The sequence below is a fragment of the Ziziphus jujuba genome, chromosome 10 (genome assembly GCF_031755915.1).
Source record: "Ziziphus jujuba cultivar Dongzao chromosome 10, ASM3175591v1".
Lineage (NCBI taxonomy): Eukaryota > Viridiplantae > Streptophyta > Magnoliopsida > Rosales > Rhamnaceae > Ziziphus > Ziziphus jujuba.
The window spans coordinates 24,529,709-24,587,675 of record NC_083388.1 but is presented as its reverse complement, the minus strand read 5'-3'; the positions used below and the strand labels follow the sequence as shown (position 1 = coordinate 24,587,675).

Here is a 57,967-nt window from a genome sequence, read left to right as displayed (position 1 = left end):
AGGATTTTGATAAGGCTATGCAGCTTTTAGAAGGGGTTAGTATTGAAGTTGTACAATATCTCAAGGATGCAAATCCTATAAAATGGGCTAGATCACATTTTCCGGGCAATAGATACAACATAATGACAACTAATATCGCAGAGAGCATGAACTCTGTGCTTCTTGTTGCTAGGGATAAACCTGTTTTGCCATTACTAGATCACATTCGTGATGTCTTGCAAAAGTGGTGGTATGAACGTCAAACTAATGTAGCTGCAATGCAAACTCCTGTTACTAATTGGTTGGAAAATATCATGCAAAAGCGCTCAAATAATGGCAGAGGCTTACGTGTTATTCCATTGAACTTATATGAGTTTCAAATTATTGGCCCTGGCGTGTTCGTTGGAGTTGTTAACTTAGAAAATAAGACGTGCTCATGCAAGGAATTTGACATTGATGGATTTCCTTGTGTCCATGCAATTGCAGCATGTAAACATCGACATATTTCTCCATATATCGATTGCTCGATGCATTACTCAGTTGACTCACACCGTGATGCATATTCGAAAACCATATATCCACTTGGAGATATATGTCAATGGTATGCTCCAGATGATGTCATAAACCAGGTTGTACTTCCACCTCAAATTGGCAAACAGTCAGGAAGACCAAGAAAGAAGAGTATTCAATCTCAAGGAGAGGAGCATCATCAATATAGATGCGGGAGGTGCAAACAAATTGGTCACAGCAGCCGATCATGCTCGGCCACCGTACCTCTTGATAGCACTACCAACCAACAGCACCACTGAACCGAAGGACCATAAATCGCTCGACGCTATATTAAGACAATGGGGGCATGTTATGCGTTATGCATGTGTTATGCAATGTAGTTAGGAATGCAATTAGTTGCTCAACCGCGTAACATGTGTTTTGGCATAATAGACATTGGTTTTATGTGTTCTTTTGTTGTCAAATTCATCTGTCGTATTGTGTTGATAACATATCATTCTCTATTCAGTTTTTGGTTCAGTTGTTTGTAGGTTTCTTACTGTTGCACGGATGATATTACTGCCCAATGGTAATGACCGATGCATCGTCGGTAATTGACATTTGTACACCGTCGTAAAAGAATCACCACAATACCATCCAACAACTTCAATCATGTGTGTTCCAACCAATAACATGCTAAATGTAGCATTATTAATGATAACTTCTGACAACGTAAGAGAAAAAATGACATTAATAAGTGAAAACGTTCAATTTGTTTTTGCTTCAAATATTTCCGTAGGTTTCATCTGTAATTACCGAAACCCCTATGGTAATCACATTTTACCAATATTTTGGCCCCCCCAAGTCTCCTAATGTGTGTTAAATGAAAAAACATGCAAAATATAGATTCTTAAATGATCCTAAGGAGAAAAAACCCCAAAATTTCTGAAAGCGTTCTCAAATTGGCAAAAAAATATGAGTACGATAGGCCTTCGGTAATTATCGATGAAAGCTACGGTAATCAACTTATACTTTCTGGAAATATTACCGCAGGTTTCATCGGTAATTACTGAAACCCCTGTGGTAATCACATTTTACCAATGTTGTGGGCCCCACAAGTCCCCTAATGTGTGCTAAATGAAAGAACATGCAAAATATATATTCTTAAATGATCCTAAGTAGACAAAACCCCAAAATTTCTGAAAAAGTTCTCAAATTTGCAAAAAAAAATTTATTATTGTAGGCCTTCAGTAATTACCGATGAAATCTACGGTAATAAAATTATACTTTCTGGAAAAATTACAGTAAGTTTCATCGGTAATTACCGAAACACCTATGGTAATCACATTTTACCAATCTTTTGGCCGCCACAAGTCTCCTAATGTGTGTTAAATGATAAAACATGGAAAATATATATTCTTAAATGATTCTAAGGAGAGAAAACCCCAAAATCTCTGAAAAAGTTCTCAAATAGGCAAAAAGTTACGATTACTCTAGGCCTTTGGTAATTACCGATGCAACCTATGGTACTCAACTTATACTTTCTGGAACAATTACCATAGGTTTAATCGGTAATTACTGAAACCCCTATGGTAATCACATTTTACCAATTTTTTGGCCTCCACAAGTCCCCTAATGTGTGTTAAATGCAAACAAATGCAAAATATAGATTCTTAAATGATCCTAAGGAGAAAAAAATCCCAAAATGTCTGAAAAAGTTCTCAAATTGGCAAAAAATTACTATTACTGTAGGCCTTCGGTAATTACTAATGAAACCTACGGTAATCACTTTATATTTTTGGGAAAAATTACCGTAGATTTAATCGGTAATTATCGAAACCCCTATGGTAATCACATTTTACCAATATTTTGGCCCCCACAAATCCCCTAATGTGTGTTAAATGCAAAAACATGCAAAATATATATTCTTAAATGATCCTAAAGAGAGAAAACCCCAAAATTTCTGAAAAAGTTCTCAAATTGGAAAAAAAAAATATGAATACTGTAGACCTTCGATAATTACCGATGAAATCTACGGTAATCAATTTATACTTTCTGAAAAAATTACCGTAGGTTTCATCGATAATTACCGAAACCCCTATGGTAATGTGGTTTTATTAATTTTTTGGCCCCCAAAAATCCCCTAATGTGTGTTAAATGCAACAACATGCAAAATATGGATTCTTCAATGATCCTAAGGAGAAAAAACCCCAAAAGTTCGGAAAAAGTTATCAAAGTGTCAAAATTTTCTAAACTGTTGGGATTTTTTCTCCTTAGGATCATTGAAGAATCTATATTTTGGATGTTTTTGCATTCAACACACATTAGGGGACATGTGGAGGCCAAAAAATTGGTAAAATGTGATTACTATAAGGGTTACGGTAATTACCGATTAAATCTACGGTAATTTTTCTAGAAAGTATAAATTGATTACCGTAGGTTTCATCGGTAATTACCAACGGCCTACAGTAATCGTATTTTTTTTGCCAATTTGAGAACTTTTTCCGAACTTTTGGGGTTTTCTCTCCTTAGAATCATTGAAGAATCCATATTTTTCATTTTTTTGCATTTAAAACACATTAGGGGACTTGTAGGGCCCAAAAAATTGGTAAAATAAGATTACTATAGGGGTTTCGGTAATTACCGATGAAAATTACGGTAATTTTTCCAAAAAGTATAAATTGATTACCGTAGGTGTCATCGATAATTACCGATGGTATACAGTAATAATATTTTTTTTTGCCAATTTGAGAACGTTTTCCAAAATTTTTGGGTTTTCTCTCCTTAGGATCATTGAATAATCCATATTTTGCATGTTTTCGTATTTAACACACATTAGGGGACTTGTGGGGCCCAAAAAATTGGTAAAATGTGATTACCAAAGCGGTTTCGGTAATTACCGATTAAACCTACGGTAATTGTTCTAGAAAGTATAAGTTGATTACCATAGGTTGCATCGGTAATTAACGAAGGCCTACAGTAATCGTATTTTTTTTCCAATTTGAGAACTTTTTCAGAGATTTTGGGGTTTTCTCTCCTTAGGATCATTTAAAAATATATATTTTGCATGTTTTATCATTTAACACACATTAGGAGACTTGTGGGGGCCAAAATATTGGTAAAATGTTATTACCATAGATGTTTCAGTAATTACCAATGAAACCTACGGTAATTTTTCCAGAAAGTATAAATTGATTACCGTAGGTTTCATCGGTAATTATTGATGGTCTACAGTAATCATAATTTTTTTGTCAATTTGAGAACTTTTTTCGAACTTTTGGGGTTTTCTCTCCTTAGGATCATTGAAGAATCTATATTTTGCATGTTTTTGCATTTAACACACATTAGGGGACTTGTGGGGTCCAAAAACTTGGTAAAATGTGATTACCAAAGGGGTTTCGGTAATTACCGATTAAACCTACGGTAATTGTTTCCGAAAGTATAAGTTAACTACCATAGGTTTCATCGGTAATTACCGATGGTCTATAGTAATCATATTTTTTTTGCCAATTTGAGAACTTTTTCCGAACTTTTGGGGATTTCTCTCCTTAGGATCATTTAAAAATATATATTTTGCATGTTTTCGGTAATTATCGATTAAATCTACGGTAAGTTTTCCAGAAAGTATAAATTTATTACCGTAGATTTCATCGGTAATTACCGAAGGTCCACAGTAATCATTTTTTTTTTTGCCAATTTGAGAACTTTTTCTGAAAGTTTGGGGTTTTCTCTCCTTAGGATCATTTAAGAATCCATATATTGCATATTCTTTCATTTAACACACATTAGGGGACTTGTGGGGGCCAAAAAATTGGTAAAATGTGATTACCACGGGGGTTTCGGTAATTACCGATGAAACCTACGGTAATGTTTCCAGCAAGTATAAATTGATTACCGTAGTTTTCATCAGTAATTACCGAAGCCTACAATAATCAAATTTTTTTGCCAATTTGAGAACTTTTTCAGAACTTTTTGGATTTTGTCTCCTTTGGATCATTTAAGAATCCATATTTTGCATGTTCTTGCATTTAACACACATTAGGAGACTTGTAGGGGCCATAACATTGGTAAAATGTGATTACCATTGGGGTTTTGGTAATTACCGATGAAACCTACAGAAATCAATTTTTTTTTGCCAATTGGAGAATGTTTTCTGAACATTTGGGGTTTTTCTGTTTGGGGGCATTAATGAATGTATATTTTGCATGTTGTTGCCGAAAACACCCATTAGCTGAGTCTTTGGAGTAAAAAAATATGTGAATTGATATTACCGAAAGCGTATCGGTAATTACCGATGTTGCATGGGAATTATTGATGCACCATCGGCAATCATCTTTGCTTTAATTTTTATCACAACCGAGGGTCTTCTTTTCTCTTTTTTTTTTTTTTTTTGTCAACGGTTATCATTACTAAAGCTAGGTTCAGCATATTAAGATAACATTAGTATAGGGTGTCATAACATTAAACATATGATCTACATTGAAAGTTTATTGAAGTACAAATCAAGAGCATATTTTTTTCTAAAAAACCTAATGTCTTCCGGGCCAAATGAAATATTCTCCTCACTGCTTTTGTATTCAATAAATTTCAAAGCGTAGACACCACAATCACCCCTGCAGAATAGCATTAATGATTAGCATTAATGAAAACCAACAACGTGTATTTCCACACGTAAGCACAATAAAACAGCACCAATAGAAGTGGTTTGAAATGACAACACATTCATACCCATTATCTTGGCGGGGTGCATCTTTGATCATGGTCATCGTGAATGGCTCTAAAGTAAGAGGCACGTCCGGATTCTTCTCGTAATATCCCCATCCCTCAATAGGTAAGGCAACATATACATAAGGCATTCCGCATTGTTCAACTCTTTATTCTGGACATATTTATTTCCTATATTTGGATCGTATAAAACAATATGTCGCACCTTCAAGTCCACACATGTTGCCAACCAATGGGCGCCTCCATTGTTGACAGGAATGTACACCTGCAAATTAGAACATAACCTCATTATCCATAAATTGGGAAACTTAGTGAGAATTTTTTTAAATATATGTAGGGACTTACATAATCACATCTCCGCCACGGCATGCTAGGTTTGGGTGACTTCCCACACACATAGCTACGAAGTGTCAAATCACATAAATATGTGCTTCGAGATGCCCCCCATATGGGATAACGCCATTTGATGGATGACTGCTAAATAATGAAATAGATACAATATAAAATGTCATCAATATAACATTAAGCAATGCAGTAACATCCCATCATCTTACCCAAAATAACACGTCTAATATGGCACAGGTGTGGGTGAACATCTTCTCATTCTCAAACCGCCTTTTTCGTATGAAATACAAAATAGTGTCAATATGCTGCAAAACCACATTAAAGGAAATAAATAACAAGTGCGAGGTGATAAATAAAACATCATTCCAAATGTAGGAACACAATGAATTTACATGAAAATAAAGTATATAACTTACATCGAAAGTCAACCATCCTTCAGAGATAAGTAGCTCAGCAAAAAATTTCTTCCCCACCGTCATATAAGATGTACACACGGTTGCTTCGTTCGGTGCCACCCTATACCACTCACCGAACGCCCTCTCCTTCGATGCATCAATATGTAGATTAAGATTAAATTTGATCTTCTTCTTACATGGGTCGGTGTAAGGAGAGATGACGTGATGTGACTGGTGGTAAACTCTACCGAATCGACTTGTATCACCAACATTATGTGTCCAATCCTCCACCTCAACTCAGCTCATTGGTCATGATGTGGACTGTCAGCTGAAACACTGATATCCCACCCCAAATGCAAAGGCTGATATGGCACCAAAGCCCGGGAATCCTCCACATAGGATCCTTCAGGTACGATAGGCTCAAACGGTGTAGTACAATCATCATCCTCCTTCCTACCATTGGAACTGTCTATAGGTGCATCAAATTCTTCGGCTTGCTTTCCAAATGACGATGCCACAAGGGATGATGGTCGTACCGAAGATGACAGTGAATGGCTGTGCATATGATGTTCGGCTTGCAAAACACAATGGTTATTTTGCAGTTCCCAAACCCTAACAACAAATAATTGCTGAATTACAATATATAATTTAATAATGCTAAAACCCTAAAGTATACTAAGTTGTCTAAATGATACCTGATGCTTTTGTTGGTCAATAACAGAACTAAGCATCTTCCCTAACGATGCCATCTCTTTCTTTAATTCATCAAATTTTGCCTCCAAGCAAGCAAGCTAATCAATATCAATATCCAAAACATAAGTCAATATATATTAGTACAACATATGAAATACAAATTTGCGTGCAAGTAACAATTGCATACCCTGAAATTAGCATTTGGAGGGCCACTAGAATGCTCCTCAGCTTTGGACGCATCTTTAGCGCCAACAGTGGCTATCGATGCTACAATTGGTGGTGCCGTATAGCAAACTTCATGTATGTTCAATGCTATTGTTTGCCAGTAATCCATAGTCTTCTCCTCATTGGTAGCATCTAACTTCCAGTGCACAACATACTACATGAAATGAAGAAAGGAAAAAAAAGTAAATTTGGAAACTGACTTTGGTAATGTAACTTGAATGTAGTCGTACCATGTAGTCTAAAAAAATTTGCCTTACATTGCTATTTGAGGTGAACTAATTATGGACAGCAAAATGGTTCGGTTGACTTGTAGCATGCCATCCACGGATCCTCGGACAACGGGTTTCCCGCCGCTCGCCAAAATGGTTACCAAAATCAGGGATTGCTTCAAACCCCCACAACTACAAAATATAAATTATAGGTTATTAAATATAATTTTTAAGTAAACGCTACATGTATTAAATATATTACCGTACCTGAAACGCCAATGGAAAACCTTTTAGGTCATACGACTATGATTTATTCTTTACTGCAAGTCCTCTATGCTGGAATGCATTGTGGAATGAGTTGATCGTCTCCTTGTAGCTCAAAATGCCCCAAGGGTAGGAATTAAATACCCCGATATCAGCAACCAAATCAATGAATTTTCTATTTATTTGAACCCTCGAATCCATTCCGAGTACACCATGAACTAAGAAATATAGTAACGCAATTCTTACAGCATCCTAATCATCCACAAAATGTGTACCCTTGAATATTCGTTCCAGTTCGGGCGGTTTCAAGTCAGTCCTGTCATCTAGCAACCTCGTGAGCAGCTCCTTTGCTTTGGAAATTTGCATATCATACATGGAAGGGTACCTACAAAACTTTAAGCCACTAATGAGTGCGAATTCCCACTTCGCAAACCGCACTCCAGATCCACCGAAGTTAAACTCCAGTACTTCTGGATTGTTGGACACAACTCGTCTACAAAGCAGGTGATGCACTAGCTTACCAGAGAACTTGAGGTTCTTCATGTCAAGTAAGTGTCCAAAACATGTTTGTCTATACTTTTCCAGCTGCTCACTTATGAGGACACTTGTAATTACTTTGTTCGCTTCTATTGGATTCCCGAATGAATGTGCCCTAACTTTAAACATATCGGCATCCCGAAAGATCCGTTCCTTTGGAGCGTCGATGGGCTGCAAAATGAATTACATAAATGGAACTGACGTCAATGATTTAATCATAGCCTATTTTTCCACCCTAACTTGATAATAATAATTTCCAACTAAATCTTAAGACATATGGGTTCACATTTTTGCACTAGTGGTAATTACCGATGAAACCATCGGTAATCAACCTACAATGAACTAAAAAAAAATTTCGATGGCCTATCGGCAATTACCGATGGCCATCGGGTGAAGTTTTTCTCAAGCTTTCACATTCATGAATAAATACTGACAGATGTCTTATCATTTACCGCACAAAACAACATAAATGAATATAAAACTTACCATCTCAGATGGGGGGAGAGGAAAGTGGAACGTACCCTGGAAGTTTGGTGCTTTCTGTCTCAGCTTTGGATTTCTGCCTAGTAGTTCGTCGACACTTAGAGTCGGGTGCTGATGTGCTACCACCGCATCTCTTACTTTCCACCTTCTTACCTCCCTTCTTCGGTTGAGCTCGCAAGTTCCTCTTTGATGCCATTATAAAGTACAACCTACAAATGTACATTGACAACATTAATAAATTTTTATCTACCTTTAACCACATTGTCAACTATGTATACATATATAAATATCCGCAATCCTCAATTTCATACGCTCTCTTCCTAAGGATATTGTGTATGCCATCTACAAAACATTTACTGAACATTTACTGTATAGCAGTGTGTTTACTTCTAAATCTTTCTATCTTCTTCTTCTTCTTTAATTTTTTTTTTCTTTTTTGGGGATAAAGTGTTTGCGTGTTTGCTTCTAGCTAACCATGAATCTAAAATTTTATGCCCCGATCTTCTCTCTCTCTATATATATATATATATATATATATCTATACCTTTAGAAAGTACTAACAATTAACAAGTACTAACTCTGGAATTCTTAACTTCAATTCTAATTAATCATAAAGTATTTTTCTCTTATCTCCAAGTACTGATTTTTAGTAATAAATTACCCTAGCAAAGAGGAAGAAGAAAAAACTTAAAAGAAAAAGAAGGTCTGAAAAGCAACTAAGATTTCTAATGCAGCTATAGTCTAAAGCGGGGTTTTAATAGAGCAACCCACAATTGTGGCCAATTATGATGCTACAAGCAGAAGCAGATAAAGTGAAATATTGAAGTGACTGGAGAGGAAGTAGACAATTCACCCAAAATAGAAAAACAAGAAAGTGAAGTATAGAGGTGGAAGACTACATAGAAGCTACGCAACAGACAAATTGTTATAAGCCAATCAAAAGCAACCCTTAGACTGTATATATACATATCACAATCATGTTATATTTAATTATTTCTTAACATACAATATATGTCTAAAAAATGTGCACAGAAAGTTGCAGACTATAATCTGAACATATAGGTTAAGCTGGACTGCAACATGTCCACCACTTCTATATGAGTATGTCAACTAATGTAGCTACATCTCTTCCCCATACTGCTTTTGTTTAATCTGATTTGGTTATAAAAGCTCAGACCTACCGACACCTATATATGCTATACAAATCATTCACTTTATATGTATTTTATTTGTATAATTAGTTTAGGGTCAATGATTTATCTGTATACAAATCAAAAAAGAAAAATAATTAGTTTCTTAAGGGTCCAGTACATTTTTATAAAAATTCTTCTTTTCAACCCATAAAAGCAGTTTTCTAGACAGAGTTTGAGTATCATGCACTAGTGAGATAACACATTTAGCTTTAGGATTTAAACTTCGATCAGGGAAAAAATCCTTATATCCCTAAGTTGTAAAATATATATATATATATACATATATTATGTTTATTTATTACAAACTAACATTATTCTTCATCAAATTCATTGATTTCTCTGCCTTCATCCTTTATTTATTTTCCATGCTCAGGGATAAAAAAAAAAATTTTAAAAAATTAAAAACGACGTGTCATCTGGGTGTCGTTCATCCCAGACGACATGTCGTTCGCTCCATCTTCAACCTTTAGCCGGGTTGACCCGAACCCGCTTGAATCAGTCCCGATCTGATTTTTGAGCCGGTTATTTCGCCCACCTCCGGCCACCGTTTAAGGCCAAGCCGGTCCCATTTTTTTCCTCTCTTCATTTCCTACTGATACCCAATATCAATCTATCCTAAAACCTAGGTTATAATCACTTTCATACAAAAACCTAAATTTCAAACAAACTTCAAAAATTCCACATTTTTAATCGGTTCTAAACACAAATCAAAAGTTTCAATGTATCACATTGTACTAAATTTGTAAGTATTTAACGGTAAGGCAACAAATAAACACAAAAAAAAAAACCCCCACATGGGTCCACGGTAAGGCAATAGATAAACACAAAAACAAATCCACACCGATCACGGCAAGGCAAAAAATTAACACAAAAACAAACTCACACCGGTCCACGGCAACGAATAAACAAAAATATTAAAACAATTATCTCAGAGATAGCCGTTCAAGAGTGCTGAGATGAGATGAAGTTTTGTTTTTTTGTTTTTTCTTTGTATTTTTTAAGGGTGCTGAGATGAAGCTTCCTTTGTTTTTTCCACAGCAAGTTTTGTTTTTTTGTATTTTTGTGTATTCTTGTAAAAACAATTACTTGATGTATTTTGTTTTCTTTTTCTAAAAAGTAGATTTTGTTTTGAACAATAATAGCAAATAAAGGGGCAAATATCATTAATCTCATCCCGAAAGGAATATTGGACCAAATTCCCCCACTTTGTATTAAAAGAACCCAAAAGTTAAGAAGATGATGGAAAGATACCCATTTTTTTTTCTCAAATTTATTTGTCTATCATTGGTGATACAGTAAATTTTAATTGAAATGTTTAATTTTATTTTTTATATTAAAATTTTAAAAGTGAATTGTTTAATTATAACAGTTTAAATTTTTATTTTAATATGTAAATTTTATTAATGATCATCTATCAATAATAATAAAAATAGTATTTTTTTAATCTTTTGTATATCTAATACACTATGTCCAATTGCAGTAGTAGACTCATTTGCAAATTATACATTTGTTGACCATATATAAACATGGAATCGTGTATGGATTATTTAGTTCATATCATTTTAATTAAGAACAAAAGCAAATTAATAAGGAATTTCAAATTCAATTGTAAAGCAAAACTTGCACCAGATAATATTAAATTTTATTATTATTAATATTGCAGAAAAACATAGAAATTGGAAAGCATTTTTTTTGGGTAATGAAAATAGGAAAACATTTGGTTAATATATAACCGATAACATATATATATATATATATATATATATTAACTTGTAGCTAGTTTTCCATCTTCGGTTTCTTCTTTGGGTTTGTCTTCTTTCCCACCTGCTGATCATCAACCATGCCTCCATTATTATTCAACTCTTCATCATCATCATCATCATCATCATCATCACCATGAAAAACCCTATGCTGATAACCATTCCAGTTGACACCACCAGCTTGAGGAGGTTGAGGCTGCACTAAATTATACTGGAAGGGTCCCAATCCCATCAGCAGGAGACACATGGACGAAGAGGGTGCAGCAGTATGACTTTCCTCACCATTACTACCGAGGGGTACACCGTTCTGGATCATCTCCTTCCGGTGGAAATTTCGGTGGCAACCGCAGGCATCACAGTAGTGGAAATAATCATCTGCCTTCTTCGTCTTCTTCTTTGTACCGCCTCCGGTGCGTGAAATGAATTCTCGGCAACCATCCAGTGCGTAGCCTCCCATGGAAACTGCATGGTTCCGTCTGCATTCTTTGTATTTGATTGTTGTCATTTTCGATATTCTTGATTTCGATTTCTCTGATGGTGGTGATGATGATGATGATGGAACCATTGTTTTTTTAGATGTTTTGGATGATGAATCGCTAGGCATATGTGTATATGTATATATATATATATATAATCGATTTAGAGAATAAGGACAGATAAACAAAGGAAAAAAAAAAAAAATGAAACGTGAAAAGAGTTGTTGAGAGTGTGATTTCTTATGGTAGATAGCGCGAGAGTCTCTACTGGCTTTGTTGTTTGTATATGCATGGCTGACACATTGGACAAGTGTTTGAATAAAGCTGGAACTACTTATACTTTGAATTGCCATTTAATTAATTTGTTAATTGTCTAATTCTGGAAAAGATCAGTACTAGTAAGATGGATATAACTTTAATTATTCCCAATTTTGATTATATTAAGCTGGGAATATCAAAGGATTAGATGATTGAATAGGATAAGATTCAAAATATATTTCAGAGTAATTAATTAATTAGTATACATAACAAGTACTTAAAAGAAAACAAGAAATTCAAATTCATTAAAAAAAAATGATATTTTACATAATTTTTTATATATGGAGGTGAACTTTTTATTCACCTTCATTTTAAAAAATTCAAATATTAAAAAAAAAAAAAAAGAAAAGAAAAGAAAATTATGAGACAAGAGGCTTAACTCCCATTTACATCATATCCTATTATCATCCACACGCAGGCCACATCCTGGTTTCTCATCACCTTCTCGGACCTCTGTACACAATCCTTACCAATCCATTTTCCAAAAATTTTCCAATTATGATCAAAACCTAAATATCTGCAGCCATGGCAAATTCACTTCATGAGGTGCTTAATATATATATATATATACAGTAGAATATATGTATATATATATATATATATATGTACACCTTAGCAGCCAGGTCGTCCTCGTCGTCATCGTCATCATCATCTTGCTGAGAAGCTCCATTTTCATCCAAATTTGCCCTTCTTTTCATAGTGTGTATATATATATATATATATATCTAATCATCAACAAATCATACATAAATATCATCGTCCCATGTAAGTTCAGAAGAGCTCCCATTAAACCTCTTCTTCCTGGGGTTACTTCCGCCGCAAGCAAGTGAGAACTCGCACCCAAAAATGAAGCACGAAAACAAAGCTCCACCGGTTTTCTTCTTCCTTAATTCCGTTCTGATCGGAGGACGAAGATGACGATGTAACTGATGGTTTTCCGGTCTGTAATTCCTGTTTTGGTAATGATCATAAATAGGTGGAAGCTCCGTTCTCCACCTCTCAATCTTAGTCTTTAGCCCTTCCACACTATCATCTTGCTCCGTCCAATCATCCAATATGGAACTCCCGGTTTCATCTTTATTATAGATATTGTTATTATGGTGCGGTATCGGATACAAACCTTTAGCTATGGCGGCTGCCACCACCGACGGCGACGGTCCGACGTCGGAGCAAATCGAACCCATTCCTCCTCCCCCTCCTTTATTATTATTCTTATTATTATTATTCCCAACTCCAATCTCCGAACCATTCACCATTGAAGACGACCCGTTTATCATCGACCCGTTTAGCATAGACCCGTTGCAAACGGATCGAGCTGGTTTTGAATTGTGATATGCATCGTCGGTTCGTTCGCTTTTAGAACGTTGAAGTAACATCTTTTTATTAGAACCTGAATTTTTTTCTTTCACATCCATTGAATCCCAAAACTCGACCGCCGAGGCGCTTACATCGCTGTAGAGAGGCATGCTTCGCATCGTGCCGTCGAGAAGAGTAACTCCGACGTTTAGAATCCCCTTCGGACGGCCAGATGGTCGCCGGATTTGAAGTGCCACGTACCGCATTTTGGAGTTCCTTTGGGATCTGATGGCAGCGGGAACAAGATCAGAGATCATAACTGTTACGCTGCCGATCATGATGTCGCGGAGCCAGGCGGACTCGTAGATCTCGATGGTGAGGGTGGAGTTTTCGTCGTCGAGGAATTGGGTGTCGACGCGGAAGACGAACTTCTCGTTCCACGTGGGGCTTTTGTGGCCGTTCTGATCGACTCGGGTGGTGAGTTTGCGGTTCGGATTGAGCCACGCGACGGCGAAAGTCCTCATGGATTTGGATACGGCGGAAAGGTCCTGCGCGGAGATCATGTTGATCTCCAGGAGCTGGATGGAAGTAGAGGAGGAGGAAATTGGCGCCATTTTTAAACAAGAAATGCTAATGGCGGCAACGACGATGGAGAAGAACCACTCGCCGGCGGTCCAGCGTGCGGTGGCGGCGGTGGTGGAGACGCCAGGAAAAAGACCAGGAAAGTGTTTGATTTTTTTTTTTTTTTTTTTTGTTTTTTTGTTTAAATTTTGTAGTGGGAAACTGCCTCTGATTGGATGAGAGGGAAGAGAGGGTTTTTAATCAAAGCTGTGGTGATCAAAGTGTCTGTTAAATAGAAAAAAAGTTTAATTTTAGAAACTCTTTTTTTTTTTTTTCTTTTTTGTTGATTTAACAATATTATTACATAAAACGAAAACAAATAAAAAAAAAACCAATTTAATTGATTAATTAACCTGAAAAAAAGGAATAAAGTTATTTCTTGAAATGTATTAGAAACTAATTGGTGTTTTCAAAACCTATAAAATCTCCACTTGTTTCTTCTTCATGGTTTTTTTTGTTTGAAACTAATATTTTATTTAGATGGAACTTTGTTGGAAAATTATTCTTCATTAATTTATTTATTTTTTTTAGTTGATTTTATTTAACTGTGTGATTAATTATTTTTTTCTGTCTGATTAAGTCTCTACTTAAACCGATTGGTTACTATAACATCTGTCTTTCCGTGTGCTTCAAACTGAACCGGAACCATATACTTACTTTTAGGAATATAATTAGAATAATACTGTCTCTGATGCTCTTTGATTTTCCAATTTTAATTACCACTTCTGAATGAAAAGGATTAAAATAGTATTATAGTAACCAATCGATTTAAGTAGATAGAATTGTAGCTCTAGATGCTTTAGTTGGCAAATTTATTTCTTACATAGGGTATTTAATTAGTATTCTTAACTTTCAAAAAAAAAAGTAGGTACACATTAATAAAAAATCTTTTTTTGATCCTCCAAGATCATCACTTTTTAAAGACAAACTAATAGAACTTTTTTTTTTCTGTTTTCGAAATTTAATATGTCTATGTATGTAAGTTGTGTATATATATATATATATATATATCTATATCCATAGTTAATTAACAGAAGAGCTTGAAGGCTAATACTATTGGTATTAGCTATAGGCTTTGACTTGTGTTAAAGCTATAGGCTTTCCTTTGCTTTCTCAGAGAAACAATTTATTTCATAATTTACAAATAAAGTTAGATGGAGGTAGGCTTGAATTAGAAGGACTACAAATCTCAAATTTCCTAGCAAATTGCAACCATTTATGTGAAAATTTTCAACGCGTGTATTATATATATATATATATATACGCACACAAAAGCAATACATTATCTCTGCAATCTGCTATGTTCCATGTCTCAAAATCAACCAAAAGACTGCTTAATTATATATATTGAAGAGTAACCAAACCCACCCAACAAATGGATTCCACCTCCAAACGCGCATTATCTCTTCTATCCCATGCACTTGTTCTCTTTATCTGTTTTTCATCATTTCTGCAACTTGCAAGACCCATTTCTGATCACACCAACTTATTATACAAAAACTGTGCAAATCAAACATTTTCTAGCCCAAATAAATCCCACTTACAAACACTTTCAATCCTTTTCCATGAACTAGTTTCACACTCTCTCCACTCCAAGTTCTTCAAAACCATCGAAGGAGACGATGATATGTCCATCTTTGGTCTCTTCCAATGTAGAGGGGATATCAGCAATGAAGACTGTGGAAACTGTGTTAACACACTGCCCGATGTGTCAAGCAGCTTATGTAAAGAATCAATGGCGGCTCGTGTTCAGCTTTATGGATGCTATATGAGGTATGAACCTGAAGGGGTTTCGAATATGCTGCTTAAGCATGAGTTGGTGCACAAAATTTGTGGAGAGTCAAAGCAGGTGATTCCAGGTTTTGAGGAGATGAGAAATGGAGCTTTCGCTGCTTTAGAAAATGCCATTGAAACTAGCGGTGAACAAGGTTTTTACAAAACGAAGTTCAAATCAATGGAAGTGGCAGCACAGTGTGAAGCAGATTTGGAAGTTTGTGCATGTGGGGAATGTGTGAGCAGCGCAGTACAGATTGCGGATGTAGAATGTGGTGGTGCTGCTTCAGGACAAATTTACTTGAACCAGTGCTTTATAACCTATTCTTATAATTTCCTTCCAAATGGTATTCCTGGCCATACCCAGTTAAATTCTGTTTTCCCATTTACTTGTTGATTTATATATATATATACATACATGACATGAAAAAGCTATATTTTTATGTAACAGGGCAAGCGACATCAGGGAACAGCAAAAGTAACAATGGCAATCTGAAAAAAGTAGCAATTGTTCTTGGAGGTTTAGCAGCTCTGGGCTTTGGGCTTATAATTTTGTTGTTCATCAAGGCCAGGATGAAGAAAGAAGAAGACTATTAAATTAATAGCAGAGTAGAAACCTTTTTTTTAATTTTTATGCTGCTCTTTTTTTGACATTCTTGTTTGCTGAGATATTATTTTGTTCCTTCAAAGGGGATACACAATATGACTTAATTTACAGGCACTCCGTACTATTTGGTGGGAAATTGTTGCCAGGGTGGTAGACTTATGTTGAAGAGAACAGAGACATTTAGAGTGTGTGGTTGGGCATCTACTGGATGGAGTCCTTTAAGTAAACTTTATTATATCTCTTTGTTGCCAATTCAAACCAAAAGTTACGTTATTTTCTTCATTTATTTTTTTCTTTTCAAACTCACATTGTAAATATTTTCTCACAATGTTACGATTCACCGTTTGTTTGCTTTCCTATACATGGAACTCTTTCTTTTCTTTCCTTAATATATAGGAGAAGATAACAAAATTAGGAATGCCGTGAGTGGAAAGTTAGCCACTTTCTGATGCCGTGAGTGAAAAGTTAGCCACTTTTCTCTTTGGCCAAAATTAGGTGGTGGACCAAAGGAACCGTGGGATAGAGGGTGATATCTTATATCTATATATCTGATTGCCATAAATTTGTTGAAAGGCTATGAATAATAACGTTGGTCAACTTCTGATTACCTAGCTAGATAATGGGAAAACTTCAATTTAAATCTACAAAATATAGTATAGTAGGTACTTTATATATACATACATACATATATATATATATATATACTTGGTCCCCTAACTAAGAGTTCCAAAACTACTTTTTATTTCTTCATTTGGTATTTTTATTCCATACCAGTTTTGGACACGTCTATAATCTTACTCATGATATAGGGTGGGGAAGAAAAAAACACGTGAAAAAGAATTTGGCTAGGAAAAGCACTAGGGAATAAAATGAGTTCTAGATGATGGTGATCTGCACAAAAACATCAATTCAGGACCTCTTTTAATAATTAATCTTTACCAGCTCCATTTTGGAACAAATTAGGTAAATTCAAAAGTCAAACACTATCTTTCACTATTGCTATGTAACTTTCTTAGCAACCAAATGGATGGTGAGATCAAAACTAGATCGAGTGCATCAATAAAACTGCAGCAAAACCTTTTATGGAGTCAAGTCAGCTACGATTCTGGTCCATAAGTTACTAATGAGACACCATTTGTTTTTTTCTTTATATCCAAATCTGGTAGTTGCCACCAAAAGTGATCAATAACATCATTAAAAATACAAGGCAAAGTGCACATGACAGACTCAAAGGAAGTGACTAAATACCCTTTGGGCTTCATTTGAGATTACAAAATACAAGTTGACATTTTTCTACTGTCATTTTCACGATTTATATCCTAGAATCTAATATTCTTCATTTAACATTTGGTATCTGAAAGTCTAAATCTATTTTAGTTGATAATATATGATCCAAATTGATTAACAAAGAACCTCACTCTGCCGCATGGTTAGTGGACTTCCCTCCAACAAACATAAGACCGGTGGAATGATCTGTGTCAGCATAGTTCCGTAAGCATTCCAGCAAACTGGATCTCGTACTACTTTTCCTTTGGAGGGAATGAGTTCCACATGCGAAAGCGTCAAGTTTGTACAAGGGACAGAGTCGCTGCAAGCGAAATGCACTGGTGCGCTTCTCACATCATATGTACCCTTTATGTTTGAGTACAAAATGTTAGAAACATAGACTGCAGAGGTTTGGTTTTCGCACTTCTTGCTGAGGCAGTAGTATTGGTCTACTATGATTGGGTTCCGGACAGTGTCCATTTGTATGTTTTGGAAGATAACCCTTGACACAGCTCCTGACCCACCTTGCCAAGTTTTGATTCGGACCCCATTGTTGGAGGTCTTAATGACCGAGTCACTCACGGTTATATCTGATACACAAGCTCGAGAGTTATGATTACCAAGGCTTCCAATGCTGCACATAGAAAATAGGACACTTGAGTTAATAAAATTTCCAAGAGAACTCAAAACAGGCAGCCCCATTTTAGAACAGAACAGCCCTGTTTCAAAACAGAGCAAATCTGTATCAAAAAACAGAGCAGCCATTTATTGAAAACAGACGACTTATACCTTATTCCATGACTTGGACCGCATGTGATATTTCTTATGTCAACATTATAAGAACCAGCTCCAATTGATATACAGTCATCTCCTATAAGAAAGATTAGCATAAAAAGAATAAAATGAGCTAAGTTTTGCAGAAATGAATGTATGATGAATTTTTGAAGGCGTGCAAACTGAATTACCATTGGAGATTAGTGAATTGTATATCTTCACATGGTTTGTGTTCTCTATGTGAATTCCATCTGTGTTTGGACTGTAAGCTGGTGTTTTTATTGTAAGTGATTCTACATGTACATTTTGACAACCATCGAACCGGAAATGAAACTGTGGGCTATTCTTAACGATTAGTCCTTGCACTGTCAAGTTGGAGCTCAGGAAGAACCTTATGGCCTACAAGAAAATTAATATAAAGATTAGTTTTAAACAAATGGATATGTAAATAATAACCAATTAGAAAACAGAAGAATTTGCGCTGTGTTCTGTGACTTACAGCTGGGCTATCACAGGGACCAGAATTTTGTGTTCCATTGTTTCCATGCTACATTGACAGATAAAATAAATGAGTAATAAAACTCCATTGGGCAAAAAAATAAAACAGAAAAATTTTAGATGGAAAAATGTTTACTTTGTGAGGCTTGCATGGAAGATTCCACCATTTTTCTCCTCTGCCATCTATAACACCACTCCCTTGCATCTTCATTCCATCAATTCTATAGAAAACCAGCCATTGCCTCTTACTGTAACTTTTCGGCCAGGATTTTGGTCCATCTGGTGGCATTACTGTTCCATCAATCTTCTCATTATACAGTAAAAAAACATAGGTTGTTAGTCAACAAAAAGACCCCAAAAGAATGAAAATGAAAAAGATCTCTTCCTTTTTTTTTTTTTTTTTCCCCTGTTACATTAGCAAAGAGTAAATTCATACCTGAAATGTTGTGGCAGATTTACAAGGCCCAGTGAATATGGTGGACTGTATCATAAATGAATAACCTTCAGGAACAAGAACTACTGCTGGTTCTTCTGCTTCGCAAGCAGTGTCCCAAGCCATCTTAAATGCTTGAGTATCATCCCTAGTTCCATCCCCAACAGCACCAAAAGATCTTACGTTGAAAAAATTGGCTGTATAATGAACAGGACCTGCACTATAACTTGGGCTAATAGCAGCCTCATCAGGTGCTGGAGATGGTGGAAATGAAATTCTAGAAATTATATGCAAATGATTAGGCTCAGCATGAATATTTAGTCTGCCTTGCGTTACAAGAAAGAAGAAACAGAAATGCAGGAAGAAAACCATTATGAAAAACCAAGAGAATGTCATTGTTTTTGTATGGCTATGACTTGGATATGAAACAGTATGGAATGGAAAGTACTGTGCTACTTATAGAACAAAACCTTGAGTTTTATATAGTAGGACTAGGTTCACTAGCCCAAGAAGAATTTGGACAGATTTTTAAGGCTATTATTCTGAGCTAGAACATTATAGGGTGATGTAGAAGCAAGGCAACCACGTCTCTGGGAAGTAGGGGGGAAAAAAAAAAAAAGAAACCAGTAAAAACTTTTATAAACAGTGACCACTTTCGAAAGCCAAAAACAAGTTGCAAGAGAGGGAAAAAAAAACAAAGTGACTATGAGCAAGAGGATATTGTAGGGAACAATAGGAACGAAATCAGTTTAAATACTGGGAATTTTGCTAGTGGGCAGCTGCTTTTGAAGGTCGGTCCACGCCTGACACTGTGATAATGGGGGGTGAAGCCGACCAGTTCCATTTAGAATTTGGCTTTTTTGGTTATAATGTAGAGTTTGAATATTTTTGTGGGTGGGAATCTAACAAAAAAACAAAAAAAGAGTTTGGGAGGCCAAGTAAGAATATAAGAAATGGGTAGTAATGTTTGTGGTGCCTAAAAGTATAGCTATTTTACAGTCGAAAGTTCTGCTTCTGCTTTAGTTTTGAGGATTTTCTAGGATTTCCCATTTTTAATATCCATTTTCAGAAAATCCCTTCGCAATTTGTTTATAATGGTGAAACAAATTGAATAAATTCATGTATAGTCATTCTTTATAAATAGTTTATATCCCATATTAAATAAAAATCTTGAAATATATCAGTCAATAATCATTTGAGGTCTAATTTATATAATCTTATCAATAATTTTCGATTACAAGTTTACAACATCAACAACAACAACAATTAAAAAAAAATAATAATAAATAAATAAACACTATCTTCCTCCAAATTATGATCCACAACTAAATTAGGATGAGAAAGAGAGAATGAAAGTAATATGGTGGTTGTTCATAATCAGAGTCTAGAAAATTTACTTTGGCAGCTCAATGAGTGCATGTCTTTGTCAGCGCATGTGTTTGCTTTGCTGCGGCTGATGGACAGCCCACTTTAATATTATCTTATATTATAAGTTTCTGTTCCATAATTAAGTCAACAGAAACGAATTTTTTATGGGTATTAAGCAAGTCTATCTACTGAAAATTGACCAATAGGCAGTGAATGGTGGCAAATGTTGTCCTTTCTAGATCTCTTATATTCTTTTGCTGACATTTGCTTGTGCCCATATTTCTTAATTGACTACTATATGATTTAAGGAGTGCTTTGTGTTTTGTGCTTGCTTGGATTGGATTTTTTTTCTTAATAATATATTTTTTTTGGACTTTTAAAAAAGTTGGAGGTGGATAATGAGGAGGCTCTTCTGAAAATGGTGCATGGAGGAAGATAATGTTCTGTCAGCGAAGTTTCAAAACTCATATAATTCACCAACTAAGTGGAGGTTACACATATTCACCAAGAAAAAAAAAAGGTGGAGGTAACACGTAATGCAATTAGTTAATAATTACCGTACCAACTCCCAAGTTGAATTTCACTCTTGTTTTTGGTTTTTAAGAATTTAATGCTAAAACCATGTACAATTTTTTAGTTTATTTTTTTTTATTTTTTTTATTTTTTTGGGGTTGGTGTGGGGGGATGGGGGTGGTGTTGAATGCTAAAACCATGCACTTCGTAATTATTGGAACCACCCACAATATATTAAATCCTTTTGCCAAAAAAGTACAAATTAAATCCACAAGGAAAATGTTTTCAAAAAAAAAAAAAAAATCCACAAGGAAAGAAAAAAGTTTCTTGCGTATCAAGCAGGCCTATTGGACTGTATGGAAAGGGGTCTAAGCCAGTTCGATGGTTTATAATTGGGTCCTCCGTATGCCGACACCTTGCTCTTGTTATTGTAGAGTGTCAAGCCCATTACTACAAGATGTCAATGCAAAATTTGATTGCTTTAAATTTTGGAAACTGCCAAAATTATGGGAATTTTGCTTCTTGTTTGGAAATTGTCAAGGAAATTTAAATTTTTTTGTAAAAATGAAATTTTTATGTATTTGGATAATTTTTACTAGAAAAAATATAGGCTTTAAAGAAAAATAAATTTTAAAATGTGAAAAAATAAGATGAAAAATGAATCATAAAAAAAAAAAAGAATGTGATTTTAAAATTCTTTATAAAATTAGTTTTATATGTTTTATTTTTAAAAAAAATGTTATATTTAAATTTTAAAACAGAAATTCTACTTACAATACCAAAAAAATCTCAATACAATCTCTAATTTTTTTAATTTCTTAAACTACCCTTTTATCTGATTTTTGTTTTATAATTTTTTTCCCCTTAAAACCTCTTTTCTCCTTTACCTCTTCACCGTATTACATAATGAATTTTTTTCCCTTTAAAACCTTTTTTCTCTTTTACCTCTTCACCGTATTACATGATAGACAAAGAGTTGCCAGCGATGTGAGACTTTGCTCTCTATCGATAGTGATTTTTTTTTTTTTTAATTTTTTAAAGTTTTCAAACTATTTTTTTATTACATGTTCTGCCACCACCATCTCCTACTTCTTCTCCTCTCTCTATCATCTCCTGCTTCTTCTCCTCTCTCTATTCTCTCATTTCTGCAGTCTTCAATAATAATCTTGACCAATTCGAAACGGGTTGAGGTTTTAAAAGACTTAATGAATAAATGAAAATCCAATATCACATATCTAAAAGACCGATCGAATTCAAAAATGGAATTTTTCCTGATAACAAGTTACCATGCAGGTAAAGTATGTATAAATGGTAAAGCTATCGGTGGTGGTAGAGCAACTAATAAATGAAAAGATCATGATCCTAAAATAAATTTAAAAAATATAAAAAATAAAAAGAAGGAATAGGATATAGGCTTTTAGGTAAATTTAATATTTATGAACTGTGTATAGTTAATTTTGAAGTGTAAAAAAAATCTCTTTTTTAAAATATAAATTAATTAATAATTTATAAATTCTAAGGAGGTGTTTTAATTTAAAATTTAATAGATTTAAAATGAATTATAGATTTAATGGATTTGATAGATTGTTATGAAATTCCACAGACTTCATAAAAAATAAAAATCTAATGAAATTTTTGAGATAAAACTTATATTTCATATTAATAATTTTCTTCACAATTCCACTATTAAAATCTTTTCAAATCAATTAAAATCTATTATTTTTTAAAATCTTTTAAAATCAATGAATTTTTTAATACCACTAGATTTTAAAAGAATTTTATAAAATTATAATTGAATACACCTGGATTTTACTAAACTTTTATAAAATGCATTAAAATCTGAATTAAATATCATTATATAAATTCTTTTAAAATCTAAATAGAATATCTTTAAATTTTTAAATATTTTTAAAATCCTTCAAAATATAAATTAAATATATTATCCTAATACTAACCAAATCCTTTGGAAAACAATATATAGAGAATTGATTCCTATGAAATTAATTTTAAAAAACCAATTCAGGAGAATTAGTTTCCTTTTAAATTTTGATAGTTCCCAGATAAGGACTTTAATGAAAATTTATTAGCAGATATGATATTTAAAAAATTATCATTTATACATTTGAGGATTAGAAAAATCATTATTTATCATCTTTAAATTTGATTTTTGAGTAAACTTATTTATGAAAACTCAATTTAACCTCTTAATTTTAAATAATTTAAAAATAAATATAAAAAAATTATTTTATGGTTTCTTTATATAATTACAATATATTAAAAATTATAATTTATTTATCATTTTCAATTATAAATGAAATTTATAATATATGATATTTTTTTTAATGTATACTATTTAAAGTAAATGATAAAATAATATATAGAAATAGGGTAAAACAAACTTTCAATAAATCAATTATATCAAAAGTCAACTTCTAATGTGATAAATGATAATTAGCCAAATTTTAAAAGGAGTAAGTGATGATTTTACAAATTTTAGAGGTGTAGATGAAACCTTCTCTTGATCTTATTGCTTTTCAACCAATCAATATTTCTTACTCCAAAAAACCAAAAAAAAAAAAAAATCAATATTTAAGGAACCATTTTAATATATTAAAACATAAAATGAGCTGAAGTGTTCTTTTTTTTCTCTTACCGATTATACATAAAATAAAGATCATTTATTTATTTTCTTTAATTGTATTTCTATATATTGCATCACTTTTTATATTATAAAACCCAAAATATATAAATTGAAAAAAAAAAATTTGTATTTCTATTCCATCATTTGACCAAAATTCAATGCAATACGATTCATTTCCTTTGTTTATTTATGCCTCAGAAAAGCCTAGAATAGAAAAGTCTTTCACAATTTACCAAGTAGAATTTAAAAAGCAAAGATTTCAATATCCAAAAAAAAAAAAAGGCAAAGATTTCCATTGGACCTCGGTAGGTCCCACCTTTCAGTCTAAAGAAGAAGAAAGAAAGTAAATAACAAATTATATAAAAGTTTTAAGAGATTTTCTTATAACGAAGTAAGTCTCACTTCTCGGATCGATAATCGGAATCCCATTGGCCATCCCATCATTAAAAAATTATTCCTCTACCTTCCACCTCATGAGGTTTCCATGAACCATCACCCATTTCAACACAGTCCCAACACTCAAAAACTAAAACCACGCCAAATTTTGAGTCGGAAATCAAACCACTCACGTTTCAGCAAGTCACTGTTTTCCCAATACAATTACGGTAAGCCCTAGCGTACCTGATAATCTTGCTGACAGTCTTGCTTTTTCTTTGTTTCTTTAATTAATTAATTAATTTAGTTTTGTAATCGAAATATTTTCACCATAGTTCATCAAAATTCAGAGACCCTGGTGTGGGAAAATTCCCAGTTACCACGACGACGGCGGCGTAGCGATCATTTTCCGAGAATTTTGTCTCGTCGCCTCGAAAAGTAGAGGTGTACAGACAAGAAAATCTTGTATCGCTTTTTTAATGTCGTTCTCTTTCTTTCTTTCCCTTCTTTTTCATAGTTTTCTTAACTCACACGGCTTATATCCCCAAAAATGTTTTTTTTTTTCATTTGGTTATTTGTTGTTGCATTTTTTCGTTGCTGAAATGTAGAACCGAAAAAAACAAAAGAAAGTAAAAAGTAAAAAGTAAAAAAGAAAGGATTCCGGTGATTTTCTTTGTAATCAACATGTGTGTGTGTGTGTGTGTTATTTTATTTTAAATATTTTTTAGTTTTTTGTTGTTGCATTGTTTGGTTCCTGAGAAAACAAATGTGGGAAAAAAAAAAAAAAAAAAGAAGAAGAAAGGATTCGGACGGTTTTCTTTGTAATCTGGGTGTGTGTTCTCAGTTTCGGGTTACTAACTTACTATTAACAGTGATTTTGAAGTTTTGTGTGCGCTTATTGTTTCTGTCACATGCACTTATTGTGTGTCGTGGGAAAAAGGGAACTTAACAATTTGACATGCAATTTTTTGTTAATTAAAGCGAAACTCTCTCTCTCTCTCTCTCTCTCTCTCTCTCTATCTATCTATCTATTTTCTCTTTTCTTGCTCTTTTTTCTTTTTTGGTTGCCTGCTAACAGGATGTGACATTTTTTTTTTTTTTTTTGGGGGGTAATAGCAGACAGGATGTGAACATTTGTGTATGTGGTGGATTCCTTTATTATGAGAAACTATATGTGGATGCATAGGAAGAAATTTAAGTCAAATTTTACTATTTTAAGTATGTGATTAGATAATGTGGGGGAGGTGGGTCATTTCACATTGTATAGAATATTCAAGGTCATCCTGTTGCACATAGTGAATGAGAAACTTTCTTTGTTGCGCCATTTTATGCTTTTCGAAGCCTTGAATCTAAACTGGTTGTAAATTGTGAACGTTTCTTTGCTTTATTCACTTCTTTTGAGTCTTGACAATGTGCTGAAAATGCAGGTAGATTTTTGCCTGGCAGAAACCAGGAACATGGGGTACCACCACCAAGTAGCTAGTGTTTGAGTTAGTATCAGATATAGTGTTTATGGCTTCCAGTTCTAGAATTAACCAGGCCTTCATGGCAACAAGGGCATTAGGAATTCCTGATGAAGAGGTGAAACCACTTTTGAAGCAGCTGTTGAAAGTATATGATAAAAATTGGGAATTAATTGAGGAAGACAACTATCGGACGCTTTTAGATGCATATTTTGAGCTTAAGGAGAATAAGGTCAATAGTTTCATACATCTTCTTATTAGTTCATGTTTTAATCCTATGTTTCCCAAGACATTTTATTTTTTTCATGCTCATTTTACTTATTGATTGTCGACATAATATAAATTATTTGTTTTTCTCTGTTGCATGAAAGAATGTAAATGACAGTGCTGGACTTGACGCATTCATTTCCATTTTTAGAAATGCTATTTGTTTAAGGAGTTTTTATGTTTACACCTTTACAAATTTTGTAGATGAGTTTGTCATGCCCCATGCAAAGAATGTACATTATCCTGCATGAAATGCACAAATGGTGCAGCCACGTTAGCTTTTAAAGATTGTCTAAAGCTTGTTTGAAAATCTGTTCCATTCTGTTTCTTTCTTTCTTTTCTGTTAACTTGTTTTTGTGGATATTTGTCTTGTGTCTTTTCTGAATAGGGAGTAGAAGATAAAAGTAGGATTAAAGGTGATGCAGAGCATAAGCGGTCTGATAAACCATCTAAAAGACTGCATGTGGCAGAACAAGAAAATCAAACTTCATCTATCATGGATGAACCTAGCAGAGCATTGGATTTGGAAGAAAGTGAAATGCCTCAAACAACTTCAAAACTGGAAATCAAGGACCGTTCTCAACCATGTTTAGCTGATAGTAGAACTGACTCTGGATCTCAACTTATCCGATCAAAATTCACTGACAAAGGAAAGCAACCCATTTTATCTCATGTTCCCTCTGGATGTAGAAAATCAAATTCCAAGAAGCCATTATCTGCACAAGAGCAAGCAAATAAACCAAGTTGCATTTGTATTGAAAGAGAAAATATGTCAAGTAAAGTCCAGAGGAGAGAGTTGATAAAGCCAAAAGCTGAGCAACCTGTTGCTGGCTTACCACTTTCTGGTAAACCTATTTCTATGACCAATTCAGGTACCCAATATCCTTAGTCTACATGATCTAATTCTGTAAAAAAATCTTCAAGCTTTGACTGTCACTTGTGTCCTTTTCTGGAAGGATATGAGAGGAAGTGGTATCTATTTGGATCAAAATTCTAAGATACTATGCCTCCCAAGAAAAATCTTGTGGTAGAAGAAGATCAATAACAGGCTTATATATTGGCAGGTTTTAAGCCGTTTAAAAGCTTCTCCTCACTGTTTTTTTCTTTAATTTGCAGTTCCAACTAGAATTTATTGTCAATTTCTAGAGAGGTTCAGCTGCTCTTTTGCAATAAGCACATTCCTTTCTTTCCTGGTGATAGAAAGAAATTTTGCTACTGTAAAGCCACTTCTGCTGGTGACAGTTTGGCAAGTACTGTGGATTATGGAGTATAAACCTTTCAACCCAACCAAATCTAATTAAAATATATGTTCTCTGTTGTACTACTCTTCCAATAACTGCAATATTAGTAATTTGAGCTTTTAGTTTTGTTGAGTGGTCACTATCCTTTACTTTTCCCCAACCCCCTTCTTAGGGGGCATTGAACATCTAAACTTGCTTGTTGGACTCATGACTCATCGTACATGATAACTATGTGGTCCATATTATTTATTTTTCCTTATTTATAATTTGTTCCTCATTTTTGGCTTTGTCTTGATTAGGTCTTCCACGTTCATCTGAGAAATCGAATGGAGATCGTTCTGTCAAACCTCTGATATCAAAGTATGAGAATATGCACAAGAAAGATGTTTGCTCCGCACACAACTACAATGGAAATTGTAAGACTAATCTTAATATTGCTTCTTCACCTTTAGGAGAAGTGAAAATTTTGTTGAACTGCGACTCTGCACTTGGACAAAGAAACTTCCAGATACCAAGATTTGATGAAGTTCTGAATTTTGTGGAGGATAAATATATCAGATCATACAAGATTGTAAAACCTCAATTTTCTGTGATGAAGTTATTGAAAGATTTATGTGAGAGTTTTTTGAAGCTGGCTACTGATTCTCCTGATATTTCTTTTCCTATTAGTTCCTCTGCTGGAGTTCTTAAAAATTGTTGTGATGGTTCCATAACATATTTAAATGGTAACGATTCAGATTCTTCCAAGTATTCAAGTGAACATAATTTGGAGTTTCACAGCAAATCATTCAATCATAATGGGAAGAGGCCATCACAATATCTTGATGATATTACAAAAGGGTCAGAAAAGGTGAAAATATCGTTGACAAATGAATTTGGCAATGAGCATCTTCCAAAGTTTAATTACATTCCACACAATGTAATATACCAAAATGCTAATGTAAATATTTCGTTGGCTCGGATTGTTGATGAGGATTGTTGTTCAAGTTGTTCAGGGGATTGTCTTTCATCATCAATACCATGTGCTTGTGCTCGTGAAACTGGTGGAGAATTTGCCTACACACAACAAGGCCTTCTGAGAGAAGATTTTCTGCGAGCTTGTTTGTCCATGAAAAAGGATCCACAAGAACATCACTTTGTTTATTGTCAAGATTGCCCAATAGAGAGGTCTAATAATGAGTCCATGCCTGAGCAATGCAAGGGTCATTTGGTCAGAAAGTTCATTAAAGAATGCTGGAGAAAATGTGGATGTGACATGCAATGTGGAAACCGAGTGGTGCAACGAGGTATTACATGCAAATTGCAGGTCAGTTTTACATTGAAATTCAGTAGTTGCTTGTATTTCAGCTATCTACTTATTTCTGTAGTTCATAATGAAGACAAGAATGAAAATGACAAGTGATTGTTCATCTTGTAATTGTGTTTTAGTTTTTTCAACTGTATCTAAATACTGTGTGGATGCACTTATTCTTCAGGTATTCTTGACTTGTGAAGGAAAAGGCTGGGGTCTCAGAACGCTAGAGGTTTTGCCTAAGGGAACATTCGTATGTGAATATGTTGGAGAAGTACTAACGAACTTGGAGTTGTATGATCGGAATTTGAAAAGTAGTGGTAATGAAAGACATACATACCCGGTAACACTTGATGCAGATTGGGGCTCAGAAGGAATTTTGAGGGATGAGGAGGCACTTTGTCTGGATGCAACATTTCATGGAAATGTTGCAAGGTTTATCAATCATAGGTAAATTTTTGCAATTCATGCTGGTCTATTTGCTTCTAGGAGTATTGGTGTGAGTTCAATTGTTGCTGTCTTCAGTTTAGCTGGTCAATGACCAATTTATATATATATATATATATATATTGCATTATGATCTGGAGTTGTGTTGTTAACAATTTCATTGCTTATTCCCACTTACCGTTTAAACTTCTGGAATATTGTTGCTTCTTATGAATATAAAGTAGTTGTCATATCCATTTTTTGGAGAGAAATATTTACCAGAATATACCATACAGATTAGTCTCAAATTTATGATATTGGCCCACTAGCTATTTAATAACTAGTCTTTGAGAGATTTAGTTGTGTTTATCATTCGTTAGTTTTTCTTCCTGTGATTTTCCTTTTTCTTTACACTGGTATAATCTCTGTCATAATCGCTTTAGATGCTCTGATGGAAACTTGGTTGAAATTCCAGTTGAAGTGGAGACTCCTGATCGGCATTATTATCATGTATGGACTTCCTTCTTATGTAAATTTTTCCATACAGTTTTTCTTTTATGAAATATTAAAAGGTTATTTCTTATTTGTCTGCATGCAGCTTGCCTTTTTTACAACCAGACAAGTGTCTGCCATGGAAGAGCTGACTTGGGTAAGTGGGTTAGTTTTTGTTGCTCATTTGAGAAAGATAATGTACTAATTTTGTCTGTATCCTAAATCTTTACCTCGAACAAGTATAATCATTCATGGTGTCAATTTTGCAAAGTGAGTTTTCTGTCTACCTCAATTCGTGAAGTAAAATAGGGATGCTGTAGATAATAATACATTAGTATTTCTTTGGTATGACATTTCTAAGTAGTGTTGTGATTCGAAAGTATTCAAAATTTGTGGCTGTCTAATCTAGTTTTATTCATTATTAAGATGACCCTATTAAATCATTTTACAGGACTATGGGATTGACTTTGATGACCGCAGTCATCCTGTGAAGGCATTTCGGTGTCGTTGTAAAAGTTCATTCTGTCGAGACAAGAAAAGGAAAAGGTCAGGAACCTTTTTTCTTCTTGAAAAACAACAAAAAAACTAAATAAAAAATAAAAAAATAAAAAATGAATAGATGATTTTTTTTATTTGATTGCTCATAAGTAAATTCACTCTTCTGCAGAAAGTAAGTCTTGACTATAAAACTACAGACAACAGCCACTGAATTTGATTGCTCATAAGTAAATTCACTCTTCTGCAGGAAGTAAGTCTTGATTATAAAACTTCCGACAACAACCACTGACTGGTGGACTGATTCCAATTTGTCAAATCTACCACATCCCATTACATGCTTGCGCTTCTTGCTTCAGAATTATAGAAACATTTTTTTTTTTTTTTTTTACAGAAAAGAATTCAAAATTTTTCAGTAGAAGTATATCTAGAAAATAAATGTCTGCACTTCAACATTCATTTTCTTTCCGATTCTTTTTATGTCGGTTAACTAGTTGTTACTGGATACTGTATATATATATCCTCGCCATTTTGACTGTATCCAAGTGTACATAACTACGTTTGTTAAAATTCTTCACATTCTTTAGTGGAATGAAGCAGGTAGACATTTACTCCATGTTTATTTGATGAATATGAGCAAAATAAAGCATCTATCATTTCCAGTAGGAATGATTATATGTATATTCATAAATAATAATAATAATAATAATAAATAAATAAATAAAAAGGGGAAAAACAAGGAATGGTTATAATTGAATGATGATAATTTGATGCTCTATCCATACAATAATGCCTTTACTGGCATACATAGCCAGGGGGTTTAGTTTGAGTTAGCTCTGGGACTCTTCTTCTGTCATGTATATGCTGTAATCTATGTGAGAAATTCAGATAAAGAAAATTAGGTGATAAAAAAGAAAATTAGGTGATAAAAAAGGAGTATTGGCAGCACCAAATTATTAGGAAAAAGAAACAAAACTCAAATTTATACAAAGAATCCAAGTTTGCAAATGATGAATAAGAATGAAGCAGATGTGCTTAAGGGTAGTGGAGGGTTAGGTCATTCCATCTTAGCAGCATCACCCTTTCTGATCTTGGCACAATATTCGAATAAGCTTCCATCGAAACAACGCCTCACGGCTTCCTTTGCTAACAGACCATCTCCATCCTTTGCTAGAACATAAAGCACTCCCCATTCCATTTTACTTGCTACCCTGCAACAACAATTTCATGCACCAGTTTATCCAAACTACTTTGTTATTGGAACAAAATATGAAGATAGATGCACGGGTTTTAGTTAGAAATAGATGTCAACCAGCCAAAGAAATCGAAAGCATCCCGGTTGGCTTCAGTCATGCGCCAAATTTCTCTTAGTGTGAGCTTATCAGGCACTGTACGAGCATATTTGCTGAACATGTTCTCCAGATTTGCAGGAATGAACCTTGAATTGTATATAGAAATAGTATAAGAAATTAGTGATGCCCATTAGATTTGTTTCTCCATATAGAATTAAGATATTTATAATAATGAATTAAGGTGTAAAAAGTTTACCTTCCCTCAGTGTCATAGGTGCCTGAGTCACTTCCATGCCTGGCCCTGTGTATGTTCCGAATGTATATGGGTAGGAAAGGTGAAGGTATCCATGTCTGCAAAATTAACCATTCAAGTCCAATAATAATATACAGCCAATCTTATTATTCTTAGCACTGACAGATATTAATCTTATTCTTAGTGCAGACAGATATTAAACAAATAGGGAAACTTACAGGCAGAGTAGCATAACTCACTGCCAAATGTACAAGAATCGTTAAAAACACAGAAGCCAACATACTGAATCCAATCGAGCGAAATCCTACAACGTAACACAACCCAAATTCCATTAACTTATTGGATCAATTTTTCGTCCATATGAGTATGAATTATGATCATTGTCCATAAGGTATTTTTCTTTTCCTCTTAATTAAGACATCGATTAGAATGTTCTTCAAGAAATTAAATCAAAATGTTGAAATTTGAAGGATATAATGAAAAACACACACACACAAAAGGATATGTGAATATAAACCTGTGTAAGTCTCCCAAGGGTAGATGATACCATCATGGTCTTGGTCGAAGAAAGCAGCATGCTGTTGAAGCACAGACATGTTCTGATGTTTATGTCCCCATGTCCCATTTATGTTTTCCACATCAGGTGCCGCCATTGCTCGCGGCATATCTGGATGAAGTCCATCATATATTACATCCCATATATTTAATACAAAATTATTCCATATACCATTAACATATACATCCATCATCACCATGCCATGAGTACCATCCATGATCTTACATATGTTCCATGTAATAGAATTGAATATAGAAAGAAATAGTTCTGCATATAAACTTACAGGGCTTAGGGAGCTTAGACTCGAGATCAGTCCGGACCTTTCTCTCAGCGGTAATTGGTGCTTTCTCTGCTATTGTTGCCATGGCGTCACTTGTTGCCTCACTTGTCATCTCTTTCTCTATGCTCCTGTAAACACACACACTCTCTCTCTCTCTCTCTCTCTCTCTCTCTCTGTTTCTCTTTCAGGGTATATAAATAAATAAATAAAGAAAAAGAAAAAGCCCACAACAACCACCGACTGACTCGCAGCCTCGGTCGCTCGCTTTGAGCTCCTCACTACCTGCGACCTCTCACTCTTCAATATTCATTCATCATTAATACCCCCACATGTTTTCTACAACCCTCTCATCGACTCCCCAAAAAAATAAAAATAAAAAAATAAATAAAAAAATATTCGATTTATAAAAATTATATATAGACAAACACACAGTAAACTAAATTATTGACACTTTATATTATATGTTCACAATTATTTAATAAATTATTTTTCCACAAAATTGATAAGAAAAACTTGTAACACTTTAATAAATGGGATTTTCAAATCCAGAATTTTTTTACATCAAATTGCTTTATATTCAAATTTAATAAAACTGATAGTATTTTTTATTATGGATGGGAAATAGTCTCAGAATTTTCTATGCAAGTGGTATTAGTAATTATATCTCTTTTCATTTAACATTTTTTATGTTTGAAGAAACAAACCAGCAATTACCCCAAAAAAAGAAAAAAAAAGGGGAAACAATCACATATGACCAAATTATAATAAAACCATGAAGAAAGGCAAAGGTGGACTTTTTTGTTTGGGAAATTACGATAATGTAACCGTACATAAAATGGGTCCCGCCAAACTGTGTAGAACGAAGGTCAAAACTGTTAACTAGGAGGCATCAAAATCCAACGGCCAAAAGTGAAGATTGACACTCATTGGGTGGGGCCCGACACATCTAGTCATGCACCACTAATCATAGGAGGAGAGGAGAGGAGAGGAGAGACATGACAAAGTGAAGCCAAATGCCAATTGCTTTCTTCTTTCTTTCTTTCTTTCTTTCTTGTAAGAAACGATTTTTTGTTTTGTTTTTTTTGTTTTTTTTTTTTCCGAGATATTCAAGGTCTAATAACACACACAAATACCACCAACCTGGGATTATCGTTATCATTATATTTCACGCTTCCCTCTGGCTTCTTTGCTCTCTTTTTTGTTTTTCTTTTTTTTGTCTGTTTTTCTGTCCAGCCGCCTCAAAGCCTCAGCCTTTTTCAATCCTAATCCCCACCTCCTTTGAGTTCAAATTTCCTTTTCTTCTAAATACCAGGTAAGATTAGTCAATACCCAACTGCAACTTTTGATTTGTTCCTTTTTAGTACAATATGCAATATATCTTTTGTTTCTAAAATCAGTTTGCTTGGACCTGGAATTGGGTTGTTTGTTTCTCATGTGGATGAAGAGTTTGATCATATGTTGTTTTTTAGGTAATGGGTTACTTTCTCTTTTGCTCTTTGAGTGTCTCCTGCAGTTTCCTTAAACAAGGAATTTTAATGATTGATTCTTTTTTTGAGTTATGGTTGGGGGATGATATCTGGTGGGAGTGTGATTTGGATGGTTCCTAATTTTAATGCTCTAGCATGTTAATATCAATATGGTTTCAGCACGTGTTTTAGGACTCTTTTGTCTTTAAGGTTGTTTAAAACTATTGTTGAGCGTTGATGATAATCCTATTGGGGGATGTCGTATATTTTGTTGTAAATGTAGAATCATTGTAATTTTTTACCTTTTTCCTTAAAAGCTTTGTCTTTTAGTGATTGTGCTTTTAATGGGAGGTTCTCTCTTTATGCATTTTAGTAATAGTAGTGGTTGAGATGTCTCTCGACAAAGAGAGACAGAAAGAGCAGTAGTTATGGTGCATTATTGTTCCCAGATGTTCTCTGTGTTCCGGGTTTTCTATTTTGTTTCATTAATAAGCTATGTTTATCCCAGAAGTCTTGAAATTGTTCTTCTCGTAAACATTATCAACTTAACACCAGAAAGTCTTTGTTTCAGTATCTTTGGGTTGCCTACATGAGAGTTTTACTGAAACTACTTGGGTTCTTTCTGTATCCATATTTACAGGCACTGCTATTTCAATTTTTATGGCCTTGTGTTTCCATTTTAAGAACTTAACTTATTCTTTATAGTCATCTTTATCATGTGAAGTTTCAATTGTTGATGTCATCCCTTGTTAATTTCTCCTCAGCGAGGAAGAAGTTGTGTTCTTGAGTGTTAGTGACCACGAGAATAAGCATATATAGGGCTTTAGGCGCTCCATGTATGTTGCTTTGTCATGTTGATGTGATGGATACGTTTATGTCGTGTAGCTGAGTAACTGACACTGGTTGGCATTCTTAATATACAGAGAATAGAGAATATGCGCCCTGCTTTATTTATTCAAAGATCAGATGCAAATCAGCTGAGCAACTTGGTGGCTTCTGAAGCTAAATCTTTGTCTTTTCCAGTTCTTTCTACCTCTTCCGAAGACAAGTTCCCCAAACTGCCAGATGCTTATCAGCCTTGCTCACAAAGTGAACTGATGCCAAACCCCACTTCAAGACAGGCTTCTGCATTAAGTTCCAGTGGTGGGACTTGTGGTCATTTGTTTTCATCACCCTCCATATTCCCAAACGGCAGTAATGTATCTTCAGTTTTTCCTTATGAAAGGCGTCCCCAAAATTTTCCTTTAATTTCTCAGTCAAATGATGGGAAGGCATTGCAATCAATCCACGCCTCTCATTCAGAAATGCTATCAACACCATTGATTAATCACACTGAAGAAAATAAAGATGTTACCTGGTGTCCAGATTCAATTCAGGATTTTCTTGATTTTCCTGAAATGGCCTCTGTCCAGAACGGTCCTATTGAAAGCAGCACTGGTGGTGTCATGACATACGGAGACCATGCTGAAAAGACTGACTGGCCAGATTGGGATCAGTTTCCTACTGATGAAGTTCTTGATCAATATTTGGCTGGGTTTCCTGATGATGTCAATACAGAAGATTCCAAACCAAAGGTGTGTTCCTCAACTTAACATGCAATGTTTCCACTTGTTAGATAACTTTAAAATGATTACAAATATATGGTGTTTATATCATCTTTAGAGTTCAAAGACTGTTTTAAGACAGTGTCTCTATCAAAAATAAAATAATTCTAACCTAAAAATATGGGTATTTATCATTTCTATCCATTTAATTATTTCTTTTGCCTATTTTCTAGGATATATACTGAAAGAAAATTTTCATGTCATCAACTTCAATCTCTTTGTTATGTTTGACATTTACTTTTTGAATTTTAAACAATGTACCAGGTACTTGAACAATCTTCTGAGACATTGATACAACAACCCCAAACCGATCATCATCAGCCATTACAGGCTGCAGAAATTTGTTCTGTCCCTGATCCATCGTCCACCGCACCCTCAAACAAACCCAGAATGCGATGGACACAAGAACTCCATGAGTCCTTTGTGGAAGCGGTCCATAAGCTCGGTGGTAGTGAACGTGCGTAGACCAAATTTTGCATTGTAGCTCTCTTTTTGTCTTTAGCCTGAGAAAGCACAAAACTTTTGTATTATGTTGACTTTATAATACTGACTTACAGGAGCTACTCCAAAGGGTATCTTAAACCTGATGAAAGTTGAAGGCTTGACAATATATCATGTGAAAAGCCACTTGCAAGTATGTTGATAATTTCTATTCATGCTTTGTTTCCTCTAGCAATCTGGTTTGATCTTACCGGTTTAACACTTTTTTTTTATTATTAATATAATTTCAGAAATATAGAACAGCAAGATACAAACCTGAGTCATCAGAGGGTAACAACGAATGCCTCCTTTTATCTTCCTCTCTAATTTTTGCATGTGAATAAAAGAAAGTGCTCATTTTTCCGGGGATAAATTTTTCAAACCCTTTGAGTTAATGAATAAGCTATTCTTATATACTTTCCCATTGCCACAGTCGATTCCTTTATTTTGCTTTATATTCTGAAATAATGGAATGCAGCTATGCACTCTTTGAATGTATTTTCTTTTCACAATTCTAAATATATATATATATATATAATAAATAAGTGGTTGGATGATAACTTGAAAGCATGCTGCTTTTCTTCTTTCTCAGGAAATTCAGAGAAAAACACAACTCTTCCAGAAGAAATGAAATCTTTGGATGCAAAAGCGTACGTATTATTCTTTACCCATAACTTCAAAGAATATCTGTTTTTCTAATTCCATTATCTGTGGTTTGATCATATCATAAGACTTTTGAGGAAGGGAAAGCAGGAAGTGGAAATAGTGAAAAACAAATCCTCAATACAACAGCTGCCTATATAAGTTATTACTTAAGGACTAAACTTATGATATTGCTCTTAATAAACTCTATATTGCTTTCTTGACAAAGTTGAGTTCACACTGACAAACTGTCTGTGTATTCCTCTCAGGAGTATGGGGATCACTGAAGCATTGCGCTTGCAGGTAGAACTCCAGAAACGCCTTCATGATCAACTTGAGGTATGCAGTTGCTAGATTTTCACTTTCTTGTACATTTTTAGGTAGAAGTATCTAAATGACTAAGTAGATTGTGAGAGTGTAATATAGTAATAACATGATGCATAAAACATATTTCTTCACAATGCATCAAGGTTTTTTTACTTGGCTTCTTAGAAACAGTCATTTAGAAAAACCTAGTTTCACAACCATTATTAGGCCTTGTTTTTTCAACTTCCGGTGCCTAATTGAAGGCGTCAATATGGCTTTTACTCGTGTAGAACCAAAGAAAATTGCAGTTGCAAATTGAAGAACAAGGGAAGACCCTTCAAAAGATGTTTGAGCAGCATAGAAATGCCTCATCCTCCACCTTGGATGATACCAATGCTTCACTGTCTATAAATGGCAAGTCAGAAACTACAGAACAGGATCATTCCAAAACAGGAAATAGCACTGGTAGTGCCAACACCACACAAGAAAGTTCCCAGGAAGCAAGTTTGAAGCAAAAGTCACTAGAAACTGAAGCCGGTGAGAAACCTGACCCACGTGATAGTGAGACTGGTTCCCCAGCTACAAAACGTGCAAGGAGTGGATGAAACAGCAGATTCAGTTGAATTTTGTTCTTGTTCACATTTAGATATTGTGGGAATTTTCTGCTTCTGGAGATGAACCATGCTGACTGAAAGTCTTGAAGCAGGAGACTATTTTTTTTTTTTTTTTTTTTTTTTTAGTTTTTGTTTATAATGTGTTGACTCTTGACATGTTTGCATCATTTGATAGCCGAGTCTTCTAATTTCCTTATTAGATTCCACGATCAATTTGTATATACATGAAGATATTGATTTGATAGATAGGTAATGATTTTTATCTGAAATAATGAAAATCGAAACATTATGGTCAAGATAAATACTGATAATCATTGCGCCTTTTCCGTGTATCTCAAGTTTCATATCTATAGTTTTGCAAATGCGTTATTAATACGCTCCTTTTGTTATCTGGAACACCCATGTTATACTTTGTAAGATTTTCAACCACAAATTGTCAAAAAGAAAAAACCACGAGCCTGTGTATAGATTTATACATATGGAGCACCAGAAGGTGAAACACAAATGGGAAGAAAATTTCACTAGAAACCAGAACAACAATTCTCAAAAAACATAGATTTTGGTTCATGAAACTAAAATCTCTTAACTATTAATTTCAAATGACAGAACGTGAAGACCATAAATAAATTCTGATCCAACGCCAAAAAAAGAAAGAAAAAGAAAATCGTCGCTTTAATATGCCATTTATCCATTGCTTTTTTTTAAAAAACTCATTATATATGTCAACTTGGGCTGCACCTACACCAGAAAGAAAGGGGGGGAAAAATTAAAGAAAAAAGGAAACTCGGAGACTAACTCAAAACTTGATTTAATAGACAAATAGTCCCCTTTTTTGTTTTTTTTTTTTTTTTGTTGGTCATGAAAATGTTGTGATTTGTTTCAAATCAAACAAATTTAATAATTTTATTAGAAAAATTCACCCATTACTTTTATTTGGTAATAAAATATAACCCATAACCCATTACAAAGAAAAACGAAGATAAAAGACATAAGTGATGTTTGGAGTGAAAATTTATTGTTCCCCAGAAGAAAAAGAAGAAGAGCGGTGAAGAAGAAGAAGAAAGTTGGAGAGAGTGAGAGAAGATGTTGTTTCAGGTGGGAGGCCAAGGGACTCGTCCCACCTTCTTTGAGATGGCGGCTGCTCAGCAGCTCCCCGCCAGTCTCCGCGCCGCTCTCACCTATTCCATTGGCGTATGCTATGCTCTCTCTCTCTCTCTCTCTCTCTCTCTCTCTCCGATTCCTCCTAAGTCCTATACTATCTATTCCCTTTCTTCTTCTTCTTCTTCTTCTTTTAAGAGTTTATTGATTCTGAAACCAGGGCTCATTCTTCTTTGAATTTCACCCAAAAAAAAAAAAAAAAAAAAGAAGAATTTTGCTTTGCAACTACTTCCAAATTCACATTTTTAAATTCCCTTTTTTGTTTGTTTGTTTGAGAAACAGAGGATATTGCTTAATGAACCTCTGGGAACTTCTCGAACATATATAAAATTTGCTTCTTTCTTTTGCTGTTTTACAGGTATTGGCTTTGAGAAGACCGTTCCTCCATAAGGTTTTGGACTATGAAGACGAATTTTTTGCATTGCTTATGCTAATTCTTGAAACTCATAGCTTACGAACTACAGGTTTCATTCTTTTATTCCTTTTTTTAAGTATTAGGGATTTCTGTTGGGATTACCATCTAGAATAATTGGCTATTAAATTTTACTTCTTTACCCTTTTTTTCTTTTTGGTTGTTGTTGTTTATATGTCTTGCTTGCTCAATCTGTTTCGCATTGACCATTTTCTGTACTTCTTGACTGATTACTTCTGTTTTTTTCCTTTTCTGTTTTTAATATTTTTCAGATGCTTCTTTTTCTGAATCATTATATGGGTTACGAAGGAGAGCTGTAAATATAAAAGTAAAGAGGGATGATGCTCATGCGAGCTCAGGTGGTGAGATCCATCATTCTGGATTACAAAAGCGCCAAAGAGTTCTTTCAGTTGTAGTTCTGGTACAACCTTCTTCTTCTTTTGATTTATGGTTTTCTAAATGAGAGTTGTGAAATAATAATAGTAATTCTACATAAACTACATGAAAGCATTTTATGCTATCTATAAGCGATTTATGTCCTTGTTTTATTTATAGTCTATTTCATATTTTATATAGCTATTCTTTCTTCTTTTCTTTCCTTTTTGATGTCCCATAGAACTGTGTCATCTGATATGCTGATAATATAGTCATTTCAAGTCATTGTTTTTTCTTTTTCCTTATAGCTCTCGCTGGTTATGGGTAAATGATTACATAAAACATATATAGGTTGTGCTACCGTATTTTAAGTCAAAGTTGCATTCGATCTACAATAAAGAAAGGGAAGCCAGGCTTCAAGCAAGTTTATGGGGAGATGGGGATGAAAGATTTGACGATGTTGACATAATTGATACCGAAGAGAGTTCTCTTATTTCAAGAGGAAGCTCTGATGCAGATGCATCAGTTAGGACACGTCTTGCAAAGAGGATTCAGAAAATTGTAGGTGCTTGCTACCCATGGTTACATGCTAGTAGTGAAGGTATGTGCATCCTTTGGCCGTGTCTTTGTTGTGCAAATAATTTCTTTCTTTTTTTGAGAATTTTAGTTTTGGTAGGCTAGATATGTGGTTACTAAAGTAGATTTTTGGTAATGCAGGGTTATCATTTGCTTATCAGCTGTTATATTTGTTGGATGCTACCGGGTTCTATTCCTTAGGATTACATGCACTTGGGATTCATGTCTGCCGAGCTACTGGCCAAGAGCTGGTATGAGGTTTCAATTTCTTTTTCCCTTTGTGTGTGTGGAAGATAGATTTGTATGCACGTCTATAAAATGTCTTCGTAGCATCTTGTTGTTGCTTGAAAACTTGATCATTTGATGTAATACGAATGACAATGGGTAGATTTTGTCAAGTATATGTTAAAGAACTTAAAAACAGCACTCACTTTGTAAAAAAATCATTATGCATATGACCTTTTTGTATATATTTATATATATGAATTTTTCACAATTTAAAATTTTCATATCAAGGAAGATGGATACTTCATCTAGAATTTCAAAGATAAGAAGTCGTGAACGTGAGAGACTCCGTGGCCCTCCATGGTTAAAGGTATAATTTCATTGAGTTTGTTTGGATGGTAGGATTGCTGAAACCTTGATTCTTTATCATATTTACTGCATAAATGCTATATTTCAGCTATTTTAACGCTGATGTCCAGTTATCTGACATATGTTTTGCATTACAGGCAGTACAAGGAGTGTTGCTCAGCTGTACATACACAGTGCTTGATTATGCACAGACTGGGTTGATTGCAGCAGTGTTCTTTTTTAAAGTAAGTGTGGCTTACCTATTTATTCTAATGTCCGTGTTATAGTTTATTAATTACAAGAAAAGGCAATGACAATGTCAAAGTTGGATAATTATAAGTGATAGTAATTATTCTTGATTCTGTTATTAGGTGGAAAAGACTAACTGCGCGATAAGAAACTTGAAAAATCTGATATTTGAATAGGAAAACAGAGATGGAAACTAAAGTTGACCAAAAAAAAAAAAAAGGATTGAAGAAGAAAGGCCATACGGAACATATTTGTAGGGTGTATGTTATTATGCTTATTACAACTTCTTGAGAATACCTTATGTTAAGCTGCCTGATGATCTTTTTAAATGATCCTACTGACATATCCATTCGAGCAGTGTTTTTGCTGTTTTCCTTTTCTCATTAAAGAATTATAGATTGCCATGATAATTTTATGGATATGAATTAACCCACAGATGATGGAATGGTGGTACCAGTCTGCTGAGGAAAGAATGTCAGCTCCAACTGTATATCCCCCACCCCCACCTCCTCCTCCCCCGCAGGTGAAGCACTTATCAATCTATCTTTCTTGAATTCTTTCTCATTCAGTCTTATTGCCATAATCAGTTCCAAGTATAACAAGAGAAAGAAATTATATATATATATATATATGTATATGTATATGTATATGTATATATTATCAATTTCAATAAATTTAAAGGAATTTGTTTAGGTTTTCAGAGGGGCATGCTGTTACTTTGTTATAATATATTTTTTATAGCAGTTCCAGTTATAGTGATGTTAGAAGCAGAGATTTAGAATTGAGTTTGTTATTGTGTTATATAAATCATCCTTTTCCTCAAGTTATCATTATAAACAGGTTGCCAAAGAGGGCATTCCACTGCCACCGGACAGAACACTTTGTCCTTTATGTTCACAGAAGCGTGGGAATCCTTCTGTAGTTACAGTTTCAGGGTTTGTCTTCTGCTATGCCTGCATATTCAAGTATGTTTCTCAGGTGAGTGAAACACAGGGATCCTCCACACTGTCTGTCGCTAAAGACTAACAGAAGCAATTTTTTCCATTGTATTTGAGGAAGTCTGCTAGTCAGTGCTTATTAAAATAGAATCCTCTAAAAACATGGTTAACACAAACTGCTATCATACCCACACATTTGAACAATCTTCCCTTAATTTTCCTACTAGAATTATCTTCTGTGGTAGTGTTTTACTTTGATTGATATAGTTATCTCATGTAACTAAATTTTGATTACTATGTATCTATTGGCACAGTATAAGCGCTGCCCGGTAACTTTGATGCCTGCCACTGTTGACCAGATTCGGAGGCTCTTTCATGATATGTAGAAAATCAACAGAGAATGCTGGAAAGCCTCAAGATAATCACATAAATGCTAGAATCAATTTCTTTTGTACTAATATTACGCTAGAATTTAAGTTAAATTAGTTAAAAATTTTGTATCCTTTCCTGGCTAGAGAAAAATAAATTATTTTTATTTTTGATGTTACCTAGAATTTAACTTAAAAAAAAAAAATAATAATTGTATCTTTTCCTGGCTAGAGAAAATAAATTATTTTTATCTTTGATGTACATTTGTCATATATAATATGTGAATATCAATGGAGATTTTCTCCTGCTACGGTAGATCCAATTTAACGAAGAATTATTTGTTGTCGAAGAACAATCATAAGGAAAATAAAACATGGAATTTCATTTTTATTATTTTATTTCTTGTAGCCAATCCAAGTCGACACTTGGAACTAAAGAAACCCCATTAATATGCACAGATAGTACATTCACAAGAAATTACTCTATATTCATGGACAAGCTAAGCTTCACTAACACCCATATCACAAGCTCTCTCCAATCTGGCCTCAAAAGGAATAGGTTTAGAGCTTACTCCTTTGCCCTGCACAATCCAAAAACACCTATTCAGTAAATTCAGTGATCTATATCTACAAAAGTAATTGAAAAATGAAACCAAATGCAATGAACTTTCACCTCTATGGTCTCTATGTCTCTTGCTGGTGTGATTGGCGTTCCTCCGCAAGAAGAGCTCGAATCCGAGTAATCCAACTTCTGGCCAGTGTGAATCCAGTAGCTTCCAACAGTACCTATAATGGGTGTTTCATCAGGACTCTGGCTTCTCAACCTTCTTGGAGATGAAGAAGTGGAAAACTGTTTCAACTCTTCAACTGTCCATGCTCCTAAAATTGGCCTATCTTCATGACTCTTGGCTGCTGTATTTTCTTTCCCAGATCTAAAGTTTTCCACAGAATTGTTGCTGCCATTGGACTTGGGTGTGGTTTCAGATTCAACCAACCAGCTTGAAAGGCTGGTTTCAACTCCAATCTCATGCTCTACTGGCTTCAAAGCACTTGACCTCGTTTTCAAATTTGGATCTGATAACTTGAAACTTGGCTCTGGACTAATGGAAAAGCTAATGCTAATATATTGATCTAAACTGCTATTCTCCTTTCCCTGGTAATGCTTCTTCAATGGTGGTGGGCTTGGTTTTGATCCCTCTTGAAGCTCCTTCCACTGACTGAGATTTTCAATTGGGTTCAACACTGAATGAACATACTGACTCCTATTTCGAGCATTTGGGCAAGACTCAGTTGTCTTAACTACCTTATCAACCGGCATTGGACTACTAACCTCCTTTTCTCCTATTTCAGCATCAGATACATGTTTCCTGGAATCTATCGATAAAGAAAACAATGATTCAGAAGACTCCTCTTGCACCACTAACTGTTTATCTTCAACATCATCATCATCATCATCATCTTCATCCAAATCACTTACTTGAATTAATCCTATATCTTCATATTCATCCACACTGTCTCTGCAATCTTGGTACCTGTGATTCAGAGTAAAAGATGCTGTTTTGCTAGAGGCAATGAAATCCAAAATGGGTTCCACTACTTTTCGGTTTCTCTCTTTATTCTCCTCGTTGTTTTCCACCAAGTTACTACTGTTGTCAACTTCCTTGTAAGATGGTTCCTCTTTTGCTTCAACATTCAAATCAAAGATCACCCTTTTTTTGAAATCGTTGTTCAGTTCCTCCTTGACCTCTGCTCTGAACATTTTTATGGAAACACAAGCATATGATCAGAAAATAACATAAAAATGCCATTTAAGAAAATTGAGTTCCGAGATTGCTAAGTAATATTGATAAGCTTACTTCGATCCTGTGATGGGTTTAACGGCCTTCTCTTGGTTTATATATTCAGTGGACGGAACAGCTTCAGTAGCTTTATTGCTCTATCACAAATCTCAGATAAATAAATATCAAAAAATGTCGCAGAGATATTAAAAAAAAAAAAAAAAAAAGGTTTTGCCATGGAAAAAAAATCAAAGCTGGGTCTTACTTGGTGCTGAGAGGGAATAGCATTCAGTGATTTGTGGTATTTTTGCTGCTTAGAAGCCCTGAAACAAGCTGGAAAGCACCTCATCATTACCCAGTTTTTGAGTATCGACTTCTATAAAGTGCCTTTATACTTTGCTCAAAAGAGAAGACTATGCAATGTTTACAAGGTCTTCATGAGAGGAAAGAGAGAGACTTGAAAAGAATCTGAAAGCTCTGAAATATGACCGTTAAGAAGATTCATCTTATTTAGAAGAATTTTGGCTTTATTCAAGGGAAATTGGTTTCTATTATTGTTTAAGCTCTGAAATGTGACCGTTGGGGATTCATTTCCCTCCTTGAAAATATGTGCCACTCTTAACTATTTTATCAAAAAAAAAAAAAAAAAAAATTGTACCATTCATAACAAAATGACCTTATGACTTTGGTAATTAATGGCCTTGTAACTTTAAATGCTATTATTGATCTATTCATCCATTCATTCTATTATTGAAGCTTTGAAAAGTTAGCATATAAAAAGTTTTTCTTTCGAAAGATGTGATTTATTTATTTATTTATTTTGGCTAGATGGGAAGATATAATTTTCGAGATAAAATCTTAAATCATTTATTTCTGCATATTTTTTCTATAAATTATTTGATAAGTGGTATAAATAAATAAAAGAGTTAAAATATTAAATCATACCAATATTTTTTTTATTATGTATTAAAAATTTATAAAAAAGCCATATAAAAATAGTTGATCCAAAAATTGTATAATTTTATTTTTTTTCATAATTTTGACTTGGTTTTCTCAATGGAATAAAACATTATTTTATCACTTAAATGTCATCTAAAATCATTAAATCCTGGCTTCTCCAAATGTTTATTATTTATTTAGGCTTAATAGCTTGAATCATCCCAAGCTATCAAGAGCAAACCAAGTACAAATCTATAAAAGAAACTTCATCAGGAAAAAGAAAATTATGCTATTTCATTTAATTGGTAACAAGGTTATTTGTTTTACACTGACAATTATATTTCAGTTTATTATTATTATTAACACTTCCTCTTCATTTTTTTTGATTTATTTTTTTCATCAATATTGAATCAAAAAATTAAAAATTAAAAATTAAAAACAAAAACAAAAGTTTGCATATATATATATATATATATATTTAAAGAAAAATTGACATGCTTACCATTCCCCCAAAAAAAAAAAAAAAAGTCAAAAAAATGGATAAAATAATAGTATAGAAGTTAATTAATTTGATGAGCTGATTTTTTTTTCTTTTTCCTTTTTTTTTTAAAATTATTATTGTTTATAAGATTTGATAAAGCTGATTAGGGAATCGGAGAATGGGTGTGATTGATCGGCGCTGATGTCGATTGTTGTGATGGGTGAGTTCGTAGTAGATTAGGGGAAAAAAATTGCCGGGACATAGGCAGCCGTCGGTATCATTCTCAAAAGCGTCTTCTTTGATAGCCTTTGGCGGCGGTGGGTGGACTCCCCAATAAACCAAAGCTTCCCCTTTTTTTGTTGGCACTTTACTTTCATCCCCTGGATGATGACCCCCAATCCAATGTTTTCCTTTCCTTAGAAAATAAACAGATTATTTTCCTTCAATCCAAGCAGTAAATTTAAAAATAAAAAAAATTCCCAATTTGCAAATTTGCAAATTGGATATTTGTTTTGTTTTTAGATTACTAGGAGGGTGATAATGCTATCACTGAAAGTGAAGCATTTAGCTAAAACTAGGGCTAATTATTATTGTTTATCCCAATCTCAACTTCTCTGTTCTTCTTCTTCTTCTTCTACTTTATGTAATTCTTATGCTACTAGTAGTAGTAGTGGCTGTGGCAGTGGCAGTTTTGGCACGACAACATGGCTACCTACGAGACCATCAACAGCAATATCTGATCTGAACACCGATTTGATCCGTCTAAGGAAGGACATTATGGCCGTGCACTTGAAGGAATGGTTCAAGAGCCGCCACAACGATGACGTTTTGATGAAACAGATTTTCAAGATCCTCAGAAGCAGCATCAACCAAGACCAAGACCACCACCACCACCACCTAGTCGACACCAAGTTGAGCCCCTCCGACGACTTGTCGCTTTCCAAGCTGGGTTTACGACTCACCGAGAAGTTCGTTCTGGAAGTACTCCGTTATGGGCATCGCAAGGAAAGCGTGCTTTCGTGCATCAAGTTCTTCGACTGGGCTGGAGAGTCTGGCTTCCGCCATACCCGAGCGACTTACAACTGCCTTTTCAATATACTCTCTAAGGAAAAGCTCATGTCTTCATTGTTGGCTTTCCTTGAGAGATTGAAGTACAGAAACACCCACAAGGTGAGATTCCATGATACGCTGGTCATGGGTTATGCTGTTGCTGGTAGACCCGAGACTGCACTCCAAGAGTTCGGTAAAATGCGCTTTCAGGGACTGGACTTGGATAGCTTCGGTTATCATGTGGTTTTGAATGCTTTGGTGGAGCAGAACCGATTCGATGCGGTTGAGGTTATTGCCAAGCAGATTTCCTTAAGGGGTTTCGAGAATGAGATCACTTTCTGTGTGATGATGAAGAGTTTCTGTAACCAGAAGCTGTTCGATGAGGCGGAAGCTTATTTCCGTGAATTGGTGAGAGATGAGAAGCCATTGAGTGGGCATGAGTTGGGTTTGCTTGTTCATGCTCTTTGTAAGAGTAATAAGTTTGAGCGTGCCGGCAACTTAATTGAGGAGTTTCAGGATTTAAGTATGGCAGTGTTGGAGAATGCGTATGGTGTGTGGATATTGGATCTTGTAAAGGCTGGGAAACTAGATGGTGCTCTGGAGTTCTTCAAGACCAAGAAGTCATTGGATGGTTACCTTCCGGACGTATTCCGGTATAATACCTTGATATGTAGGCTTCTGAGGGAGAACCGGCTTATGGAGGTTTATGATTTGTTGACGGAGATGAAGGAAGGTCAGATATCCCCTGATAAGATCACTATGAATGCTGCATTGTGCTTATTATGCAAAGCTGGGATGGTGGATGTTGCACTTGACTTGTATAATTCGAGGTCAGAGTTTGGGCTCTCCCCAAATAGCATGGCTTACAATTATCTAATCAACACCTTGTGTGGATATGGGAGCACCGATGAAGCATATCATGTGTTAAAGAATTCAATTGACCAAGGCTATTGTCCGGGTAGAAAGACGTTTTCTATTATTGCAGATGCTTTGTGCAGAGAGGGAAATCTTGATAGGATGGAGGAGTTGGTTTCAGTTGCTTTAGAGCGAAACTTTCCAGGTGGTTCTGTATTTAGTAAGTTTATATCAGCTTTCTGCAGAGCTATGAGGTTAGAATATGGTCATAAGTTACATCGGGAACTCAACAGAAGAAATAAAGTTACTACAAAGAATGCTTACTTTAACTTGATAAAGGGTTTTATCGTCGAAATGCAAAAGAAGGGTCGCTCTTTTAATGGGGAAAATGCTGCCACACTTCTCAGCGAAATGCAAAAGAAGGGTCACATGCCAACTCGTAAGTTGTTCAGGTCTGTTATTGAATGCGTATGTGGGATGGAAAATCCAGAAAAGCAATTCCAGAATTTGCTTGAGATGCAGTTGTCTCCTGAACCCATCGATTGTTATATATACAACTTCCTCATTGATGGAGCTGGGCATGCCCAAAAACCTGATCTAGCCAAACATGTATTTGATTTGATGTGGAGTAAAGGGATTAAGCCCAATTTGTGTTCTGATATTCTTTTGTTGCAGAGTTATCTGAGGAATAACCGAATTTTTGATGCTTTGAATTTCTTTAATGATTTGCGCAAGAGAAGAAAGATTGGGAGAAAACTATACAACAGTCTGATTACTGGTCTATGTAAAGCCAACAGGGCGGATATTGCACTTGAGTTCATGAGGGAAATGAAGGAGAACAATATAGTTCCAAGTATTGAGTGCTACGAAATTTTGATACAGTTGCTGTGCTCAAATAAAAGATATGATACTGCAGTTAATCTTATTATTGACTTTGAGAAGGAGGGACGTCAAGTTACTTCTTTTATTGGTAACATACTTCTGTTGCATTCTTTGAAAAGTCAAGAACTCTATAAGACTTGGTTTCGGTTGAGAGAAGCTCAGGATGAGACATCAGGTAGTTCAATGCTTGGCATGCTTATTGGTGCATTTTGTGGTCGCGTTACAGTGAACGAACATGTTGCTAAATTGGAAGAAGTGATTGAAAAGTGCTTCCCACTTGATGTCTACACATACAATATGCTTTTCAGAAGACGAAGCATCGATAGGGAACATGCTATTGAGTTGTACAAAAGAATGCGTCGGAAAGGGTATGAGCCTAATCAGTGGACTATTGACATCTTGCAGACGAGATTTCCGTCTTGCGGATGGCTAGATGAGGTGCACTGAAGGTTTTCATCCCACTGACCGCAGAAGACTAGTTACTTAAATGGGGTTTAGTGGATTCACTGGTCCAATTCCATGTAGGCGTAGCTACTAGATGTTAAACATTCAACAGAGGTTCTATACAAGTTTTCTTGTGAAATAGCGTATTTCATACCTTGCTTTCATTGATCACATGGAATTTTTTTTTCTTTTTTTTTAATTTTAATTCATGTGTAACATTTTTGAGCCACCATTGGAGACTCATGGTTTATTATACCTTGTTGCTCATTGTGTTCAATAAGAATGGCAGAAGTTCTTTATTGCATGTTGTACCAAAATTACATAGGATTATATATATATATATATATATATTTTTTTTTCCTTATCAGGGTTTCTTTTCCTTATGTCTATCTATCATCAGTTGTTAGGTTGTAATCTCATTCTCTAGATGCTTACAAAGGAAAATGCAGTAATGGAAGAAAATCAAATGAAATTCAAGTTTGGAACTTCTTATCTGTTTGTGTGTTCTTGCTTGTCTGTTGTATGTTCCTGTGATAGTCATTAGCTTCTGAATCGTTCTTTTTTCAGTTTGGAAACCTCAAAACACAACTAGAAGGCTAAGCATACACACGGATAAAATTTAAAATAAGAAGAAATATTTGATGTTGATACTGTTCATTAGTTTATATATACAAATTTTATCTATTAATTATATATCATTCTCAAAAAACGGAGGAACTCGAGGCTTAACCTTTTTCTCCATCTTCATCTGTTGTTTGGATTCCATATCCATCCTTAGAAACTCCAGTATGTTAACTTGGACACATTAAGGTTCTGATACCCATATTTTTTGAAAATTACGTACTGATACTTATCTTTCATTTGTTTCAGTCTTATATTTTTGAGATCTTATGGACCTTAAGGCTATCTTGAAATAAAAAGGTTCTTCTGCTAATTAATGTGATTTGTTTATATTTACTGTTTTACTTTTGGCAACTTCAATCAAATTGATGAATATTTTAGTCCACCTTCGTCTTTTGCAGAAGTGCCCCTTTGAGGCTTTGATTAAGTTCAGTAAAACGAAGGGTCGAGATCAAAATTTGGGAAAGATTCAAGTTTGCATATAAAAACCCAGAAAGTGCAAAGCAAGAGTTTTCAAGTACAAACTTTCCAGCTGGTTCAATTGTCCTCTGTGATCATGAGGTCCATGACCCATGAGAGCCTTATAATTATCTGTCTACTTGAAAGTGACTTCAAATTTCATTTATACACCCAATGAATAAATAAATAAATAAATAATTTTTTTTAATTGTTATTCTTTTGTTATTGTTATGTGATTTGGGACCCAGCGACCTCTAATTTTTAGGATTGTCGATGTGGAGGTCGTTCTCATATGTGTAAAGTGGGTCCACTGATAAAAGATTGTCGACGTGTCATCTTCATTGTGCACCATTTCTTCGCATAGACACTTTTTACTGTATTGAATCTTAATTATTTATTTTTATTAAATTTTAAAACATATGGAAATTTCGATAATGCATATAATATAACTAAAAATAAGTGTTGTTATTATTATTATTATTATTATTTTAACATTAAGGGCAGGAGAGGCCATTCGAATATGCATTAGAAAATAATAGACTTTTATTATCAGATTATCCATGTATGAACAAAAAAAATTGTTCTCTTTTTTGATAAAATGTATGAACAAAAAAATTGTTCTGCTTTTGGTAAACATAAAAAAAAAAAAAAAAAGTATTATTGAACAATAAAATGAATTTCCAAATGCCAACGCTTTCTTTTTTTTATTTTTTATTTTTATATTTTGGGGTAAGGTATGGGTTATATTTACTCAACTTTATAGTTGTACGGTCTCTGTCTAACAAATAATATGTGTAGTTAGTTATATCCACGTCTATGTGCTAGGGAAGATGTGGATGCATGCATTTCCTAAAATGTATTTTATTATCATTAGTTTTGCAAAGAAGTCTATTTTTTATGGAAAGTTTATTTTATTAATGTTGGATTATTTAGTTTTGATATAGTGAGAAATTTATAAAAAATAAATATAAAAAATAATTATTTATAGCTGTTAAATTATAAAAATTATATAAATTTAGTGATTGTAAAAATTTTCATAATTTAGTTTTATAAATTTTTTATCATATTACTTATATATATATATATATATATGATGATAATAGGAGTGTCAAAATGCACACGAAACCATTACTCAAAAAAATGCAGTTGTTTTATGTTATAATTTTTTTATATTATTGTATATAATTCTTTATCTCTTCGTTTTCATCGTGTATATAATTATTTATTATGTTGTCCATCGTGATACATATTATATGGAGCTTCTTATTTTATTATTATTATTATTTTTTTTTTCATTTTGACTAAAATTTGTATGGACTATTTCCAAGTAGATGTTTCCTGCCAGCAACCAAAGGCCATATAGAATTGGTTTTCTTGTAGTGACTGAATAAAATAATCTTCTTTAGACATCTGCTTAAATATGTAACCACGGGATTTTATTAATATTAGATTTGTTTTTTTTTTTTTTTTCAATTTGAAATATTATTAACATATCGTTTCCATTGACATAGAATTAAACTTAATTTGAATTTGTTTTTTTAACAAAACCTTAATTTTCTTTTTTGAAATAGAATAAAAATGTAACAAAAAAACAGATAATTTTACTCAAAATTCGCTATTTGAAAAATTAAATTTCTTATCAGATTTTTTTTTTGAAATTAACTTTTTTTTTCTTTTTTTTCTTTTTTTTTGCGAACGAAAATTAACCCTTTAATATATAATTTATCAAATAGAATAGAGGTTCAAAAAATTTATTAAATGCAGTATATATTTTAAAACACAATGATATTAATGAATAAAAACTAGCTTAAAAATTAAAAATATTCAAAGAATTATAATAACGCACTGATCTGGTTGCCACTGTAGCCTCAATTTATCTTAAGCCTTCAATTTCACCATAAAATTTCACCCAAAAAAACATTTTTTTTTTTTTAAATAACATAATAGATTTAATGGTTAATTCTTTGACTATTGGCCATTTATTTCAGGAATTCATAAGCAGATAATATCAATATGCAACATATATCTCCTCGGGAATTTCAACCAGTCAATACAAACAAAAACAAAAAGAAACTGGGTAATTAATTATATCGGATAAGAAAAACAAAAAAATTTGAAAAAAAATATATATATTTTTTATTTTGTTGATATTATGATCCCAACTGAACTGAGTGCCGACCACCTCGGCCAAAGCCTAGACTTTTTTAAGAGGATGTGGGCCCACCTGTTTTTTTTAATAATCCATGATTTTAATATTTGATTTAGTTAGAGCTTCGATTATACATATTATCGGCTACACCATATAACTTCCATGCATTCAACACCCTAAAAGTCATTACTTTGTTTTTGATTAAAATTTGCTTTGCTTGTTCTTCAATCAAAATATCAAATCAAAAACCAATCACATTTCCAATAAAGTTTACGTAATAATCATTAAAATGTTGTTGTTTAATCTGTAACTGAGACAAAGTTTTTAATACCTACAACATCATTAATTTCTCAACACCAAACAAATCTTCCTTCCATGTATTTATCATGAGTTCATCACCATAAACAAATTAATTATTTTTATTTTTATTTTTATTTTTTATTATGTCAATATTTTTGGGGGAGAGACTAGAGAGTAGAGTGGGTGAAGATTCAAAGAGAGATGAGTTGGAGGGGAGTGGAAGAGTGGGACCCAATTGGGGAAGTGAGAGAGAATATATTCCAAAATTCTATAAATTTCACATGCACCAAAAAGAAACAAAAGCTCTCTTATTGGTTGTGTAATACTCCAAATTCTTTTTTCTTATCCAGTGTGGCAGTTTCCAATCACTTGGGCTTTGAATTTGGCAGAAAATTCTCAAAAAAACTACAATCAGTTTTTTGACGACTGGGGTGGGTGGTACTCAGAAAGCTCGATGTGTCTAATCCTTTCTCGAGAAAAACTGACCATGGTCAGCTTCCCAATGCCAAGTTCATTCCTTTCTTTTCTCTTAATGCTGGTTGTCTGATATACTGTAATACCCATTTGATTTTTAATGCTTATATATTATATACATATATTATTTGTCGTTCAAGAAAAAAGCTATGGCAGAAAATCAAACCACGTTTCCTGTGACTAGCTGGGCTAGCTTTTGGTTTATCTGTGTCATCATCTTTATACTGTTACGTTGTCCTTTGTATGGCATGTGTCTCTGTGCATGTTCCTTTTGGGTGTGAAACCCATTTGTCGTTTTTTTCTACCCTTCTTCCTCTTCTTCTTCTTCATCCCCAACTGGTTTGCTTTTTCTTTTTCTTTTTGTTTTTTAATGACAAGACTTTTCTAGACTTCTATCCTTTACTCTTTATGTGTGTTTTAAACTGTTAATTAAGTTCTATAGTTTTAAGTAAGATTACTGTTCAGAACACAGATTTCTCAATCTTTTAGCGGTTTTGGGGAGTGTAATTTTCTTTATGTTAGTTTGCAGTTCATCATGTTAAATTTTGGTTTGCTGCTTGTTACTGATTTTTACCAATTTTCTCTCATGTATTCTGGTTTGATTTTCTGAATTGGTGAATTTTTGCTTTTCTTTTTCCAGCTGTGGTAAGAAGATGTAGAGTTGGACCACTGAGTTTTTAAGGTGATATGGATGGTTGAGAATGACACTTCTGTGATTTTGTTCCTTCCTCGGTTGGTTGGGAATAATTAGCCTATTCTCCAAATATTTTATTTTTTCTTTTCTTTGGAAAAAAAAAAAAAAAAGAAAAGCAAAGAAAAAAGGAAATTGAAAAAGTTGAATTTCTTCATGTGATTCTAGTTATGAGTTAGTTGGCATGCCATGAGATTTTGGTAGGAAAAAAAAGCCAATTTCTGGGGAAATTCTGGGCTTCTCTTTCTTTGTTGAAGTTTGATTCGTAAATTTGTGGAAGGAAAAAAAAAAAAAAAAAAGAAAATTATGGAACAAGTAAATCAGAAGTCTCTAGAGAGAGTAGTCTCACAGAAGGCTTTGCAGATGGGTTCGTCATTTTCATGCCAAATTTGTGTGGTGGGTTTTCTTCTTGGAGTCTGTCTTACCTATTTGGTTCTTGCTGCTTTCACATCACTTGCTGCTTTTGAGCTCGCCGGAATTTCTTTCGCAAGCTTTTCAATGGCTACTACTTCACCACCAAATTCAACCTCAGATGTTATCAGTGAGTGAAATTCTCTCATGGTTATTTTTTTTTTTTAATTATTTTTTATTCTCTATTATTATTTGCTTATTTTATTATTTGTATTAGACGTTTGTAGGTTTTCATACCAAACAAAATAAGAGTCTTCATTTTTGTTAATAAAGTGATCAAATTGTTTCTCAACTTTCCTATGCTTAAACTAGAAGGAAAAATTGAAGAATGAGGGTTTTGCATAAAGTGAAAGCAATTTGGGAATATAATTTGCTCAGGTAAAGAAGTTTGGTCTTTGAGAGACTTTGAATGAGGTTTTGATTAGGATCAAAATTAATGGGGATAAACAAAAGCATGAAAATAATGTTTAAAGTGCGTGCATTCACAGCTACGTAAAGTTAGAATACCTTCTTGATGATTACGTTTAGCATTTTACTTTCTTTAGTCGTTTGACTTTTATTATGCATTTTCTATATCCAATACTCTTTAATATTAAATCCACCTGTAGTCATTCTGTCAATTATTCTTCCAATCGAAGCCACTAGTCCCTGCCTTTTGAAGCAGTTGATAATTGAGAAGATCAAATATTTGGGTGGTTTCTAGAAATTATATTATATATCTTGAAGTTTTCTACGATTGCAATATTAATTAGCATTGAAGAATGTCATATCTTTAATTGCTCTCATTATTTTATAATGATTGCTCGTATTCAAAATCATACAGGCACAAACAACAGCTCTAGATTAAAAGAAATATATAGAATAGATGATTCACCAAGAGGTAAAGAAATTGATGAGGATGATGATGAGAGAAACTCATTACTGTATTCAGCTTGGAGCTCTCTACTAACTGATCAATCAACATCTAGAGAAAATGAACATGTTCTGAAACTTGGACTGAATAGATCTAGTTTGCCAAATGCGCCACATTTGGAAAACTGCAAATTGAAAGCGCAAGTTAATGAGCACTTCGATAAGCGCAATGGAACTGATGAGACATTTCCTCCATGGACAAGTTGGAAGGGTCTGCTGAAAATGCATCCGGCAAATAATGAGCAGCTGAGTCATTTCAGGCATCAGGCTGCATCTGAAGGTGCTTATCCTCCCTGGGTACGTCTATATGTTTGAATCCAGTAGCATGGAACTCAGTTGTTTACTCTGCGGAATTTGGAACATATTTTCACATGGTTTTACTATGTAATGATTTTTATTCTCAATTATGCTCATTTTTGCAGATATCTGGATCTGATGAAGAAAATTACCCTTTGACTAGAAAAGTGCAACGCGATATATGGCTCCATCAGCATCCTATGAACTGCAGGGATCCTAATGTGAAGTTTCTTGTCACTGACTGGGAGAGGCTACCTGGATTTGGTATTGGAGCTCAGATTGCTGGAATGTGTGGCCTTCTTGCTATTGCAATCAATGAGCAAAGAGTCCTTGTTACCAACTACTATAACCGTGCTGATCATGATGGTTGTAAAGGTATATATATATATATATATATATATATATACTGACCCTGGACCTTTTACTGTCATGAGAGTGTCCAAGTATATAACTTTGAAATAGAAGAGTTTAATTGTAAACTTGGACCTAAGATAAAAAGTTCAATATCTAGCGGCATTCCATTGTATGTGAGAACAAGGGATGATTGCTAATAACTTAATATGCAACTTTAAAACCCATCTTATGGGAAGCAATATTCAGAGATATTAAAGTTGATTTCCCATTGATGTTGAAGTTCTGCAAATTTATAGGTTCATCCCGCTCCAGTTGGTCTTGCTACTTCTCTCCAGAGACATCCCAAGAATGTCGAGATCGTGCTTTTGAGCTCATGGAGAGTGAAGAAGCATGGAAGAAAGGAATTATAACAGGAAAAGAAAATTATACTTCCAAGGAAATATGGGCTGGACATACTCCTAGGTACGCTATGATGTATATTTAACCTTTTTTGTTTTCAAATTCTGTTGCTTACTTCAGTTCTCATTAGCATTAATGTTAATGCAGGATATGGGGTAATCCTTGGAGTTATATGCAACCAACAACAGAAATAAATGGAAGTTTAATTACTTACCATCGAAAAATGGATCGAAGATGGTGGAGAGCACAGGTAATCCCATTGTTTACTTATTAAGGATCATCTTCAGTCTTTATAAATCCCATTGCTTCTTCTAGTTAATGTAATCATTTAATAATTCATGATTTAGTTCTGATACTATTTGTTTTATTTTCAGGCAGTACGATATCTGATGAGGTTTCAAAGCGAGTATACATGTAAATTATTGAATGTTGCTCGGCATACAGCATTTGGAAAAGAAGCTGCAAGTATGGTTCTAAGAAGTTTTGGAGGGGAATGGCCTAAGGTTTGCAACTTCACTCCTTATTTTTGTTTTTGCTTTGTAGGACCAAGGGAAGATAAGAAGGAATTTTAAGAATGAAAATGAATCTTGGTAAGTTGTCAAATGGAGGATTTTCTTCATAGGCGGCCATGGTTCAGGTCTTGCATATTTGGTTTTAGAACATGTGAAGACAGAAATAGGTCTCATTTCAGATCTTCCATATAATGGCTTATAGGTTTCTCATTTCCATTCAAGTTTATATTGAACTCTCTGTAATTCCTTTTGAGTGGGATGCAACATGGTAGTCCGAGACAGTAATACCTACTTGAGATCTAGTTTTCCCTGAAACTAAAAGGAAGCTAATTTTACAGATGAGGAGTTGGAAATCCTCAAATGTTATATATATATATATATATATATATATATATATTATATTTGAATCATAGATAAGTACAATCATCCAATAGTTCATTCAATCTCACAAGTCTAATCTTCTCAAAAAACTAGACTTACATGATAGACATTTGTTGCAGGATGTTACAAACAAAGAAAAATCTGACATTGATGTATATGTATGGTCAAATCACAAGGCTTGGGTACCCCGGCCACTACTAAGCATGCATGTAAGAATGGGAGATAAAGCATGTGAAATGAAGGTGGTTGAATTTGAAGAATACATGAATCTTGCTGACCGCATTAGAAATAGCTTCCCGCACCTTAAAAGTGTTTGGCTCTCCACAGAAATGCAGGTATATAAGTTAAAGGTTTTTTTTTTTTTTTTTTTTTTTTTTCCCTCCCCCCTCGTTTTTCATTTTCGAGAAAAGAAAGTGATAGTTTTATTGCAGTGATCTCATATATAAGATTGGTTTTGATTTAAACCCAGGAAGTTATTGATAAATCAAAAAGGTACCAACACTGGAACTTTTACTACACACATATAACAAGGCAAGTCGGAAATATTACAATGGCTACTTATGAAGCTAGTCTTGGTAGAGAGACCAGCACAAATTATCCCATGGTTAATTTCTTAATGGCAGCTGATGCCGATTTTTTCATTGGAGCATTGGGTTCAACTTGGTGTTACCTAATAGATGGAATGAGGAATACTGGAGGAAAAGTTATGGCCGGTTACTTGAGTGTCAACAAGGACAGGTTCTGGTAAAAATATTCATCTTTCAACTGGAAAATTAGAATGTATAGTCATTTGTGTGATGATGGTCGGCAATTTTGTTGTCTGTACATGGGTAATTCATTTTTTGTGACACTGATTTTTTTTTTTTTTTCGGTTGTACATTCTTGTATCTCCATGTATAATAGATGTAGAAATTGTAATGAAAAAGCTACAGTGAATTCATCATTTCCTTGTCCCCTCTCCTCTTTGTGGTTTAAAAAAACCAGACATTTTCGGTCATTTGTTATGCCGTGGTTTACCGAAGGTTGAAGAGAATCCAGTGCTCCCGGTAGTAGCATATATAGTCTCTCAAAAAGTATAAAAACACGTTTTTTCGAGCCACGAAATGAATAATGGACAATGAGACATACCACATTGGTCTTATCAAAAACCCATTACTTAATCTAATAAATGGGTCTTTGGCTTGGGGGTAAATGAGTCATGCCAACTGAATGGCCTCCATTAGAGCACCTTTTGACAGCATAAAGTTAAATAGACTTTGGAGTTTGGCTAGAAACACATATTAGCGTGACAAAACTCTTTTTAACATTCTAGGATCTCTACTTTTTTAAATCGAACGGAAAACATAATCATAGAATCAAATAGTTTTTGTCATCAAAGCCGTCCCTTTGGAGGCATGATTTGCTTTTTTTCATTGCTTTACACTCAGGACTCAGAATGAATTCAAGTAACTACAGCAGGCGGGACCCACCCCCAACTCAAGGCAAACAAGAAATCATTACAATTA

At 34.1% G+C, this 57,967-nt stretch overlaps 11 protein-coding genes across 32 annotated transcripts; 6 read left to right on the top strand and 5 right to left on the bottom strand.

Moving 5' to 3' along the window:
• Nucleotides 1-11,214: 11,214 nt before the first annotated feature.
• Nucleotides 11,215-11,874, bottom strand: LOC107412286 (zinc-finger homeodomain protein 14). The gene has a single exon (XM_016020031.4). The coding sequence runs from the start codon at nt 11,860-11,862 to the stop codon at nt 11,314-11,316; it is 549 nt and encodes a 182-aa protein (XP_015875517.1). The 5' UTR covers nt 11,863-11,874; the 3' UTR covers nt 11,215-11,313.
• A 428-nt stretch (nt 11,875-12,302) lies between these two features.
• Nucleotides 12,303-14,175, bottom strand: LOC107412287 (uncharacterized). Its single transcript, XM_016020032.4, has one exon. The coding sequence runs from the start codon at nt 13,999-14,001 to the stop codon at nt 12,832-12,834; it is 1,170 nt and encodes a 389-aa protein (XP_015875518.1). The 5' UTR covers nt 14,002-14,175; the 3' UTR covers nt 12,303-12,831.
• A 1,134-nt stretch (nt 14,176-15,309) lies between these two features.
• On the top strand, nt 15,310-16,747 carry LOC107412318 (plasmodesmata-located protein 2). The gene is made up of 2 exons (XM_016020069.4): nt 15,310-16,128; nt 16,233-16,747. The coding sequence occupies exons 1-2, from the start codon at nt 15,384-15,386 to the stop codon at nt 16,376-16,378; spliced, it is 891 nt and encodes a 296-aa protein (XP_015875555.2). The 5' UTR covers nt 15,310-15,383; the 3' UTR covers nt 16,379-16,747.
• Nucleotides 16,748-17,536: 789 nt separating this feature from the next.
• On the bottom strand, nt 17,537-20,059 carry LOC107412289 (polygalacturonase At1g48100). The gene is made up of 6 exons (XM_016020033.4): nt 19,363-20,059; nt 19,063-19,230; nt 18,928-18,975; nt 18,620-18,827; nt 18,444-18,525; nt 17,537-18,288 (listed from the first exon to the last, which is right to left on the bottom strand). The coding sequence occupies exons 1-6, from the start codon at nt 19,753-19,755 to the stop codon at nt 17,790-17,792; spliced, it is 1,398 nt and encodes a 465-aa protein (XP_015875519.1). The 5' UTR covers nt 19,756-20,059; the 3' UTR covers nt 17,537-17,789.
• Nucleotides 20,060-24,264: 4,205 nt separating this feature from the next.
• LOC107412336 (histone-lysine N-methyltransferase SUVR4) lies at nt 24,265-30,320 on the top strand. Of its 11 annotated transcripts, XM_048468865.2 has the most exons (11): nt 24,266-24,486; nt 24,564-24,737; nt 25,684-25,951; nt 26,375-26,858; nt 27,527-27,841; nt 27,965-28,533; nt 28,703-28,968; nt 29,388-29,454; nt 29,543-29,593; nt 29,888-29,982; nt 30,182-30,320. In XM_048468865.2, exons 3-11 carry the CDS (start codon nt 25,769-25,771, stop codon nt 30,186-30,188), a joined length of 2,037 nt encoding a protein of 678 aa, XP_048324822.1. In that variant the 5' UTR covers nt 24,266-24,486; nt 24,564-24,737; nt 25,684-25,768; the 3' UTR covers nt 30,189-30,320. The 11 variants fall into 11 exon arrangements, 10 of the variants coding, with proteins under 10 accessions (XP_048324822.1, XP_048324821.1, XP_048324820.1 ...); XM_048468864.2 differs by having other exon boundaries at nt 26,375-26,831; nt 27,527-28,533; XM_048468863.2 differs by having other exon boundaries at nt 27,527-28,533; nt 30,104-30,320.
• A 354-nt stretch (nt 30,321-30,674) lies between these two features.
• On the bottom strand, nt 30,675-32,684 carry LOC107412338 (peroxygenase). 2 transcript variants are annotated; one of them, XM_025070460.3, is made up of 6 exons: nt 32,316-32,684; nt 31,994-32,143; nt 31,716-31,780; nt 31,480-31,574; nt 31,244-31,369; nt 30,675-31,142 (listed from the first exon to the last, which is right to left on the bottom strand). In XM_025070460.3, the coding sequence occupies exons 1-6, from the start codon at nt 32,422-32,424 to the stop codon at nt 30,989-30,991; spliced, it is 699 nt and encodes a 232-aa protein (XP_024926228.1). In that variant the 5' UTR covers nt 32,425-32,684; the 3' UTR covers nt 30,675-30,988. The 2 variants fall into 2 exon arrangements, with proteins under 2 accessions (XP_024926228.1, XP_015875593.1); XM_016020107.4 differs by having other exon boundaries at nt 31,695-31,780; nt 32,316-32,680.
• Nucleotides 32,685-33,317: 633 nt separating this feature from the next.
• Nucleotides 33,318-37,756, top strand: LOC107412302 (protein PHR1-LIKE 1). 6 transcript variants are annotated; one of them, XM_060812230.1, is made up of 9 exons: nt 33,322-33,624; nt 33,710-33,781; nt 34,802-35,352; nt 35,647-35,839; nt 35,940-36,016; nt 36,114-36,153; nt 36,455-36,512; nt 36,774-36,843; nt 37,101-37,756. In XM_060812230.1, exons 2-9 carry the CDS (start codon nt 33,745-33,747, stop codon nt 37,413-37,415), a joined length of 1,341 nt encoding a protein of 446 aa, XP_060668213.1. In that variant the 5' UTR covers nt 33,322-33,624; nt 33,710-33,744; the 3' UTR covers nt 37,416-37,756. The 6 variants fall into 6 exon arrangements, with proteins under 6 accessions (XP_060668214.1, XP_060668213.1, XP_015875534.2 ...); XM_016020048.4 differs by having other exon boundaries at nt 33,323-33,624; nt 33,757-33,781; nt 34,702-35,352; XM_016020049.4 differs by having other exon boundaries at nt 33,323-33,624; nt 34,702-35,352.
• A 520-nt stretch (nt 37,757-38,276) lies between these two features.
• On the top strand, nt 38,277-42,331 carry LOC107412306 (peroxisome biogenesis protein 12). Its single transcript, XM_016020053.4, has 10 exons — nt 38,277-38,615; nt 38,941-39,046; nt 39,267-39,415; nt 39,721-39,970; nt 40,087-40,196; nt 40,466-40,540; nt 40,677-40,763; nt 41,204-41,290; nt 41,608-41,745; nt 42,020-42,331. The coding sequence occupies exons 1-10, from the start codon at nt 38,508-38,510 to the stop codon at nt 42,089-42,091; spliced, it is 1,182 nt and encodes a 393-aa protein (XP_015875539.1). The 5' UTR covers nt 38,277-38,507; the 3' UTR covers nt 42,092-42,331.
• A 101-nt stretch (nt 42,332-42,432) lies between these two features.
• Nucleotides 42,433-44,361, bottom strand: LOC107412305 (uncharacterized). Its single transcript, XM_016020052.4, has 4 exons — nt 44,117-44,361; nt 43,930-44,009; nt 42,747-43,824; nt 42,433-42,654 (listed from the first exon to the last, which is right to left on the bottom strand). Exons 1-4 carry the CDS (start codon nt 44,201-44,203, stop codon nt 42,574-42,576), a joined length of 1,326 nt encoding a protein of 441 aa, XP_015875538.3. The 5' UTR covers nt 44,204-44,361; the 3' UTR covers nt 42,433-42,573.
• Nucleotides 44,362-45,383: 1,022 nt separating this feature from the next.
• LOC107412340 (pentatricopeptide repeat-containing protein At1g71210, mitochondrial) lies at nt 45,384-48,801 on the top strand. Its single transcript, XM_016020108.4, has one exon. It carries the CDS (start codon nt 45,812-45,814, stop codon nt 48,503-48,505), a length of 2,694 nt encoding a protein of 897 aa, XP_015875594.2. The 5' UTR covers nt 45,384-45,811; the 3' UTR covers nt 48,506-48,801.
• Nucleotides 48,802-52,331: 3,530 nt separating this feature from the next.
• Nucleotides 52,332-57,405, top strand: LOC107412321 (uncharacterized). 6 transcript variants are annotated; one of them, XM_048469101.2, is made up of 10 exons: nt 52,332-52,521; nt 53,146-53,187; nt 53,560-53,737; nt 54,431-54,816; nt 54,942-55,191; nt 55,467-55,632; nt 55,717-55,819; nt 55,944-56,072; nt 56,582-56,797; nt 56,932-57,405. In XM_048469101.2, exons 3-10 carry the CDS (start codon nt 53,560-53,562, stop codon nt 57,208-57,210), a joined length of 1,707 nt encoding a protein of 568 aa, XP_048325058.2. In that variant the 5' UTR covers nt 52,332-52,521; nt 53,146-53,187; the 3' UTR covers nt 57,211-57,405. The 6 variants fall into 6 exon arrangements, with proteins under 6 accessions (XP_048325058.2, XP_015875559.3, XP_048325059.2 ...); XM_016020073.4 differs by having other exon boundaries at nt 53,146-53,737; XM_048469102.2 differs by lacking the exon at nt 52,332-52,521 and having other exon boundaries at nt 52,599-53,737; nt 56,932-56,993; nt 57,086-57,224.
• Nucleotides 57,406-57,967: the final 562 nt, after the last annotated feature.

Excerpts from the sequence above, each read along its gene's own strand:
- LOC107412286 (XM_016020031.4), bottom strand. The coding sequence starts at position 11,862 with ATGGTTCCATCATCATCATCATCACCACCATCAGAGAAATCGAAATCA.
- LOC107412287 (XM_016020032.4), bottom strand. The coding sequence starts at position 14,001 with ATGGCGCCAATTTCCTCCTCCTCTACTTCCATCCAGCTCCTGGAGATC.
- LOC107412318 (XM_016020069.4), top strand. The coding sequence starts at position 15,384 with ATGGATTCCACCTCCAAACGCGCATTATCTCTTCTATCCCATGCACTT. Across the intron at positions 16,129-16,232 it reads TTATAATTTCCTTCCAAATG|GGCAAGCGACATCAGGGAAC; the intron begins GTATTCCTGGCC and ends TTTATGTAACAG.
- LOC107412289 (XM_016020033.4), bottom strand. The coding sequence starts at position 19,755 with ATGACATTCTCTTGGTTTTTCATAATGGTTTTCTTCCTGCATTTCTGT. Across the intron at positions 19,231-19,362 it reads AATCTGCCACAACATTTCAG|ATTGATGGAACAGTAATGCC; the intron begins GTATGAATTTAC and ends TATAATGAGAAG. Across the intron at positions 18,976-19,062 it reads TTCCATGCAAGCCTCACAAA|CATGGAAACAATGGAACACA; the intron begins GTAAACATTTTT and ends CTGTCAATGTAG.
- LOC107412336 (XM_048468863.2), top strand. The coding sequence starts at position 25,769 with ATGGCTTCCAGTTCTAGAATTAACCAGGCCTTCATGGCAACAAGGGCA. Across the intron at positions 25,952-26,374 it reads TTGAGCTTAAGGAGAATAAG|GGAGTAGAAGATAAAAGTAG; the intron begins GTCAATAGTTTC and ends TTTTCTGAATAG. Across the intron at positions 29,594-29,887 it reads CCATGGAAGAGCTGACTTGG|GACTATGGGATTGACTTTGA; the intron begins GTAAGTGGGTTA and ends ATCATTTTACAG.
- LOC107412338 (XM_016020107.4), bottom strand. The coding sequence starts at position 32,424 with ATGACAAGTGAGGCAACAAGTGACGCCATGGCAACAATAGCAGAGAAA. Across the intron at positions 32,144-32,315 it reads GTCTAAGCTCCCTAAGCCCT|ATATGCCGCGAGCAATGGCG; the intron begins GTAAGTTTATAT and ends GACTTCATCCAG. Across the intron at positions 31,781-31,993 it reads CCCTTGGGAGACTTACACAG|GATTTCGCTCGATTGGATTC; the intron begins GTTTATATTCAC and ends GTTACGTTGTAG.
- LOC107412302 (XM_016020048.4), top strand. The coding sequence starts at position 34,714 with ATGCGCCCTGCTTTATTTATTCAAAGATCAGATGCAAATCAGCTGAGC. Across the intron at positions 35,353-35,646 it reads CAGAAGATTCCAAACCAAAG|GTACTTGAACAATCTTCTGA; the intron begins GTGTGTTCCTCA and ends ACAATGTACCAG. Across the intron at positions 35,840-35,939 it reads TAAGCTCGGTGGTAGTGAAC|GAGCTACTCCAAAGGGTATC; the intron begins GTGCGTAGACCA and ends ACTGACTTACAG.
- LOC107412306 (XM_016020053.4), top strand. The coding sequence starts at position 38,508 with ATGTTGTTTCAGGTGGGAGGCCAAGGGACTCGTCCCACCTTCTTTGAG. Across the intron at positions 40,197-40,465 it reads GAGCTACTGGCCAAGAGCTG|ATGGATACTTCATCTAGAAT; the intron begins GTATGAGGTTTC and ends ATATCAAGGAAG. Across the intron at positions 41,291-41,607 it reads CACCTCCTCCTCCCCCGCAG|GTTGCCAAAGAGGGCATTCC; the intron begins GTGAAGCACTTA and ends CATTATAAACAG.
- LOC107412305 (XM_016020052.4), bottom strand. The coding sequence starts at position 44,203 with ATGATGAGGTGCTTTCCAGCTTGTTTCAGGGCTTCTAAGCAGCAAAAA. Across the intron at positions 43,825-43,929 it reads AAACCCATCACAGGATCGAA|AGCAGAGGTCAAGGAGGAAC; the intron begins GTAAGCTTATCA and ends AAAAATGTTCAG. Across the intron at positions 42,655-42,746 it reads GAGACATAGAGACCATAGAG|GGCAAAGGAGTAAGCTCTAA; the intron begins GTGAAAGTTCAT and ends TGGATTGTGCAG.
- LOC107412340 (XM_016020108.4), top strand. The coding sequence starts at position 45,812 with ATGCTATCACTGAAAGTGAAGCATTTAGCTAAAACTAGGGCTAATTAT.
- LOC107412321 (XM_016020073.4), top strand. The coding sequence starts at position 53,503 with ATGGAACAAGTAAATCAGAAGTCTCTAGAGAGAGTAGTCTCACAGAAG. Across the intron at positions 53,738-54,430 it reads TTCAACCTCAGATGTTATCA|GCACAAACAACAGCTCTAGA; the intron begins GTGAGTGAAATT and ends AAAATCATACAG. Across the intron at positions 56,798-56,931 it reads GGCTCTCCACAGAAATGCAG|GAAGTTATTGATAAATCAAA; the intron begins GTATATAAGTTA and ends ATTTAAACCCAG.